Consider the following 72089-nt stretch of genomic DNA (forward strand, 5'->3'; position numbering starts at 1 on the left):
TTTTGCAAGAAGTCATCCTTACAATCTACTAAGGAATGACAGAGGTGTCCTGAAAACCATTTCCGTTATCTTGCTCAAAGCAATGTCAAGCTTTTGCCTTTTTTGTTTTCTTCTTTATTGGATATAGTTGTTTTACAATATTATGTTATAAGTAATATCAATTGTGCATAAACTAGATAACTAATGAAGCAGACTATATAGCACAAAGAAGTCTATGCAACAATAGCATGTAGTTTTCTCAATGGCTCAGTGGGTAAAGAATCTGCCTGCAATGCAGGAGACACAGATTCAATCCCTGGGTCAGGAAGATTGCCTGGAGGAGGAAATGACAACCCACTCCTGTATTTCTTGCCTGAAAAAATTTCATGGACAGAGGAGCCTGGCAGGCTACAGTCCAAAGGACCACAAAGAGTTAGATGCAACTGAGATGAGCAATAGTGAGCAATGATCAATAGTGTATATGGGCTAATCTCAATTATCCCCGCTTCCTCCAGCAAGCAATAGTTCATTGAATATGTTAATTTTCACTTTAAATGAACCACAAGCCTGATTCAACAATGAAATATCTAAGACATTAGAATTTAAAAAGAAAGGGACAGAAAAGAATATGAAGCTTATTATCCTAAATTCTAAGGGAATAGCAGGGGAAATGTGGAAAAGTCCTAAGGAAGGAAAGTCTGAAATGATGTCTTATAGACTTGGATATATTCTTCATTGCTTTACCAAAAACATCCCAGGAATGGCTGACCCTTCACATTCCAGAAATGGTTTACTGATCTGAATTATACACAGCTGTTAATTACAGACAATTGTTAATTGAGAACAAGGACTTTTACATTTGCCTTAGAAAGTATCTATAAAATACTTGAGTTACCATGAATTTGTCTACAGAAAACGTAAAGCCTGTTGTTTTTGTAAGTGCTCTTAACATTGTTTTCCTCTGGTCCTTGAGGATTAGCAAAAGGATATATTCATTTTCTCCTAAACATCACATGATTTCCCAGTAGAATTGGCCACCGTTCATCTCAGTTGGAATTTTCCCTGAATCGACAGTAGCTATATTTTTCCTATACAGGAAAGTGAGTGAAAAGAGGGCTCAGGCTTATAAAAGAGATAAACACTGAGAACTTTCACAATATTATCATGCAGCCTAGACAGTATATTAAAAAAAAAAAAAAAAAACAGAGACATTGCTTAGCCGACAAAGGTCAATCTAGTCAAAGTTACGATCTTTCCAGTAGTCATGTGTGGATATAAGAGTTGGACCATAAAGAAAGCTGAGCACTGAAGAATTAATGCTTTTGAACTGCGGTGTTGGAAAAGACTCCTGAGAGCCCCTTGGACTGCAAGGAGATCAAGCCAATCAATTGCAAAGGAAATCAGTCCTGAATATTAATTGGAAAGACTGATGCTGAAACTGAAGCTCCAATTATTTGGACATTTGATGCAAAGAACTGGCAAATTGGAAAAGACCCTGGTGCTGGGAAAGATTGAAGGCAGGAGGAGAAGGGGACAACAAAGGATGATATGGTTGGATGGCATCACTGACTTGATAGATGTAGGTTTGGATGGACTCTGGGAGTTGGTGATGGACAGGAAAGCCTGGAGTGCTGCAGTCCATGGGGTCACAAATAGTCAGACAAGACTGAGAGACGAAACTGAGTAATGATGCCATACATACTAAAAAGGGCTTCCCTGGTGGCTCAAATGCAATGCAGGAGACCCTAGTTTGATCCCTTAGTCAAAAAATCCCCTGGAGAAGGGAATGGCTACCAATTCCAGTATTCTTGCCTGGAGAATCCTATGAATATAAGAGCCTGACCTATGGGATATAGTCCATAGGTTTGCAAAGAGCTGGACAACTTAGTGACTAAGCATGCACATACAACAAATCAATAAACTTATATCTTTAAATTAAATATTCTATTGCATAAAGATCTCTCCTGATACTGGAATTAACTTTACCACTCAATTTGAATTCATAGCATGAGTGATATTGAAAAGAACTGGATCAATTTATTGAGGGAATTCTTTGTTGTTTTTTTTTTAAGTAAATGGATTGTTATTATTATTATTGCTAAACAGGAAGACAAAATAGAAGGCTTTCATTGCTATTTAATGAATTATACCAAAATACTGACAGAGTATAGCTTTAACTAAGTGAACATGAATGTATAAAAAAGGAAAATATAAAAATACAACATAGACTAGAAAGCAGAATACACACACATATAGAGAATAATAATAACATTTAGATGGGAGAAATTTTGAAGAAAAAATGTTCTCTGAAAGATATTGCTTTATGTTTGGTATTAGATAGTCATACAATTTGGTCTTCTTAGCCAATGACACAGATCCAGTCTATGAAAAATCCACTCTGCCTCCTCTGTACTCTGGTCTCTACAGAAGTTCCCTAACTTTTTGTGACCAGGGATCAATTTAGTAGATGACAATTTTTCCATGGACCTGGGTACGGGGTAGTTACAGGATGGCTCAAACTCATTATGTGTATTTTGCACTGTATATCTATTATTATTTCATCCTCGTCATATCAGATCATCAGGCATTAGATTGCAGAGTTCAGAAACCCCTGCTCCAATGCTTGAGGAGGTCACAACAATGAGTCCATTAGATATGATTCAGATAAGGACTTGAAAGTCAGGAAAGTGAATGTGAGTCAGAGTGAGAACTTAGAAGTCTTTCGTATTGTTGAAGATTTAACTCCAGTGATGTTCATTTGGGAGACAGTCCCATTCGAGCAATTTTTTCCTGACATTTTTGGATTTTCTATATTAACTAGCAAATACTAATACAAGAAATCAGATAAAAGATTAGGAAGTAATACAGTTTTATTGAGTTTGAAGAAAAGACGAGGAGCTTCCCAATGGGAAAGAAATCATTTAGGGAAAGATTTAATAGAGTCAACAAGTAGCATTTCTATTCCAGTATTTCATACACTTAGAAAAGCCTAGGTTAAAATTCCTACTCCTATTACTTAGAGTATGTGATTAGGATAAAATGAAAACTATATATTTTTAACCTCATACAGATAAATAAAATAGGGATTTCAAAAGAAATATTCTATGATAAATACACACACTAGCATGTAGTAAAAAAAAAAAAAAAGTCTTAAAAAATAAATTCTGCCAAGTTAAATTAATATGGCATAGCCCTTCCAGAAATAAATTCCAGTTCTATCCATGGATACTTCCCTTTTCTTTGAGCTTCTTTGTGTTTTACTCTGTAGGTTATTGAAAAGAAGATAATGAGAAATTACACAGAAATAAGAGAGTTTATCCTCCTGGGACTGTCAGATGACCCACAAGTTCAGGTTGTGATCTTTGTCTTTCTGCTCATCACCTACATGCTCAGCATCACTGGGAACCTGACCATTATCATCCTGACCCTGCTGGATGCCCACCTCCAGACCCCCATGTATTTCTTCCTCAGGAGTTTCTCTATATTAGAGGTGTCATTCACAACTGTCACTATACCAAAGTTCCTGACCACCATCATTACAGGAGATAAAACTATCCCTTTTAATGATTGTATGGCTCAGTTATTTTTTTTCATTCTCTTGGGAGTCACTGAGTTTTACCTTCTGGCTGCCATGTCCTATGACCGCTACATTGCCATCTGCAAACCGCTGCATTACATGACCATCATGAATCATAAAGTCTGTGCCCTGCTTGTCTTGGCTTCTTGGCTGGCTTCATTCTTAATTATATTCCCATCACTCATGCTGTTCATACAGCTTGATTACTGTAAGTCCAATGCTATCGATCATTTTACTTGTGATTATTTCCCCTTATTACACCTTTCATGTTCAAACACTAAATTACTAGAGATGATGGGCTTTTCCTCTGCTGTGTTTACCCTAATGTTCACTTTGACATTAATAATTCTTTCCTATACGTATATCATCAGAACAATTTTGAGGATCCCTTCTACCACTCAGAGGACAAAGGCCTTTTCCACCTGTTCTTCCCACATGATTGTCATCTCTATCTCTTATGGCAGCTGCATTTTCATGTATATGAATCCATCAGCAAAGGACAGGGTGTCTTTGAGCAAGGGAGTGGCTGTGCTAAACACCTCAGTAGCCCCCATGCTGAACCCCTTTATTTATACCCTAAGGAATCTACAAGTCAAGCAAGCCTTCATGGACATGGCCAGGAAGATTCTACTTTTCTCAAGGAAATGAAAAAATGAAAGTCCTGCTTTATAAATTAGAGGCATAACAAAGAGCAATCAAATAAAAATCAGGGCTTTTCAAAATCTATTAATTTTCACATAATTTCCCTAGAAGTGTTTTTCACTGCTCATACTTTTATTGCCAGCATCTTACCAAAGATAGTATATACATTATTCCCATTCTAATTCCCATCATTCTCTCCTGTATTTCCCTTCCTTTGGGCTTATCATTCCACTCTGTAGCCTTGGACTGACTTAATTTCCCTTTTTGAAATATTTTTTAAGTCCTTGTTTTCACAATATTTCTTAGAAAATTAAGGGCAGACAGAAAGAGGCAGAGAAGCAGCACATGAGAGAGAACTGTGTTTTGATTTCACCAAGAAACATTCTTTCTAGAAATTTAGGAAATATTAAATTATTTTAAGCACCATTTTTTTCAATATTTTTAATTGGAGGATAATTGTTTAACAATGTTGTCTTGGTTTCTGCCATGCATTAACATGATTCAGTCATAAGTATCCATGTGTCTCCTCCTTCTTGACTTCACTTCTGCCTCCTACCCCAGCCTACCCCTCTACATTGTCACAGAGCCCTGGGTTAAGTTCCCTGTGTTATACAGCAACCTCTCATTGCTACCTATTTTACATATGTAATGTATAAGTTTCAATGCTATTCTCTCAATTCATCCCGCCTTCTCCCAACCCACACTGCCACTATGCTCACAAGTCTGTTTTCTATGTCTGTGTCTCTATTGCTGCCCTGGAAATAGGTTCACCAGTACCATTTTCCTAGATTCCATGTTGAACATCAACATTTTAGCATCAGCAAACTAAAATGGACTGGAATGGGTGAGTTTAACTCAGATGACCATTGTATCTACTAGTATGGTCAAGAATCCCTTAAAATAAATGAAGCAGCCCTCATAGTCAGCAAAAGAGTCCAAAATTCAGTACTTGGATGCAATATCAAAAATGACAGAATGATCTCTGTTCATTTCCAAGGCAAGCCATTCAATATCAGAGTAATTCACGTCTATGCCCCAACCAGTAATGCTGAAAAAGCTGAAGTTGAACCATTCTATAACTTCTAGAACTAACATCCAAAAAAGATGTCCTTTTCATCATAGGGGACTGGAATGGAAAAGTAGGAAGTCATGAAATACCTGGAGTAATAGGCAAATTTGGCCTTAGAGTACAGAATAGTGCAGGGCAAAGGCTAATAGAGTTGCAAAGAAAACACACTGGTCATAAGAAACACCCTATTCCAACAACACAACAGAAGACTCTACACATAGATGTTAGCAGATGGTCAATACCGAAATCAGATTGATTATATTCTATGCAGCCAAAAATGAAGAAGTTCTATACAGTCAGCAAAAACAAGACCAGGAGCTGACTGTAGCTCAGATCATGAACTCCTTATTGACAAATTCAGACTTAAATTAAAGAAATTAGGGAAAATCACTAGACCATTCAGATATGACCTAAATCAAATCCCTTGCAATTATACAGTGAAAGTGACAAATAGATTCAAAGGATTAGATCTAATAGACAGAATGACTGAAGAACTATGGACAGAGACTCATGACATTCTACAGGAGGCAGTGATCAAGACAATCTCCAAGAAAAAGAAATGCAAAAAGGCAAAATGGTTGTCTGAGGAGGCCTTACAAACAGCTGAGAAAAGTAGAGATGCAAAATGCAAAGGAAAAAAGGAAAGATATACCCATTTGAATGCAGAATTACAAAGAATAGTAAAGAACAAAAAGAAAGCCTCCCTCAGTGATCAATGCAAAGAAGTAGAGGAAAACACTAGAATGGGAAAGACTAAAAATCTCTTCCAGAAATTAAAGATACCAAGGGAACATTTCTTGCAAAGATGGGGACAATAAAGTACAGAAATGGTATAGATCTAAAAGAAACAGAAGATAATAAGAAGAGGTGGCAAGAATACACAAAAGAACTGTACACAAAAGATCTTTATGACCCAGATAATCACGATGGTGTGATCATTCACCTGGAGCCAGACATCCTGGAATGCAAAGTCAAGTGGGCCTTAGGAAGCATCACTATGAACAAAGCTAGTGGAGGTGATGGAATTCCAGTTGAGCTCTTTCAAATCCTAAAAGATGATGCTATGAAAGCGCTCCACTCAATATGCCAGCAAATTTGGAAAACTCAGCAGTGGCCACAGGATTGGAAATGGTCAGTTTTCATTCCAATCCCAAAGAAAGGCAATGCCAAAGAATGCTCAAACTACCACACAATTGTACTCATCTCACATGCTCAAAACCCTCCTAGTCAAGCTTCAACAGTACATGAACCATGAACTTCCAGATGTTCAAGGTGGATTTAGAGAAGGCAGAGGAACCAGAGATCAAATTGCCAACATCCACTGGATCATGGAAAAAACAAGAGAGTCCCAGAAAAACATCTACTTCTGCTTTATTGACTATGCCAAAGCTTTTGACTGTGTACATCACAACAAACTGTGGAAAATTCTTAAAGAAATGGGAATACAGGACCACCTGATCTGCCTCTTGAGAAATTTGTATGCGGGTCAGGAAGCAACAGTTAGAACCAGACATGGAACAGCAGTCTGGTTCCAAATAGGGAAAGGAGTATGTCAAGGATGTATATTGTCACCCTGCTTATTTAACTTATATGTAGAGTACATCATGAGAAACTCTGGGCTGGATAAATCACAAGCTGGAATCAAGATTGCCAGGAGATATATCAATAACCTCAGATATGCAGATGACACCACCCGTATGGCAGAAAGCAAAGAGGAACTAAAGAGCCTCTTGATGAAAGTGAAAGAGGAGAGTGAAAATGTTGGCTTAAATCTCCACATTTAGAAAAATAAGATCATGGCATCCAGTCCCATCACTTCATGGCAAGTAGATGCGGAAACAATGGAAACAGTGATGGATATAATTTTTGGTGGGCTCCAAAATCACTGCAGATGGTGACCGCAACCATGAAATTAAAAGACACTTATTCCTTGGAAGAAAAGTTATGACCAAACTACACAGCATATTAAAAAGCAGAGACATTACTTTGTCAACAAATGTCTATTTAGTCAAAGCTATGGTTTTTCCAGTAGTCATGTATGGATGTGAGAGTTGGAGTATAAAGAAAACTGAGTGCCAAAAAATTGATGCCTTTGAACTGTGGTGTTGAAGAAGACTCTTGAGAGTCCCTTGGACTACAAGGAGATCCAACCAGTCCATCCTAAAGGAAATCAATCTTGAATATTCATTGGAAGAACTCATGCTGAAGCTGAAACTGCAATACTTTGGTCATCTGATACAAAGAACTGACTCATATGAAAAGACCCTCATGCTGGGAAAGATTGAAGGCAGGAGGAGAAGCAGATGACTGAGAATGCGATGGTTGGATGGCATCACCGACTTAATGTTCATTGAGATGGTGATGGGCAGGGAGGCCTGGTGTGGTGCAGTCCATGGGGTCCCAAAGTGTTAGATATGACTGAGTGTTTGAACTGAACGGATATGTATGCATTAATATACAACATTTGTTGTTCTCTTTCTGACTTACTTCATTCTGTATAATAGGCTCTAGATTCATGTACCTCACTACAACTGACTTGAATTTGTTCCTTTATGTGGATGCTTGGTTTATGAACCAGTTTATAACCTAGCGTATGGTTGTGCATGTGTGCTCTGTAGAGGCCAAGTCTTTGTGACCCTTTGACAACCTTCTCTGTGCATGTGCTTAACACAACTTCTTTATCCATTTGTCTGTCAAGGGACATCAAGGTTGCTTCCATGCCCTGGTTATTGTGAATTGTGCTGCAATGAACATTAGGATACATGAGTTTTTTAGAGCTGTGATTTCGAAACATTGATTCTTTCAATCCGAGAATTGGTATATCTCTCCATGTGTTTATGTCATCTTTGATTTCTTTCATCAGTGTCTTATTGCTTCCTCTATACAGCTCTTTTGTGCATTTATTCCTAGATATTTTGTTCTTTTTGTTCCCTTGGTGAATGTGGTTGATTCCTTAATTTCTCTTTTGGATTTTTATTGCTAGTGTATAGGAATTCAAGGGATTTCTGTGTATTGATTTTGTATTCTGCGACCTTACTAAACTCACTGATTAACTCTAGTCATTTTCTGATAGTATTTTAAGGATTTTCTTTGTACAATATCATGCTGTCTCCAATGAAAGTTTTACTTCTTCTTTTCCAATCTGGATCCCTTTTCTTTCTTATCCTTCTCTATTGCCAATTAAATTTAATTTCAGATTTTACCTTTTCATCATGGCTGTGAAATAAGAATAATCATATAAAACATTTCCAAATGAAAAACAAGGCAAACATTTCTTCAAGAGAAAAACATTTACAGTTACCTCAGAAAGTTGTTTAAGAAAAGCTATGATGAACCTAGATAGTATATTAAAAAGCAGAGATATAACTTTGCAAACAAAGATCCATATAGTGAAAGCTATTTTTTTCTAGTAGTTATGTATGAGTGTGAGAGTTTGACCATAAATAAGGTTGAGCACCCAAGAATTGATGCTTTTAGACTGCGCTGCTAGAGAAGACTCTAGAGTGTCCTTTGGACTGCAAGATCAAGCCAGTCAATCCTACAGGAAATCAACTCTGAATATTCATTGGAAGGACTGATGCTGAAGTTCAAGCTCCAAAACTTTGGCCACCTGATTCAGAGAGCCAACTCACTGGAAAAAACCATAGTGCTGGGAAAAATTGAGGGCAGGAGGAGAAGGGGGCAACAGAGGATGAGATGGTTGGATGGCATCGCCAGATCATTGACATCAGTTTGAGCAAACTCAGGAAGATAGTGAAGGACAGGGAAGCCTAGTGTGCTGCAGTCCATGGGAACACAGAGTCAGACATGAATGAGTGACCGAACAATGACCTAAAGTTGTTGGAAAGATTCAATATAAAGAGAATAATTAGAATAGGTCTGTAATATAGTAATTGCGGACAAAAATTAATCTCAACTTTCCTCTTCTCTTTCTTATTATCATAAAAGTATTATTAATAGTAAAAAGAGTTCAATATACTTGAATTTCTAATCTTTTAAAAATATTTGAATAGATATTTATACTGTATTTCCAGCACTCTATTGATTGCCATTGTTTGATTTCCTGAAAATTCCAAATAGAATAAAATTTCCTAAAAATGTCATTTCTATTACCTGGTAAAATGAAAATTTCAGAAGTCCACATCAACCCTCACACTCTTTTCATCAAACTAAATGCCTGTGCATCTTCAAAAATAAAGTTTCTACTCAAAATTTTAACATTTACCTGTGTTGTTTTTTTTTTTAACTTCATTCAAGTATATTTGAATAAAAAAATTACAGAATATTCTGAAACAATAGTCAGCTTTAGCCAGTTTATTGGTTTGGGTGTGGGGAGATTTGAATGTGGAAATAAATGAAAAGGAATCATACAACTGTAATGAAAGAGTTTTTGACAGATTATGAGTAATAGAAAATATTAATGAGAACTTTATTTTTCTAATGATACAATCACTTGCATTTACTGGAGAAAAAGATAACCTTTTGGATGGTCTCCTTGAAGGCTTGCTTCACTTGCTGGTTCCTCAATGAATATATATATGGATTCATCATAGGAGGAATAGAAGTATTTATAATAGCAACTCCTTTGTTAAAGGATGCCTTTTCTTTTGCTGATGGGTTGGCATACATGAATATACAGCTTCCATAAGAGATGGAAATGACAATGATGTGAGAGGAGCATGTAGAAAATGCCTTTTTTCTCTGACTGGCAGAAGGCAGTCTCAGAATTGTCTTGATGATGAACATGTAGGATAGAATTATTAATGCCAAAGTAAAAAGCAGAATCACTATTGCAGAGTAAAAACCAATCACTTCAAGGAGCCATGTGTCTGAGCAGGATAGTTGCAAGAGAGGGAAATAGTCACAAGTAAAGTGATCAATGATATTAGAACCACAGTAATCTAACTGGAGAAAAAGAATAACAGGTGGGAAGATGTTTAAGAACCCTGCCAGCCAAGCACAAAAGACAAGCAATACACAGACTCTGTTGTTCATGATGGTTGTGTAATGCAGGGGTTTGCAGATAGCTACATAGCGATCATAGGACATGGCAGTTAGAAGATAAAATTCAGTGATACCCAAGAAAATGAAGAAAAACAGCTGAGCTGTACAATCATTGTATGAAATCGTTTTGTTCCTGGTGATAATTGTGCCCAGAAATCTAGGAATACAGACAGTTGTAAAGGAGATTTCTAATATAGAGAAGTTCCTGAGGAAAAAATACATAGGTGTCTGTAGATGGGAGTCCACCAAGGTGAGAATGATGATGGTCAAATTTCCAGTGACACTTAATATATATGTGATGATTAAAAAGATAAAAATCACAATCTGAAGCTCTGGGTCATCTGATAGCCCCAGAAGAATGAATTCTGTGGGTCTTGTGTGGTTTTTCATTGTTGATCCTTTTCCCCCATTCAAAAAGAAAATGGATGTGTCTCCTATAAGAAATAAAAAATCAAAATACATTTGAGGATAGAATATAAAGCTTTTAAAGTACCCTTCATAATGATAATGAATGAAATTTAAAAACATGTTCACCTACAGAACTCTCTCCAATTTCCATTCAACTTTTAATTCTAGTAAGGAATATTAACTGAAGCTCAATATTATTTTTTCTTCAAAAATACATTAATATAGACTATGGATAAAATAAAACTCATATGATAACACTTATATAAGGCTTTTTTCTCTAATAATTTTTAGTTGTTTCAAGTTATTCTTTTAAATATTTAGCTTCCTTTGTAAAACATACAGAAATATTTTAATGATTTTTCTGCTTTCCTCAGTATTATAAAAACAAGTATAGTTTGCATTTTAATCTAAATAGAGAGTTTAAAAGCATACACAGTTTATGTATGCCTACTTCCACATTTTATTTTTTGCATAACTGAGGCCCACTTTGTTTAAGTGACTTTCACTAGTTTAAAGGACTAGTCAACATAGTAAAACAGTGAAAAATTCTTCAAGAGAAAGGAATACCAGACAATCTAACCTGCCTCCTGAGAAATGTATATGCAGGACAAGAAGCAACAGTAAGGACTGGACATGGAACAATGGATTGTTTCAAAACTGGGAAAGGAGTACTTCAAGGCTGTATATTATCACATGCTGGTTAGTGTGTATGTATTTTAGTTGCTCAGTTGTGTCTGACTCTTTGCAACCACGTGGATTGTAACCCACCAGGCTCATCTGTCCACAGGATTTTCTAAGCAAGAATACTGGAGTGGGTTGCCATTTTCTTCTCCAGAGAATCCAGAGGATCTTCCCAACCCAGGGATCAAACCTGCATCTCCAGCATTGCAGACAAACTTTATCATCTAAGCCAGCAGGGAAGATTATCACCCTGCTTATTTAACTTACATGCAGAATGCATCATGCGAAATGCCAGGCTGGATGAATCACAGGCTGGAATAAAGATTGCTGGGAGAAATATCAATTTCCTCCATTATGCGGATAATACCACATTAATGGCAGAAAGTGAAGAGGAATAAATAGTCTCTTGATGAAGGTGAAAGAGGGCAGTGAAAAACCTGGCTTAAAACTCAACATTCAAAAAACTAAGACCATGACATCTGGTCCCATCACTTCATGGCAAGTAGAAGGGGAAAAAATGGAAACTGGCAGATTTTCTTTTCTTGGGTTCTAAAAGCACTGCAGATGGTATCTGCAGCCATGAGATTAAAAGGTGCTTGCTCCTTGGAAGAAAAGCTATTATGAACCTAGACAGTGTATTAAAAAGCAGAAACATCACTTTGTGGGCAAAGGTCCAAGCAGTCAAAGCTGTGGTTTTCCAGTAGTCATGTACGGATGTGAGAGTTGGACCATAAAGAAGGCTTAGAGCCAAAGAATCGATTTCTTTGAACTGTGGTGCTAGAGAAGACTCTTCAGTCCCGGATAGCAAGGAGATGAAATCAGTCAATCCTAAAGGAAATTAACCCTGAATATTCACTGGAAATACTGATGCTGAAACTGAAGCTCTAATAATTTGGCCACCTGATGGGAAGAGCTGACTCACTTCAAAAGACCCTGATGCAGGGAAAGATTGAGGGCTGAGGAGAAGGCGAAAACAGAAGATGAGATACCTTCATAGCATCATCGACTCAGCGGACATGAGTTTGAGCAAACTCCGGGAGACAGTGAAGAATAGTGAACACTAGCATGCTGCAGTTCATGGGTCACAAAGAGTCAGACACGACTAACCACCTGAGCAACAACCACACAACATAGTAATATCTCACATTAGAATACAGGTGTTTACCCATGGGAATATTTTGTTGGCACTCTCTCCCAAATTACCTTTTTAAGGCTTTGGTTGATGCAATCCCTTCTTCCTTTCCTTATAAAAGACTAAAAGCACAAGAAAGGGTAACTTCTGCTACCAAAAGAAATAATTGCCTAGACACAGTTTAGTTCATACAATGCACACTTGTTTTCTTTTGTTTTACAATTTTACTTTATCAAAAGAATAAGTGGATGGTCAAAACCTTTAATGGGAAGCAGCTATTCCTTTAAATAGGGGATGTCATTTTTATAGTTTTATTCCTATAAGAGAAAACCATTCAACTTAAGAAAAATTAATGAACAACTCAAGACTTACTGCTATGCTGCTTATTTAGGACTCCATGAATAGTTTTCTTGTTAGTAGCCACCATTTAATCTTTAATAACAAAAATTTCCTAAATTCACAAACCCATATACAAATAATACTTTAAAACACATAATTGAGATGTAATAATATGCATTAACCTAAATAATAACAAATTTTACTTACTTCCTGGTTTTTCTTGATGATTTAGTCTCAAATTTTATGGTCTGTCACTTCAATGATTGTATAATTTCAGAGTTGATGAAGTGAGTTAGCAAGTTATTTGGTTTCTATAGTACTCTGCAAACAAATATGGTGACTTAACTCTGCAATGGCTCTCAAGGATTATATTCTCATTGTGGTTCAACTGGTAATATTTGACCACAACAGCCTTCATTCCTGATACTGCAAAATTTGGGGCACATTTCACCACATAACTGCTATTTGTCTCTTATACAATCTCTGTGTAAAACACTCGGTTGCACTGGGTGGGTTAATAAAACACTTCTTATATTTGCCCTTTTTCATATAATTAAAACACTACTTAATAAAACATTTCTTTGTATTAATGCACAGATTTTAAATGATTATTTTCTAATTCTGTGATTATATATCCATGTAATTTGAGTAATATTTTTCTTAGGCTTCAGAGACTATTATATTTTCCTACAAATGCTGCTTTGAGAAAAAGAGATTTAGAAATTTCTTCTCCATGTAAGTCATACATATGGAATTGGATTTATCTTGTCTTTCCTGTTTTCTCAGGGGATTGTGTTAAGTAAACAGAGGGCTGATAACGCATTATTAAAAGACACAGGTGAATTGGTTTTGTAAGTATGAATAAGAAAATGTTTGGGCTTCCCTGGTGGTTCAGTGGTAAAGAATCCACTTGCCAATGCTGGAGACATGGGTTCGATCCCTGATGTGGGAAGGTCCCACATGCCATGGAGCAACTAAGACAGTGTGCCACAAATATTGAGCCTGTGCTCTAGAGCCTAGAAACCACAATTACTGAGTACATATACTGCAACTACTGAAACCCCTGCCACCTACAGCCTTTGCTCCACATGGAGAGAAGCCACAGCAATGAGGATCTCACACAACATGAGTAGAAGTAGCCCCCACCTGTCTCAACTAGAGAAAGCTGGTGCAGCCAAAAATAAATGAATAAGTAAAATTATTTTAAAAAAGAAATTGTCAAAAACCAAAATGACTGAGGTAAATTAGGCAACTTCATAAACAACACATGATATTGAGTCTGCAAAATTCTGATTTAGTTTTGACTCTTTATTATTGTATTTAAAGAGTCCACACTTTTTCCCCAGAAATTCTGGACTTTTCCTCAGGACAGTTACTGTGATTATTTCCCTTGAATTTTGACTTTGCATCATAGAAATTGGCAAACATGACAAAACAGTCCCTCACCTGAGAGACAGTTGTTAAACATTTACTATTCTCTCATTTAGAACATCTGTCTGTCAGTCATGTGGTGGATACTCAATGAATATTTCTGAATGAATAAATACATTGAAATAATTTTGGTGTATAATCAATCTCCGGTACTCAATAAAATCTTAAAAAACTGATTGTTAAAGAATTTGAGAAACAAAATATGAAAAGAATCACTATTTGGGTAAAAAAATGTTAGTCACTCAGTTGTGTCCTACTCTTTGCAATCCCACGGACTGTGGCCCACCAGGCTCTTCTGTCCATTGAATTCTCCAGGCAAAAATCCTGGAGTGGGTTGCCAGGCCCTTTAAATATAAAGGCAAATCTCTCACTGTGGCAGATTTCAAGCTACCAGTGCACAGCTGGGTCCTGTGATGTGGTCCAGACAGGCTCCAGTACACCACTGTTGGGAGTGAACCAGTTCATCTACAAAGTGGACAAAGATCACTGCTTTCATGGGGTGAGGGATGTGAGAGAATGTAGACAGTAAGCATGAATGGAATTAATTAGTAAACTATATAGTATTTCATATGCTAATAATTATTTTGAAATAGAAAACTGAAATGCCTTGGAAGTGGGGGGGGCTAGTATAATTTTAAATAGTGTCAAAGGGGTAGATTTTATTGAGGTGATATTTGGACAGAGATCTGAAGAAGGGATGGGTGATAACCATGTGATTATCTGGGAGAGAAGACTTTCCATTTTAAGAAGCATGTAGTGTAAATACAATAAGGTCCTAGAAGGAAAACCATGTTACTTGAAAATAATGATTTGGGTTATTTATTTTGTTTTCTCATTTCTGATATTTTTCAATTTTGTTGAAATAGTTTCTTGGATAGAATCTCCAGGAGAGTAGTGAATAAAAACAGTTATAGTGGTCCTTCACATCTTATAACTGATTTTACCAAGACTACAGCTACTATCTAAAACATTAAAAATGATGTTTGCTGTAAACTTTAAATTTTGAATATTTTCAAGTACACACTAGGATAGAGAACTGGAGAAATAGTTTCAAGTACAGATCAAGCAGATTCAATAAATATGAAGGCTATTTTATATTGCTTTACTTGTGTTTTGAAAAACTTTTAAATATTTTGTTGTATTTTAAACCAGAACTTAGCAAAATGTCTTTGGTATCATTTATCACATTGCACACGCTTGTGCTTCTTCATGCTCACTTGCTCAGTTGTACTTGACTCTTTGAGACCCCATGGACTCTAGCCCACCAGGCTCCTCTGTTCATGGGATTTCCCAGGCAAGAACACTGGAGGAGGTTGCTGTTTCCTCTTTGAGGGGATCTTCCTAACCCAGAGACTGAACCCATGTCTCCTGAGTCTTATGGATTGGCAGGAGGATTCTTTACCACTGAGCCACTGGGAACATACTCCTAGATACCCAGTTGTTTCAAAACATCATTTTTTGTTGACTTGTTTAAACTGGAGCCAGACAAGGAGCATGTAGCATATCTAGTTGTGATGATCTAGTCAGGTTACTTATGCTACTGAAATAATGTTCTATTCTATTTTACTAAGAGACTTTAAAAAATCATAAATGGACATTGAATTTTATCAGAGGATATGTGATTTTCTTTTTCAATTTTTGTTTTCATTTTTACTTTTAATGAGGCAAATTTCACAAATAAATTTCCTAAAGATAAATTTTCTTTGAGATAAGACCACATATAAAACAAAATACTAATTTGATAATTTATTTGAGTGCATTATCTCCTTACTTATGAGTCAAATTGCTGGTGACTTTATTTCTCACTTAATCTTTTGATATCATGAACATTATAAATGTCCAAAAATGAATATGAAATGTTTGCCTCATCTTTTTTCTGAAAATACTTTGTAAGATTGTGCTCATTTACTTTCTTAACAATAAATTAAAAAATAAATAATTTTTCTGTTAAATTTAAAATACTTATATCTTTATTGAATTTTCAAATTTTAGTCAAATTACTTTATATTAAATAAGAAATAATATACTAGCCAATGTTTATGGAAAAGTCTAAAATAGCAGTGTGCAAACTCTGGTCCATGGGCAACAGTTGGTCCACGCCCTCTTTGTGCTAAAAGTTTAATTGGACACACCTGAGCACTTTCATTCACACATTGTTTATAGCTTCACTTGTATTACAGAGGGGGAAGAGTTGAGTAATTTCATCAGGGACGCTATGGTCTGCAAATTCCAAATTATTAATATAGTGCCCTTTAGACACAAATTCTGTTGACTTCTGATACTGATAATTAAAATGCTTGTACTAATTGAAATCTTTATAATAACCACTAAAGAGTTTGTGTAGAATTATATGAACAGTCACATTATTTGATATCAGCATAAATGCCTTCATATCTTTTGTAATAATTTTACAGTTCTTTTAATTCTTAGAAATACAGCTAGCTAATTTATGGTAGATATCAAGAACCCACATCATCAATCAATTCTAAGCTTCAATATTTTCAAATATTTCCAATTAACTGTAGAAATTATTGTTTCAACAAGAAGGTAGGAAATAGTAGCTGCATGACTGTTTCCAAACTGGAAAACTCTTTAGTATTGTTTATTTTATTTTATTTTATTTTATTTTTTTGCATCCATGTGTCTTTTTATTTTTATTTTTTTCATTTTCATGGTTAATATTTATTGTTTAAAGTTGTTTTCTTTTTCAGCAAAGTATGGCTCTAAATCTCTCAACTGAGTACAGTATCTGCATATCAGGAAGAATTTGGCTCAATGAATTACAATTACAGTCTTTCCAGAAAAATCATTAGAAAATATAAGATGAGTTTGTGTAACATTCATATTATTTGAAATTTTGGCTTCATGGAAAAGCAAAAAAAAAAAAAAAAAAATTACTTTAGTACCAGAGACCAAGATCTTGGATAATCATCTTCTAAATTCTAATCAATACATTTTCAAATGCAATGCTGCATTATAATGCTTAAAACAGAGTAAACATACAAATTTTTAACAAAATAAAAGCTAAAATTTATATACAGTAAAATTTTGCCTATGTTAGCATCTATATCCCTATTGATTGTCATTTAATTAGGTAATTGAATGAATTATATGTGTACAGTATTAACTCAAAATAACCATTAATATGAGAAAGTTGTAAAAAGTGTCAGCTATTGATTATTAAAAAAAACAGCTTGACATCAAGCATTAATTTAAATATACAACTGACTATAGCAAATCTAGTCGTATATAGTTTCCAATAGTATCTAATTCTTCAGAGTTTTATTAGAAATTGTTATGTCATATGTGTTAAAGAGTTCCTAAAAAGAGGGATAACTTCACAGTTTTCTTGAAAGTATATATTCATAATTGTTTTCAAATTAATAAATTATATGGCAGAGAAGATTTTAAGATGGCTTATGAGAAAAGTTTTTTGATTTCTTAAGAAACTATAATTACATTAATTTTTTAGTTGTACTATTTTTTATGCAATTACTAAGTAGGCCATAGTATGGAGAGAATAATATATGTAATACTCTAATAAGATGGTCAGATTATGCTCATGATCTTCTATAGTAAATTAAAAATAGTGTTTAGCATGATTTACTGTTTCCTGAATTTCTAGAAAGAAATCTCTCTTGTGTATTCTTGCTCTGCCTCTTTCTGTCTGAATTTAATTTCCCAAAAAATATTGTGGAAGAAATGGAATTTTAAAAGTTTCAAAGAAGGAAATGGCAGTTTCATAGTTATAGGGTGTAACACATGCGTGCAGTTGCACAATCATGCCATATCTTTGTGACATCATGGACCATAGCCCATCAGGAACCCCTGTTCATAGAATTTTCCAGGCAAGAATACTGGAGTGTTCTGCCATTTCTTACTCCATAGGATCTTTCCCACCCGAAGATCGAATATGTGTCTCTTGTGTCTCCTGCATTGGAAGGTGGATTCTTTACCCCTGATGACAACTGGGAAGCACAGAATGAAAAGCTGAGCCCAAAAGTAGGGAAGTGCATGAGAGAAGGATGGGAATATGAATAGAAAAAAAAATGTATACAGTATGCTTGCAAATCTGCTGTCAATGAAAGTATGAGTAATGGAAAATAACTCCATAGAGACAATATGAATATTAATAGATTTGAAAAGCTTTGAGTTTTATTTAATTGCATTTCATTATGCCTCTAATTTATGCCTCTAATAAATAGGACTTTTATTTTTTCATTTCCTTGAGAAAAGTACATTCTTCCTTGCCATATCCATGAAGGCTTGCTTAACTTGCTAATTCCTTAAAGTATAGATAAATGGGTTTAGCATGGGGGCTACAGAGGTATTTAGCACAGCTAGTCCCTTGCTCAAAGAGACCCTGTCCTTTGCTGATGGATTCATGTACATGAAAATGCAGCTGCCAAAAGAGATAGAGATGGCGATCATGTGGGGCAAACACGTGGAAAAGGCCTTTGTCCTCTGAGTGGTAGAAGGGATCCTCAAAATTGTTCTGATGATATATGTGTAGGACAGAATTATTAATGCCAAAGTGAATATCAGAGTAAACACAACACAAGAAAACACCATTATCTATAGGAATTTGGTGTCTGGACAAGAAAGTTATAAAAGGGGAAAAAAATTACACGCATAATGTTCAATAGCATTGGACTTGCAATAATTAAGCTGTAGGGAGAAAATGAGTAATGGAAATGTGATAAAGAATGAAGCCAGCCAAGAAGTCAAGACAAGCAGTGTGCAGACTCTATGATTCATGATGGTCATGTAATGCAGCAGTTTTCAGATGGCAATGTAATGGTAATAGGACATGGTAGCCAGAAGATAAAACTCAGTGACTCCCTAGAGAATGAAAAAAGAAAAATAACTGAGCCATACAGTCATTAAGAGAAATGGTTTTATCCCCTATAATAATGGTGGCCAGAAACCTGGATATAGTGACACTTGTGAATGACACTTCTAATATGGAGAAATTCTGAGGAAGAAACACATGGGGGTCTGGAGGTGGACATACAGCAGGGTCAGGATGATAATTTAGGTCAGGTTCCCAGTGATGCTGAGCATGTAGGTGATGAGCAGAAAGACAAAGATCACAACCTGAACTTGTGGGTCATCGGACAGTCCCAGGAGGATAAACTCTCTTATTTCCATGTAGTTTCTCACTTTTTTCTTCTTCTGAGTAACTTTCTGGAGAAAACAGAAACAAAAGAGCTGGAAGAAAAGAGAATTATTCATGGACTACACTGGAATTTATTTCTGAGAGTGTTATGCTATTCTGATCTAACTTGGGAGATCTTTGAAACAACAATAAAATAGATAACTCTCTTTAAAAGAATTTCTTACATCAACATGAATCCGCAATGGGTATACACGCGTTCCCATTCCTGAACCCCCCCACCTCCCTCCCCGTACCATCCCTCTGGGGGTACAACCATCCCAATATAATATTGTAAAGTAATTTACCTCCAATTAAAATAAATAAATTTATTAAAAAAATAAAAGAATTTCTAACTATATGCCACTGTGTGTGTTTTCCATAGAATTCTTTTAAAATCTCCATTTTACTTATAGGAACTAGGCTAAAAATACTTTATAATGTTTTGTTTGGACACTCCCATGGACAGGGGACTCTAGAGTAGAGCATGGCAACCCACTCCAGTATTCTTGCCTGGAGAATCCCCATGATGGGCTACAGTCCATGGAGTCAAAAACAGTAGGATATGACTGAAGTGACTAAGCACATGGACAGAGGAGCCCGTCAGGCTATAGTCCACAGGGTCACAAGGAGTCAGCCACATCTGAGCACACATGCACAGCCATATGCTGGATTATAAACTGGTTCATAACAAGCCAAGAATTCATAAAAAGGAACAAGTTCCAGTCAGTTGTGAGGTGGATGAATCTAGAGTCTATAATACAGAGTGAAGTAAGTCAGAAAGAGAAAACCAAATATCCTATATTAATGCATACATATGAAATCTAGAAAAACAGTACTGATTAATCTTTTTACAGAGAAGAAATGGAGATGAAGACATAGAGAATGGAATTGTGACAAAGCAAGGGAAGTAGAGGCTAGGAAAAATTGAGAAAGTGGTATATAATAGATAACTAGTGGGGAGTTGCTATATAACACAGGGAGCCCAGCCTGGCACTCTGTGACAACCTAACAGGGTGGGATGGAGCAGGGAAAAAGACGCTCAAGAGAAAGAAGATATGTATATAATTCTGACTGATTCACATTGCTGTATGACAGAAACCACTACAACATTGTAAAGTAATTATCCTTCAATTAAAAAAAAAGTCAAAGAATTGAAAACATTCTGACCACAGAAGTGTTTATTTAAAAACCAGTATCGGTCCCAAGTTACAAGGCTTTCAGAGAAAATATTCCAAATGAGTACAGGTAGCCTGATTAGAGTTTCTGGGTGTCTGATAAGAATCAATTTTCACTCTTTCTGTTGGTTACATGTGTGCACATTTTTTTTTCATAATTAGGTGTGTTACACATGTATTTTATGTGTACCTTTCTTCATGGCACACAAATTCAATAAAAACTGAAAGACAATACTGCTGAGGCAATCCTAAAAAGAAGGCGAGGAAATCAGGATAATTATTCTACCAGATAAAGCCACCATAACTAAGACTGTATCAGTTGTACAGGGATAGGCAAATAGTCAGTAGGACTGAAACATCTCAGTACATCCTGTTAAGAGATGTTTGATGTCAGCTTGATAAGGAAATGGCAACCCACTCCAGTATTCTTGCCTGGAGAATCCCAGGGACAGAGAAGCCTGGTGGGCTGCCGTCATGGGGTCACACAGAGTTGGACACGAATGAAACGACTTAGCTTATATTATCAATGATGTTAGTATTTCTTACTGGTTAGCTAGTTTCTCTACTATAAAGTTCTCCACTGTAAAGGTACTTTCCCCCCTGTAATTAACAATGGCTACGCAGTGATATTCTGTGCAATGCAGGAATATTTTGAGATTGTATAAATATCATATTCCTTAATAAACTCTTATCTATTACAATAATTCAGTATTAGTTGTTCTCTAATCTAGATAGTGGAAATATATAATAGAGTACCATTAATATTAACACAATGTTTATTTTTCTAAATCTATCAGTTCTTTTACATCTATTAGTTGGGATTTTACCATAAAGAACAACACTCTTTTCTCTAATCCTATTAACAATTTATTAATTTATTTTGAAGTGTTTTCTACTTAATGTGTTATTATCTATTTATATAATTATTTATTTCAGTGCTCAAATGTCCTGATATAGAGTGCTCCTTCTAAGTGAATCCTTTGTTGACATGCTGCTACACTTTCTGTAACAATAAGATACTCTAGCTCATCATATCCTTCAAATATTTAGTCCTGAAGTCAACCATTTCTCCAGTTCTCAGAAACTATTTTTAGCAAGAAATGATGCTTAGAACCATACATCTGGATGCTTTGTGGGGTTTTGCTATTGAGCTATCATTACTCCTTGGAACTTTCATGAAATGGAGAAAGGAAATACATAAAAAAATAATAGCATCACACTGACAATTTTATTCTAATCCATTTACAGAATTTTTCAACTTCTCTTATACAACATTGGATCTTTCTCCGCCATGAGAAACTAGGCTCCAATGTAAATCTGTTAGCCTATCAATTATTCAGTTTAAAACTGAATAGTTTCTGAATTGTTACACTATTATAAAAACAAATATACTAAATAAAGTTCAATTTTTCTCTGCAGTTCCCATCCTACTGATGGTGAATTGTCAAAATATTTGAAAAAATTATCTTTGAATTTGAAAGGTAAAATTGAAAAATTACTTTTATTAGTTTTTTGCTCTTCTCCCTACATGGTTAGCAATGTGTTTTAACATTATGCTCAGTGGTGTGTGTTTAATTTTAGTGTTTTCCCTGCTTAATTTTATCTTTGGATTATGTGAATAATAAGAATATTTAAAATATTCTTTATGCAATTAGGTATACTCAGAAATGTGTCTGTCATTTTTTTTCTCCATTTATCTCTATTTTCTTACCTGAGTACATGTTTTTGTTATAGAAGCCTGAGGTCATATCTTAATATTTGTGTGGTTAGTCCTCTCCTATCACTCTTGTTTCTCAAGATTTCCTAATTATCGTGTTTGCTTTTCCATATGAAATTTAATAGTATGCCCTTTTTGCATGGGCCAAATGATCAAGAAATTCCCATGTTACTTGAACAATCAATGACAAATGGAATCCTTTAAGTCTTCGTCACAAGTAAACATTCACAACACAAACTGTGATTATGAAACAACCTTTTACAGGTAAACATGCTCCTTTGGGACAATACTCCCTGACTTTCTACTGGGTCCTAGTAGAGACTAAAGGCCCAAACACAGGACCTCAATTCACCATTAGATTTGAGCTTTCCATAATGAACTGAGTATTATTGGACCTTCTGATTGATAAACCAGGTCATTTACAACAGTCTATCATCAAAGGGAGAGAGTACTTGGGAGATCACACTTGAACAGGTCCAGAAGGCAAAAGTAAAATTTATGAAGAGATGACTTAGACTTCTTTAAAATAAATTTCTGGTGGATTACATCCTCTTCCTCTACCCATATTTATACCCTTATTGGGAAAACCTAATAACTAGCTGACAAATACATAAAAATATGTACCTGGTTTCGGATGTTCTACAGAGTATGCTAATATCCTCTCAAAAGTAAATGATTGATAGGCACAAAATATGCCATAAAAGTAATGTATAATATATATATATATATATTTAATATATATATTTTAAATGCTGATAATGCTGACATTAAAGAAGAAAAGTGTGCTTCAGATAGAGAGGAATTGGTGGTTTCTCATGATAAACAATTATGTCCCAGAAGATATAACGATCCCAAATTTGGGTCTTCATAAATATACAGTGTTAATATTTTTAAAAATAAAAGCATGTTGATGTATGGCAAAACCAATACAATATTGTAAAGTAATTAGCCTCCAATTAAAATAAATACATTTATATTAAAAATAAAAAAATAAATAAAAACATGGCATGACTATGAACAGAAAGAAACTGCTCCACAGTTGTTTTGGAAATTTTAAGTAACTCAGTAATGGTGCAAAGAGTAAGAGTACAGATTTAAATCATGTGATTAATGAACTTGTATATACTAGCTGACTCAAATAGAACAATGCATTCAACTACCATTACATATAATTCTCAGGTGTATGAAAAATGTTTACAAAAAACTCTGATCATATACTATGCTATAAATTGAGATTCAAATAATTTAGAAGGATGTAACTTAATTAATACATGTTTTATGACAATATAAGAGGATTCTTTGGAAAATTTTATGTCCAGAAGACCCACCTGTAGCAGACTGAGGCCAGTGCAACTCAGTGACTCTCCCTCACTGAAGGGAAAAAGAATAGTGTGGAGCATGTATCCGGCATCTGGGCTTTTCAGGGACTGGGGAAGCACTAGTGTCTGTGTAGTTTTTATTGGGGCCTCTATGGGACCTGACATACTATAAATGCCTAAGGGCTACTGAAGTCAAAAAAGGGCTGGGTGATGTGCTGTCACTTCAAGGAGCTGAGTTACAGCAAACAGAAACAGAGGGAGCAAGAGACTATGGGCTCCATGCAAAAAAAAAAAAAAAAAAAAAAAAAATAGATAAAATCTTCTAGTTAAGAATCTTCACACACAAATCTGAAAAGACGCAGCCTCAGAAAATACTTAAAAGACCCCTCAGAATCTCTAGGTGGACTGAATGCTGATGGATTCCCCTGTAAAGGTGGTTGTTTTGTCAAATGTGTAGATAACAACACAGTTAAAAGGAGCATAAAACATACAGAAAAGTACCCCAATCAACCAGACAAAATAAATCTCAAAACATAGACCCTAAAAAAATGGAGGTAAGTAAATATCTGACAAAAAAATTAGAATAACTGTCATAAATGCGATCAATGAGCTCAAGAAAGTGGAAGTGTTTTAGTTTTACTTGATTTTTTGAATTTTTAAATATCAGCATTTTTTTAAAATGATACAGAACAAGGAAATTCTATAATTAATACATAATATCTTGATAAATATTTATCTTGAAAATATGCACTTAATTTCACAAAGTATAAAGAACTACATTTAAAGTGCAATACACTACTCTATATGATATTTTTGGAATGAATTTACAGTATTATATAACAGGTAGATTCTTTAATGTTAAGAAATTATCAGTGTTCATTGTGAAAAAAGATATTACACACTAATTTTGAAACTTTGCATTTAAACTACAATGTGATATCATATGCTCATTTTAGGGACTGATATTTACAGGATTAAAACTGTTTTTAACTTCATGCTCTAAAGTATGTCTTAAAGAAATACAATTCTATTCTAGAATATGCTATAGGACATTTAACTTTTACTATACTTTAAATGTCAATAAACAATGACTGGAGAAATGGAAGAAATAGACTGAAAAAGTATATATTAGCAGTCATGTGGCCTGGTAAAAGGATATAAACTGCAAGCAGAGTTATACAGATATTTAGGAATTTAAAAATTTAACCTAATTGTTCTTTAAAGTGTTTTTGACCCCCCAAAAAATCATTTATTAGCACAAAACACTGCTTTATAGACCATGTCTTTGAAGGCTTGTTTTACTTGCTGGTTTCTCAAGGTGTAGATGAAGGGGTTCAGCATGGGGGCCACAGAGGTATTGAGAATAGCTACCCCTTTTGTCAATGATGCCTTTTCTTTGGCCGAGGGATTAGCATACATGAATATACAGCTTCCATAGGAGATGGAAATGACAATCATGTGAGAGGAACAAGTGGAGAAGGCCTTTTTTCTCTGACTGGCAGATGGGATTCTCAAAATAGTCCTGACAATGTACATATAAGACAAAATCACCAATGCCAAAGTGAACAGCAAACTAACCAAAGCAAAGTAAAAACCCATTACTTCTAGGAGCCATGTATCTGAACAAGACAATTGTAAAAGGGGAAAATAGTCACACAAAAAGTGATCAATGACATTGGAAGCACAGTAATCCAGCTGGAGGAGAAGCATAAGGGGTGGGAAAATGGTCAGAAACCCACTGAGCCAAGCGCAGAGCACAAGCAGGCTGCAGAGTTTCCTGCTCATGATGGTTGTGTAATGCAGGGGCTTGCAGATGGCAACATAGCGGTCATAGGACATGGCGGTTAGAATGTAAAATTCAGTCACCCCCATGAAAATAGAGAAAAATAGTTGGGCTGCACAATTGTTGTAAGAAATAGTCTTGTCCCTGGTGATAATTGCCCCCAGAAATCTAGGGATGCACACAGTAGTAAAGGAGATTTCTAAGAAAGAGAAATTTCGGAGAAAGAAGTACATTGGTGTCTGGAGATGGGAGTCCACCCAGGTTAGGGTGATGATGGTCAGGTTTCCAGTGACACTTAATACATACGTGATTAATAAAAAGAGGAAAATCACAATGTGAAGCTCAGGATCATCAGAAAGGCCTAGAAGGACAAACTCTGTGATCACGGTGTGGTTCATTTCTCTCTCTCTTCTTTTAAATATATTTAAGTGAAAAGTTGGAGAAGGCAATGACAACCCACTTCAGTACTCTTGCCTGGAAAATCCCATGGACAGCAGAGCCTGGCAGGCTGCAGTCCATGGGGTCGCTAGGAGTCGGACACAACTGAGTGACTTCACTTTCATTTTTCACTTTCATGCATTGGAGAAGGAAATGGCAACCAACTCCAGTGTTCTTGCCTAGACAATCCCAGTGACCGGGGAGCCTGGTGGGCTGCGGTCTGTGGGGTTGCACAGAGTCGGACACGACTGAAGCAACTTAGCAGCAGCAGCAGGTGAAAAGTGTATTAAAAGGGAAGAGATGAAAGATATAATTTATTATGATCAATATCTTCATCATTAATACAATTCTAAAACATTATCTCTAATTCATGCTGATGTCATTTTTTTAACTTACTTTCATTATATATTAAAACATATACATGATTTGTGCTTTATATAATACTTCTCATTTTAATTAGAAAATCTTCATACAATAAATCACACTACTGAGAGATGATAAATGAAATTTATACTCTTTATTTTGTACATTTATTTTATTTTATTTTATTTTATTTTTTTGGCATTTCCACAAATGAAGTATTTTTATTCACTCAGGTTGTAACTAAATGCTTCAGGAAACTATGATATCAATTTCAATGTACTGAAAAATAAATAGTAAACAGTATGTATTTCAGTTTTTTAATGAAGAAATTAGTTAATTTTATTTACTAATAGAAAAAAAGAAGCTCCTAACCTAAAGTATAGCCTGATCGTTTACTTTTTATATGAAGAAACACAAATTGGATTTTTTTTTTAATATAAAAAGGACAAGATCCACAGAAAGATAAACTCCTCTACCTGTTGGCACTAGAGAAATTTCCCCAGTTACTGGTTGATTTTGGTAGATCTTCCTCACCAGTGCAAGCCTGACATCACAACTCAATGTATTTGGCTACTTCTCAGCAACTCAGAAGCAACCCCATCCCAGAGTAAAACTGCTCTCTGGATGTGGCACTTGTACATTTAATGTAACCCCTTGCAATTTTGTTGGAATAATCCTATAAAATATTCATTTTTCTTTTTTTCTATTATGTATTTATTAGAGGACCACCACTTAAAAAGCAGAAACGGATGATCTCATTTCCTTCAAAAGATCAAAAATGAAATTTAAAAGACTAAAGTAGTAACCCATTTTTCTTTGTGCAGAACTCATTACTTTATATGATATAAATCAATTAAAGATCTTCTTAGCAAATAAAATAAACTTTAAAATGTTTAATGATTAAATTATTAATTTTATTTTAATATTAATATTTATGAAGTAATTAACATAACATGAGAATGCTCTATACTTATATATATGTATAATAAAATAGAATAAATAGCTTAATTATGTTATTTAATAGGAAATATATTCACTTAAAGATTTGTCTATAATTCCATTGAAATCATTAATGTTTGGCATCTTCTGTGATTTGCTAAGAATATACATATAAAAACATTTCTATTTTTTTATCTTTTTTTTAATTTTTATTTTAATATAAATTTATTTATTTTAATTGGAGGCTAATTACTTTACAATATTGTATTGGTTTTGCCATACATCAACATGAATCCACAGGATATGCAGCATTTATCTACTTTTCTTTTTGTATTGAAGCACAAACTGAAAAGTAACCACTTGCCTCAGATCATAGCAGCTCTGTCATCCAGATAGTACCCCAGTGCATTTTCCGTTTGAACATCCTTATTTTTCAGCTATTAAGCTTTATAAAAAACATTTTATTCCCTTGAAGTTCTGCCCCACGTTTATCTTTTGCATGAGGCAACTGATCCAGAGGGATGTTCCAGAAATGTGTAGGGAAACCTCTCCTATGCATACAAACCTATTCACTTAATTTCCATCTCTGCTAGATATATCATTCTGTTTATTTGTTTTGCTAAAATCATGACAGATCCCTTCTCCTTATTTCTGATATTCACATTTCTGCTGTGAGTAATAAAATGCAAAATCATTGCTTCCCTGCCAGACACTAGCAAATGTCACATTAATCAAATTTCACTAAATTTTCTCTATTTTATGGTGACTCAAGGGAAATAGTTCAGGAAATAAAAACAATGTCAGAAACCTATAGAAGATGTGGAAATACACTATCCTCCTTTTCAATAAAGTTGGTCTAGAAGTTTAAGGGAGCAATATTTAAAGAGAGAACTGCAAGGAATATGACAATATTGGGTATTATGAGCATAGATACTTAAACTAGGATCTGGTATTTCTCTGGCTGCACAAATAGCTCAAATTTTTCACGTCCAGTTGTTTTGACCTATAAAGAAAGTCATACATTGATCTCCTGGGAATTAAGCAAAGTCAAGGCCAAATCTCTGCTAAGGTATAGACCATGAGGGATTTCTGGAAGCCATACTTGGCATTCTCAGTAGCCTCCTAATTCTCCTATATAGTGAATCTCTCTTGAGAATTGCTATGTTCATCTTTGTATCCCATAGAAGACCTCAATGTTGACTTTTATAAAATAACCACTTCCATTAACCACAATTATTTAATATTTCATGAGTAATAGAAATAAATGGGAAATCTTACAAAAATAGAACTTTTAATCTAACATGCCCTTGATAAATAGACAGTGTATGAATAACAGATACTCAAAACAATAAGGATCTAACCAATTAGTTAAAGTGTTTGTTCTGAAGTCAATAATGACTTCATTAGACAATGAAACCTTGGTACTCTACACGATACTAGCAAGGGAGAAGTCACTTAGAATTAAGTGCTTAATAAAACAAGATTGATGAAGCTTGCGTAATGAATAGGAGGCCTGTGCACTGTGCTGGCATCTTCAAAATGCATCTGAGAGCTAAAAGAAAAAGATACATATAACTTTAATATTTCAATCATCTCATAACCAAGGAGATGGCATTACCAATAATAAATCCTGGTCCTATAGTCTCCTTAATTATATAAATGATTTAATTCAAAACTTTTCCTCCTGTCTCATGTGAATATTAGTGTGTTGACTAGGAAATGTTGGGGACAGAGAATTAGTTTGAAGCTTCTATAGATTCAGATGACTAAAAAGCTGAATTTGGAAGCACCACATAGACTCCCTTGCCAAGAGAAGGATCCATCTCCCTCTGCTTCATGAAGCTAGCCATGCATTGTTCAGGGACCCTTTTATTATCTCATATGAAGGAGCTATTTTTCTCTTGTGTGCATTTGTCACTCCTAAACTATTTTTAAGCTTATAGCACATATACATGTCTGGAATTATCCAGGATATGATACACAAGAAAAAACTAAAAATAGCTTTATATATGAAAATTTTCACAATTTCTTGCTATTTTGGCAAACTTTTAATTTTTTTTTAATTGAAGGTTAATTGCTTTACAGAATTTTGTTATTTTCTGTCAAACCTCAACATGAATCAGCCATGTGTACACATATATCCCCTCCCTTTTGAACCACACTCCCATCTCCCTCTCCATCCCATTCCTTTAGGTTGATACAGAGCCCCTGTTTGAGTTTCCTGAGACATACAGCAAATTCCTGTTGGCTATCCATTTTATATATGGTAATATAAGTTTCCATGTTACTCTTTCCATACATCTCACCCTCTCCTCACCTCCACCCACGTTCATAAATCTATTCACTATGTCTGTTTCTCCATAGTGGCCCTTGAAATAAGTTCTTCAGTACCATTTTTCTAGATTCCATATATATATGTTCATTCAGTTCAGTCGCTCAGTTGTGTCCGACTCTTCCAGACCCCATGAATCGCAGCACGCCAGGCCTCCCTGTCCATCACCAACTCTCAGAGTTCACTCAGACTCACGTCCATTGAGTCAGTGATGCCATCCAGCCATCTCATCCTCTGTCGTCCCCTTCTCCTCCTGCCCCCTATCCCTCCCAGCATCAGAATCTTTTCCAATGAGTCAACTCTTCGCATGAGATGGCCAAAGTACCGGAGTTTTAGCTTCAGCATCATTGCCTCCAAAGAAATCCCAGGGCTGATCTCCTTCAGAATGGACTGGTTAGATCTCCTTGCAGTCCAAGAGACTCTCAAGAGTCTTTTCCAACACGGCAGTTCAAAAGTATCAATTCTTCAGTGCTCAGCCTTCTTCACAGTCCAAATCTCACATCCATACATGACCAGAGGAAAAACCATAGCCGTGACTAGACTGACATTTGTTGGCAAAGTAATGTCTCTGCTTTTGAATATGCTATCTAGGTTGATCATAACTTTCCTTCCAAGGAGTAAGCGTCTTTTAATTTCATGGCTGCAGTCACCATCTGCAGTGATTTTGGAGCCCAAAAAAATAGAGTCTGACACTGTTTCCACTGTTTCCCCATCTATTCCCCATAAAGTGATGGGACCGGATGCCATGATATTAGTTTTCTGAATGTTGAGCTTTAAGCCAACTTTTTCACTCTCCTCTTTCACTTTTTTTTTTCCTTTATTGTATTGGTTTTGCCATGTATCAAAATGAATCCGCCACAGGTATACATGTGTTCCCCATCCTGAACCCTCCTCCCTCCTCCCTCCCCATCCCATCCCTCTGGGTCATCCCAGTGCACCAGCCCCAAGCATCCAGTATTGTGCATCGAACCTGGACTGGCAACTCGTTTCATATATGATATTATACATGTTTCAATGTCGTTCTCCCAAATCATCCCACCCTCTCCCTCTCCCACAGAGTTCAAAAGATTGTTCTATACATCTGTGTCTCTTTTGCTGTCTCGTATACAGGGTTATTGTTACCATCTTCCTAAATTCCATATATATGCATTAGTATACTATATTGGTGTTTTCTTTCTGGCTTACTTCACTCTGTATAATAGGCTCCAGTTTCATCCACCTCATTAGAACTGATTCAAAAGTATTCTTTTTAATGGCTGAGTAATACTCCATTGTGTATGGCTTTCTTATCCATTCATCTGCTGGTAGACATCTAGGTTGCTTCCATGTCCTGACTATTATAAACAGTGCTGCGATGAACATTGGGGTACATGTGTCTCTTTCAATTCTGGTTTCCTCAGTGTGTATGCCCAGTAGTGGGATTGCTGGATCATGAGGCAGTTCTATTTCCAGTTTTTTTAAGGAATCTGCACACTGTTCTTCATAGTGGCTGTACTAGTTTGCATTCCCACCAACAGTATAAGAGGGTTCCCTTTTCTCCACATCCTGTCCAGCATTTATTGCTTGTAGACTTTTGGATTGCAGCCATTCTGACTGGAGTGAAATGGTACCTCATAGGGGTTTTGATTTGCATTTCTCAGATAATGAGTGATGTTGAGCATCTTTTCATGTGCTTGTTAGCCATCTGTATGTCCTCTTTGGCGAAATTTCTATTTAGTTCTTTGGCCCATTTTTTGATTGGGTCATTTATTTTTCTGGTATTGAGCTGTAGGAATTGCTTGTATATTTTTGAGATTAGTTGTTTGTCAGTTACTTCATTTGCTATTATTTTCTTCCATTCTGAAGGCTGTCTTTTAAACTTGTTTATAGTTTGCTTTGTTGTGCAGAAGCTTTTAAGTTTAATTAGGCCCCATTTGTTTATTTTTGCTTTTATTTCCAATATTCTGGGAGGTGGGTCATAGAGGATTCTGCTGTGATGTATGTCAGAGAGTGTTTTGCCTATATTCTCCTCTAAGGGTTTTATAATTTCTGGTCTTATGTTTAGATATTTAATCCATTTTGAGTTTATTTTTGTGTATGGTGTTAGAAAGTGTTCTAGTTCATTCTTTTACAAGTGGTTGACCAGTTTTCCCAGAACCACTTGTTAAAGAGATTGTCTTTAATCCATTGTATATTCTTGCCTCCTTTGTCAAAGATAAGGTGTCCATAGGTGCATGGATTTATCTCTAGGCTTTCTATTTTGTCCCATTGATGTATATTTCTGTCTTTGTGCCAGTACCATACTGTCTTGATGACTGTGGCTTTGTAGTAGAGCGTGAAGTCAGGCAGGTTGATTCCTCCAGTTCCATTCTTCTTTCTCAAGATTGCTTTGGCTATTCAAGGTTTTTTGTATTTCCATATAAACTGTGAAATTATTTGTTCTAGCTCTGTGAATACCATTGGTAGCTTGATAGGGATTGCATTGAATCTGTAGATTGCTTTGGGTAGTATACTCATTTTCACTATATTGATTCTTCCAATCCATGAACATGGTGTATTTCTCCATCTATTAGTGTCCTCTTTGATTTCTTTCACCAGTGTTTTATAGTTTTCTATATATAGGTCTTTAGTTTCTTTAGGTAGATATATTCCTAAGTATTTATTCTTTTCGTTGCAATGGTGAATGGAATTGTTTCCTTAATTTCTCTTTCTATTTTCTCATTATTTGTGTATAGCAATGCAAGGGATTTCTCTGTGTTGATTTTATATCCTGCAACTTTACTATATTCATTGAATAGCTCTAGTAATTTTATGGTGGATTCTTTAGGGTTTTCTATATAGAGGATCAGGTCATCTGCAAACAGTTAGAGTTTTACTTCTTCTTTTCCAATTTAGATTCCTTTTATTTCTTTTTCTGCTCTGATTGCTGTGGCCAAAACTTCCAAAACTATGTTGAATAGTAGTGGTGAGAGTGGGCACCTTTGTCTTGTTCCTGACTTTAGAGGAAATGCTTTCAATTTTTCACCATTGAGAATAATGTTTGCTGTGGCTTTGTCATATATAGATTTTATTATGTTGAGGTATGTTCCTTCTATTCCTGCTTTCTGGAGAGTTTTTTAACATAAATTGATGTTGAATTTTGTCAAAGGATTTCTCTGCATCTATTGAGATAATCATATGGCTTTTATTTTTCAATTTGTTAATATGGCGTATTACACTGATTGAGTTGCGGATATTGAAGAATCCTTGCATCCCTGGGATAAAGCCCACTTGGTCATGGTGTATGATCTTTTTAATGTGTTGTTGGATTCTGATTGCTAGAATTTTGTTAAGGATTCTTGCATCTATGTTCATCAGTGATATTGGCCTATAGTTTTCTTTTTTTGTGGCATCTTTGTCAGGTTTTGGTATTAGGGTGATGGTGGCCTCATAGAATGAGTTTGGAAGTTTACCATCTTCTGCAATTTTCTGGAAGAGTTTGAGTAGGATAGGTGTTAGCTCTTCTCTAAATTTTTGGTAGAATTCAGCTGTGAAGCCGTCTGGACCTGGGCTTTTGTTTGCTGGACAATTTCTGATTACGGTTTCAATTTCCGTGCTTGTGATGGGTCTGTTAAGATTTTCTATTTCTTCCTGGTCCACTTTTAGAAAGTTGTACTTTTCTAAGAATTTGTCAATTTCTTCCACGTTGTCCATTTTATTGGCATATAATTGCTGATTATGATCCTTTGTATTTCTGTGTTGTCTGTTATGGTCTCTCCCTTTTCCTTTCTAATTTTATTGATTTGATTTTTCTCCTTTTGTTTGTTGATGAGTCTGGCTAATGGTTTGTCAACTTTATTTATCCTTTCAAAGAACCAGCTTTTGGCTTTGTTGCTTTTTGCTATGGTCTCTTTTGTTTCTTTTGCATTTATTTCTGCCCTAATTTTTAAGATTTCTTTCCTTCTACTAGCCCTGGGGTTCTTCATTTCTTACTTTTCTAGTTGCTTTAGGTGTAGAGTTAGGTTATTTATTTGACTTTTTTCTTGTTTTTTGAGGTATGCCTGTATTGCTATGAACTTTCCCCTTAGCACTGCTTTTACAGTGTCCCACAGGTTTTGGGTTGTAGTGTTTTCATTTTCATTCTTTTTTATGCAAATTTTGATTTTTTTTTTTTTTTGATTTCTTCTGTGATTTCTTGGTTATTCAGCAGTGTGTTGTTCAGCCTCCATATGTTGGAAGTTTTAATAGTTTTTCTCCTGTAATTGAGATCTAATCTTACTGCATTGTGGTCAGAAAAGATGCTTGGAATGATTTCTATTTTTTTGAATTTACCAAGGCTAGATTTATGGCCCTGGATGTGATCTATCCTGGAGAAGGTTCCGTGTGCGCTTGAGAAAAAGGTGAAATTCATTGTTTGGGGGTGAAATGTCCTATAGATATCAATTAGGTCTTACTGGTCTATTGTATTGTTTAAAGTTTGTGTTTCCTTGTTAATTTTCTGTTTAGTTGATCTATCCATAGGTGTGAGTGGGATATTAAAGTCTCCCACTATTATTGCGTTATTGTTAATTTCTCCTTTCATACTTGTTGGCATTTGTCTTACATATTGCAGTGCTCCTATGTTGGGTGCATATATATTTATAATTGTTATATCTTCTTCTTGGATTGATCCTTTGATCATTATGTAGTGACCTTCTTTGTCTCTTTTCACACCCTTTGTTTTAAAGTCTATATTATCTGATATGAGTATTGCTACTCCTGCTTTCTTTTGGTCCCTATTTGCATGGAAAATCTTTTTCCAGCCCTTCACTTTCAGTCTGTATGTGTCCTTTGTTTTGAGGTGGGTCTCTTGTAGACAACATATGTAGGAGCCTTGTTTTTGTATCCATTCAGCCAGTCTTTGTCTTTTGGTTGGGGCATTCAACCCATTTAGATTTAAGGTAATTACTGATAAGTATGATCCCGTTGCCATTTACTTTATTGTTTGGGGTTCGAGTTTATACACCCTTTTTGTGTTTCCTGTCTAGAGAATATCCTTTAGTATTTGTTGGAGAGCTGGTTTGGTGGTGCAGAATTCTCTCAGCTTTTGCTTGTCTGTAAAGCTCTTGATTTCTCTGTCATATTTGAATTAGATCTTTGCTGGGTACAGTAATCTGGGCTGTAGGTTATTTTCTGTCATCACTTTAAGTGTGTCTTGCCATTCCCTCCTGGCCTGAAGACTTTCTATTGAAAGATCAGCTGTTATCCTTATGGGGATTCCCTTGTGTGTTATTTGTTGTTTTCCGCTTGCTGCTTTTAATATTTGTTCTTTGTGTTTGATCTTCGTTAATTTGATTAATATGTGTCTTGGGGTGTTTTGCCTTGGGTTTATCCTGTTTGGGACTCTCTGGGTTTCTTGCACTTGAGTGATTATTTCCTTCTCCATTTTAGGGAAGTTTTCAACTATTATCTCCTCATGTTTTTTCTCATGGTCTTTCTTTTTGTCTTCTTCTTCTGAGTCTCCTATGATTCGAATGTTGTAGCATTTAATATTGTCCTGGAGGTCTCTGAGATTGTCCTCATTTCTTTTAATTCATTTTTCTTTTTCCTCTCTGATTCATTTATTTCTACCATTCTATCTTCTAATTCACTAATCCTATATTCTGCCTCTGTTATTCTACTATTTGTTTCTTCCACAGTGTTTTTGATCTCATTTATTGCATTATTCATTATATATTGACTTTTTTTTTTTAATTTCTTCTAGGTCCTTGTTAAACCTTTCTTGCATCTTCTCAATCCTTGTCTCCAGGCTATTTATCTGTGATTCCATTTTGATTTCAAGATCTTGGATCAATTTCACTATCATTATTTGGAATTATTTATCAGGTAGATTCCCTATCTCTTCCTCTTTTATTTGGTTTGGTGGGCATTTATCCTGTTCGTTTACCTGCTGGGTATTCCTCTGTCTCTTCATCTTGTTTATATTGCTGAGTTTGGGGTGTCCTTTCTGTATTCTGGCAGTTTGTGGAGTTCTCTTTATTGTGGAGTTTCCTCGCTCTGTTTGGGTTTGTACAGGTGGCTTGTCAAGGTTTCTTGGTTAGGGAAGCTTGTGTCGGTGTTCTGGTAGGTGTAGCTGGATTTCTTCTCTCTGGAGTGCAATTAAGTGTCCAGTAATGAGTTATGAGATGTCAATGGTTTTGGAGTAACTTTGGGCAGCCTGTATATTGAAGCTCAGGGCTGTGTTCCTATTTTGCTGGAGAATTTGCATGGTATGTCTTGCCCTGGAACTTGTTGGCCTTTGGGTGGTGCTTGGTTTCAGTGTAGGTATGGAGGTGTTTGATGAGCTCCTGTCAATTAATGTTCCCTGGAGTCAGGAGTTCTCTGGTGTTCTCAGGGTTTGGACTTAAGCCTCCTGCTTCTGGTTTTCAGTCTTATTTTTACAGTAGTCTCAAAACTTCTCCTTCTATACAGCAGCATTGATAAACATCTGAGTTAAAGATGAAAAATTTCTCCATCGTGAGGGTCACCCAGAGAGTTTCACATAGTTACATGGAGAAGAGAAGAGGGAGGACGGGGTTAGAGGTGACCCGAATGAGATGAGGTGGAATCAATGGAGGAGAGAGCAAGCTAGCCAGTAATCACTTCCTTATGTGCACTCCACAACTGGACCGCTCAGAGATGTTCACGGGGTTATACACGGAAGAGAAGAGGGAGGAGGGAGACAGAGGTGGCCAGGAGGATAAAAGGGGGGAATGAAAAGGAGAGAGACAGATCCAGCCAGTAATCAGTTCCCTAAGTGTTCTCCACCATCTGGAACACACAGAAATTCACAGAGTTGGGTAGAGTAGAAAGGGGTTAGGATGGAGACACAGGTGACCTGGTGGAGAAAAAGGAGAGTCCAAATGGGGAGAGAACCGTCAAGCCAGTAATCTCGCTCCCAAGTAAAATATGGGTACTGAAGTTTGGGTTCTTAAAGGTACAAAATTAGTAACAAATACCTAAAAGCAAAAATTAAAAATCTAGAGTAGAGTTTGGAATTTCAAAAATACAATGTTAAAGCAAAGAAAAAGGAAAAGAAAGAGAGAGGAAAAAAAAAAAAACAAAGTCACAAAAATTATAAAGAAAATATAGGTACAAAATTGATAACAAATACCAAAAAGAAAAAATTAAAAATCTAGAGCAGAGTTTGGAATTTCAAAAATACAATGTTAAAGAAAAGACAATGAAAAATAAAGAGAAAAAAAAAAACAAACAAAAACAAAGTCACAAAAATTATAAAGAAAATATAGGTACAAAATTGATAACAAATACCAAAAAGCATAAATTAAAAATCTAGAGTGGAGTTTGGAATTTCAGAAATACAGTGTTAAAAAAAAAGAAGAAGAGAAAGGAAGAGAGAAAAAAAGAAGTCACAAAAATTATATATAAAAAATATATAGGTACAAAATTGATAACAAATACCAAAAAGCTAAAATTAAAAATCTAGAGTAGAGTTTGGAATTTCAAAAATACAGTGTTAAAGAAAAGAAGAAAAAAAGAGGAAAAAAAAAAAGAAAGAGAGAGAAAAAGAAAAAAAAAAAAAACAAGGTCACAAAAATTATAAATAATATATATATGAAGTTTGCTTTTAAAAAAAATTAGGGGCCTTTTTTTTGCAAAGTAATAGGCTATAAAAGTGAAAATTAAAGGAGTAATAGAGGACTTAAAAATGTTAAAAAAAATTAAAAAGAAAGAAAGAATGATTGTAAAAATAGTAAAAATATATCTAGGACTTTCTCTGGTGGTGGTGTGGGTATTGTGGGGTCAGTTCATTTTCGGCTAGTTCCTTGGTCCAGCTTATATTTCTCAAGACCTATAGGCCCCTTTCTATGTAGTCGGTACTAATGACAGGGTTTTAATCTATTGCCTGTCGCTTCCAAGGGGTTCCCTCTGTGCTTCTTCTGTTTGCTGGTCTCTTCAGTGTCTGATTTCCGCCCTGATACAAAGTGGGTGGTGGTGGACACTTTTTTTTTTTTTTTAGGCTCACTTGTTCAGTCGCACTGTGGGGAGGGAGGGATGCTGCAAACAAATAACACTGGTGTGTGCTCACAGTGCCTTAGCCACACTGGGCCTGCCCCCGCTCACAGCACATGTAGCCTCCCTGCCCACACTGCTCAGGCTCTAGGTTGCTCCACAGGGAACCGTCTGAGGCTGGCCCTGGGCTGCTTGCACCTCCCAGGTCTAAGCCACTCAGGTCAGGCACTCAGGTTGTCCTGAGACGCGCAGACTCTGTTGGGCCTGCGTTTTGTGCCCTTCCCAAGTCTGTGCAGCTCAGGTGATGAGGTGTTTGGCGAGTGCAGTTGCTGCGACTTATTGCCTCCCTGCCGCTCGGTTTTCTGGGTGTACAACCGGCACACTTCCTCAGGCGGATGTTGACCGTCCAGAACCCCAAGAAGTCTTAGTTAGCAAAGAAGCCTGCTTACAGTTTTGTAGATAATGTCTCTCTGGGGCTGCGATTGCCCCCTTCCAGCTCTGGCTGCCTGTCACTGGAGGGGGATGGTCTGCAGCCGGCTATCTCTGTTCAGTCCTTTGTTCTGTGCACGGGCCTGGCTGTGTCTTAGGTTTGGGCTGGCTTTCCGCGTGGTAGCTATCCCACAGTCTGGTTTGCTAGCTCTAATTAGTTCGCTCAGATAGCGCTCAGGGGAGTCAGGCCAGATCCTTACTCTAAGGGTGCAGCCCACTCCTCCTTGCCCAGCCCCCACTTGCTAGTGGCGGGTGCAGGCGTCTGCACTGCTTCTCTGCTGGAGGAGTTACCACTGGGCTCGTAATCTGTGGATTTTGTTTATTTATTTTTCCTCCCTGTTATGTTGCCTTCTGTGCTTCCAAGGCTTGGCACAGACTCGGCAGTGAGAGTGTTTCCTGGTGTTTGGAAACTTCTCTCTTTTTAAGACTCCCTTCCCGGGATGGAGCTCTGTCCCTCCCTCTTTTGTCTCTTTTTTTTTTTTTTTTTTTTGTCTTTTATATTTTTTCCTACCTCCTTTCAAAGACAATGGGTTGCTTTTCTGGGTGCCTGATGTCCTCTGCTGACATTCAGAAGTTGTTTTGTGGAATTTACTTGGCATTTAAATGTTCTTTTGATGAATTTGTGGGAAAGAAAGTGGTCTCCCTGTCCTATTCCTCCGCCATCTTAGCTCCTCCTTTGCCTGCTTTATTCCGTATTCCAAGGCCAAATTTGCCTGTTACTCCAGGTGTTTCTTGACTTCCTACTTTGGCATTCCAGTCCCCTATAATGAAAAGGGCATCTTTTTTGGGTGTTAATTCTAAAAGGTCTTGTAGGTCTTCATAGAACCATTCAACTTCATCTTCTTCAGCGTTACTGGTTGGGCCATAGACTTGGATTACTGTGATATTGAATGATTTGCCTTGGAAATGAACAGAAATCATTCTGTCGTTTTTGAGACTGCATCCAAGTACTGCATTTTGGACTCTTTTGTTGACCATGATGGCTACTCCATTTCTTCTGAGGGATTCCTGCCCGCAGTAGTAGACATAATGGTCATCTGAGTTAAATTCACCCATTCCAGTCCATTTGAGTTCGCTGATTCCTCGAATGTCAACATTCACTCTTGCCATCTCTTGTTTGACCACTTCCAATTTGCCTTGATTCGTGGACCTGACATTCCAGGTTCCTATGCAATATTGCTCTTTACAGCATTGGACCTTGCTTCTATCACCAGTCACATCCACAGGTGGGTATTCTTTTTGCTTTGGCTCCATCCCTTCATTCTTTCTGGAGTTATTTCTCCACTGATCTCCAGTAGCATATTGGGCCCCTACTGACCTGGGGGATTCCTCTTTCAGTATCCTATCATTTTGCCTTTTCATACTGTTCATGGGGTTCACAAGGCAAGAATACTGAAGTGGTTTGCCATTCCCTTCTCCAGTGGACCACATTCTGTCAGATCTCTCCACCATGACTAGCCCATCTTGGGTCTAAGCGCGGCGGCAGCTGCGTCCGGCGCACTAAGTGCGGCGGTGGCTGCGACCAGTGCACTAAGCCCGGCCGAGAAGAGCTACCCCACATCCGAGGTCAGGGGCAGCAGCAGGGAGGACCCCATGCCCGAAGGGCGGCAGCCAAGAGGAGTTACCCCACATCCAAAGTCAGGGGCAGCAGCCGAGAGTGCCAGGCTGAGACGGCACAGGAACGGCCGATAAGAGCTACCCAAATCTGAGGTCAGGGGCGGCAGCTGGGAGGAGCTACCCCACGTCCGAGGTCAGGGACAGCAGCAGGGAGGACCCCAGGCCCGAAGGGCGGCAGCCAAGAGGAGGTACCCCACATCCGAAGTCAGGGGCAGTGGCCGAGAGTGTCAGGCTGTGACAGCGCAGGAACGGCGGAGAAGAGCTACCCAAGTCCGAGGTCAGGGGCAGCGGCTGGGAGGAGCTACTCCACGCCCCCATGCCCAAGGCCAGGGGCAGTGGCCGGGAGGAGCTACCCAATGCCCAAGGCCAGGGGCGACAGCCGGGAGGACCAACCCCACGTCCAAGGAGCCTTGGCTGCACGGGCGCAGGAGGGCCTAGAGGAGCTATCCCACGTTGAAGGTCAGGAAGGGCGGCGGTGAGGAAATACCCCTCGTCCAAGGTAAGGAACAGCAGCTGCGCTTTGCTGGAGCAGCTGTGAAGAGGTACCCCACACCCAAGATAAGAGAAACCCAAGTAAGATGGTAGGTGTTGCAAGAGGGCATCAGAGGGCAGACACACGGAAACCATACATATGTTAGAATATGATATTTATCTTTCTCTTTCTGACTCATATCACTGTGTATAATAGGTTCTAGGTTCATCCACCTCATTGGAACTGACTCATATGCGTTCCTTTTTGTGCCCGAGTAATATTCCATTGTGTATATGTACCACAACTTTATCCATTCATCTGTTAATAGACATCTAGGTTGCTTCCATGTTCTAGCTATTGTAAATAGTGCTGCAATGAACAATGGGACATATATGTCTTTTTCAGTTTTGATTTCCTCAGGTTATATGCCTAGGAGTGGGATTGATGGATCATGTGGTTTTATTCCCAGTTTTTTAAAGTAATCTCCATACCATCTTGCATAGTGGCTGAATCGATTTACATTACCACCAACAGTGCAAGAGTGTTCCCTTTTCTCCACACCCTCTCCAGCATTTATTGTTTGTAGACTTTTTGATGATGATCATTCTAGCCAGTGTCAAGTGATATCTCATTGCAGTTTTGATTTGCATTTTTCTAATAATGAGCAATGTTGAGCATCTTTTCATGTGTTTGTTATCTATGTGTCTTCTTTGGAGAAACGTCTCTTTAGGTATTTTTCCCACTTTTTGATTGGGTTGTTTGCATTGAGTTGTATAAGGTGCTTGTATATTTTGGAAATTAATCCTTTGTCAGTTGTTTCATTTGCTATTATTTTCTCTCATTCTGAGGGTTGTCTTTTCACCTTGCTTATGCTTTCCTATAAGAAAATGATGCAAAGAGCTGACTCATTTGAAAAGACCCTGATGTTGGGAAAGATTGAAGGCAGGAGGAGAAGGAGACAACAGAGGATGAGCTGGTTAGATGGCATCACTGGCTCAATGGACATGGGTTTGGGTAAACTCAGGAAGTTGGTGATGGACAGGGAGGCCTGGCATGCTGCGGTTCATGGGGTCACAAAGAGTCAGACACAACTGAGTGAATGAACTAAACTGAACTGATAGTTTCCTTTGATATGCAAAAGCTTTTAAGTTTAATCAGGTCCCACTTGTTTACATTTGTTTTTATTTCTGTTACTCTAGGAGGTGGGTCATAGAGGATCTTGCTCTAATTTATTTCACTGAGTGTTCTGCCTATGTTTCCCTCTAAGAGCTTAATAGCTTCTGGTCTTACATTTAGATCTTTAATCCTTTTTGGGTTTATCTTTGTATGTTGTGTTAGGAAGTGTTCTAATTTCATGCTTTTACATGTAGCTGTCCAGTCTTCCCAGCACCATTTATTGAAGAGGCTGTCCTTGCCCCATTGTATATTCTTGCCTCCTTTGTCAAAAATAAGGTACCCATAGGTGCATGGGTTTATTTCTGGGCTTTCTATCTTGTTCCCTTGGTCTATATTTCTGTTTTTGTGCCAGTACCATACTATCTTGATGGGCTGCAGCTTTGTAGTGTAATCTGAAGTCAGGAACGTTGATTCCTTCAGCTCCATTCTTCCTTCTCAAGACTGCTTTGGCTATTCTGGGTCTTTTGTGCTTCCCTATGAATTGTGAAATTTTTGTTCTAGTTCTGTGAAAAATGCCATTGGTAATTTGTTAGGGATCATATTGAATCCATAGATTACATTTGGTAGTATAGTCAATTTCACAATATTGATTCTTCCTACCCAGGAACATGGAATATCTCTCCATCTCTTTATGTCATCTTTGATTTATTTCATTAGTGTCTTGTAATTTTCTGTGTACAGTTCTTTGTCTCCTTAGGTAAGTTTATTCCTAGATATTTAATTCTTTTGTTGCAATGGTGAATGGGATTGATTCCTTAATTTCTCTTTCTGAATTTTCATTCTTAGTATATAGAAATGCAAGTGATTTCTGTGTACTGATTTTGTATCCTGCAACTTTGCTGAATTCACTGATTAGCTCTAGTAATTTTCTGATACTATCTTCAGGGTTTTCTATGTACAGTATCATGTCAACTGCAAACAGTGAGAATTTTACTTCTTTTCTGATCTGGATTCCTTTTATTTCTTTTCCTTCACTGATTGCTGTATCTAGGACTTTCCAAACTATGTTGAATAATAATGGTGAAAGTAGACGCCCTTCTCTTGTTCCTGATCCTTTATTAATGATGACAATGAAACCAAGCCAGACAAAATGCAGCAACAGCAGAGGAATGTAGATTATCTTTGGCCTCTGAAATGCTGGGATGCAAAACTCTTCTTATAAACAAGTCCAGCTCCAGAAGATCAATGGCTGGGCTCACCAGACAAATGGAGAACAAGTGGACTGGGTTTGAGGAGTTTTCAAAGAGCAGGTGTAAAGCGTTACAAGGCCTGTTTCTCCCTGGCAGGGCAAAGATGAAGTCACAGGAAGGAACACATTGGAAACAGAAATATGACAGAGCTCTTGTTCTTCAAACTCCTCCCAGAGGCACCAGAAAGGAGAGACAGCACCAAGGCCTGCTCCTGTGACTTCAGGAGGCCAATGGTTCAGACACACAGGACTCAGGATAATTCCAGCAAAGCTGGGAACCAGCAGAGGAAGTCTGTGAGCTTCAGGGAGACTCACTATGGGTTTAAGCTATTATCCAACCATCAGATAATAGAGTGTCTGTCTTTTCCAAGGCCATAAAAATGTTGATGGACAGAATCCCATCTGTTTTATGTTTTCTTTCCTTTTTAAAATTATTTTTATTGAAATAGAATTAACATATAACATTGAATTAGTCTCAGGTGTACAACATAGTGATTAGATATTTGTATAAATCACAAAATAATCACCAAAATAGGTCTAGTTAACACCCCACCACCACAAATAGTTACAATCATTTTTTTGTGATGAGAACTTTTAAGATCTACTCTCTTAGCAACTTTCAAATACATAACACAGAATTATTATCTATAGTCACCATGCTTTACATGATGTTAGATTATTTTAACTAATTGCTGATTTATTTTACCATAAATATGGAAACTTATGTTTGGATGAATTCCCTGGGCATAGGGAAAAAGAAACACAATTTTATATCATGCTGAATTTACTGAAATGAGTGCACTTATCAAAAATTCTGGATTTTCCATGTCACCTGGGGTAGATGGGAGAAGTACCACTGGATTCTCAGGTGGTTAATACATTTCAACTTCAAATTAACTTATTACAAAAGAAGTTGAAATAGCATAAGTTCATTTATAAAAAAGTAGAGTTTTAAATATATAGATTAAAGAGACAGATTGATTGGAATTTATTCAGCATATTCAAAGCTATTGATTGGGGAAGGAGAGGGTGACATGATATGAGAGCATGACATGAGGAACTCAAAGACAGTACTCTGTGACAACCTAGCAAGGTGGGATAGGGATGGATGTGGGTGGGAGGTTCAAGAAGGAGGTGATATATATATACCTAATGCTGATTCATGTTGATGTATGGCAAAAGACATCACAATATTATAAAATAACTATTCTCTAATTGAAAAAAAAAAAGAAAGTAAAACTATTCATTAACAGAACAAACTTTTTCTCTAAGATGTCCAGAGTTGAAACAAGTATGTCTTTCCAGTGTCTTTTTTAACAGAGGAAAAAGGGACATGGGGTTGACAATTAAAGTGGGAGATCTACTATTGAAACATGTTAAACATTTCTCCTAAAGTTGCCCTTTAAGTCTTGGATTCAAGAAACCTTTACACACATTTCCAGCTGAGGTTAAACAAAGTAATACTCTCCTTTGTTTTTTCGGCTCTTATGTCTTAAACACATTCTTTTTTCATGGCATATCTCATGCCATAATTTTTCAATTTTTGTATTTTTATTGGTGATTTTACTGCTTAAAATGGTCCTCAAAGCCCAGTCTTAAGGTGTTGTTTCTTAAGAGCATGTACATTCATATAATCCATTATTGAAAACACTGGTAAAAACCAGATTCTATGAAAAACTTTGAAAGCACGTGAATTGCTATGCTCAGTGCAGATATGTTATTGTTTAACATTGTCCTAAGAAGTATTTGTTTTCGGTACTTGACTGGTTTGCATAGTGTTCTTCAAGAAATTCATGTCCATCTGGAGTCTGAAGCTTTGACCTTATTTGGAAATAGACTCTTTGCATATGTAAGCAAGCTAAGATGAGGACTTATACATTAATTTTCCATGTAGCTTTATTTAGTGACAGGTTGTCCATGATGTGTAATTTTAAATGACACTGTGGTTTACAGATAAACATCAGACAAAAGCTATTGTGACATTATAATTAAACATGAGTATGTTTTTGTCATGTTAATGAAGTTCTTTTTAATAGTCTTTTTCTTCAGTATATTCTGTGTATTACTTAATCATATACCATGAATAACTTCATTTGTCTCCCAAAGAAACAGTAAAAATAATTTAAAATTCTTTGTTCAGGAATTTCTATTAAGATCATTAAATAATCCCAGGTTTCATTTAATTTAAGCTATACATTATATGGAACTCCTGGATTAAAAAGCAACATAATATAAATCTCAAAAACTTAATGTGAATGGAATATTATAGACAACTTTTCAGATCAAAGCAGTGAGCAAGAAAATGCTGGGAAAGAATACTGCTTATATTGGACAAGAGAAAGGGAATCTGAGATTTCAAAAACAATGTAGAATTCTCACAATTTTTTGAAAGAAGTGAAAATTATGTAGAAAGCTATCTTTGTCACCTCTATATTCTCAGAAAAATGTCAAAAATAATTATTTAATGAATCAATGGTAATGGGTCTAATCATGATCAAATATTTTATGTCAACATTCAATGAAAATATATAAAAACTTAAAAATAAGCCTGACATCTCTTATAGTGTAGAATAATTGATACCTTATAGTGTAGAATAATGGATGCCTTAAACATCATCATGTTTTCTTTATGATTTGAGAAAAAACAACTTTTTCATGGGGCTTCCCTGGTGGCTCAGTCTGTAAAGAAACCTGGATTTTATCCCTGGGTCAGGAAGATCCACTAGAGAAGAGAATGGCAACCCACTTCAGTATTCTTGCCTGGAGAATTTCAGGGACAAGGAGCCTTCTGAGCTACAGTCCATGGGGTTGCAGAGAGTCAGACACAATTGAGCAGCTAACACTTTCACTTGTTCACAGCCTAGTCTGTTGGCACTTAAGACCTGCTTATCTCTTATCTACTTATCTACTGCTTGGTTATTGTTTCTACTCCTTATGAAGTTTTGGATTATTATGAAAATGTATATCTTTCTATATATATTCCTGCTCCAATTTCAGGCCACTCTCACCTAAATATTTTATTTGAAATTATTTACTAGTTTGGACCACTGTTTAGTGGTTGGTGTCTTGAGACCAATCTCCATTGTGCAGTTTGTTTTTTTCATCAATTAATCCCCCTGAGTCCATTGTAATAGCGCAGATAAAAGCATGGCTAACTTGAATAATATTACTTCTTCATAAAAAATTGTATCATCTTGCTCACCAAGCTTGAAACGACATTACATCAGCTTTCATTTCAATTATATCAAGTACTAAGATAATACTTCTTTAAGTGACAATAGGTAGGAAATAATCCTGGGCACTGAGATCTTTAGAGACTGGAGACATTTGCTTTACTATTTAGAAGTGTGTTGATACATACCCTTTGTGTAAATATTGTAGAGGGGGGTCTTACAGTTATTCTTCATTATTGATATTTTGGTTATTTGGTTACAAATATATGATGACAAAGGGGAAACAGATTGCAAAAGCTTTTGAAAAATCCCAAAGTACTTAGTTGAAGCAAATTAAAGAAGCTATTAGAAGTGATACTGTATGCTATGCTATGCTATGCTATGCTAAGTCTCTTCAGTCGTGTCTGACTCTGTGTGACCCCATAGACAGCAGCCCACCAGGCTCCCCCATCCCTGGGATTCTCCAGGCAAGAACACTGGAGTGGGTTGCCATTTCCTTCTCCAATGCATGAAAGTGAAAAGTGAAAGTGAAGTCGCTCAGTCGTGTCCAACCCTTAGCGACCCCATAGACACTGATGTATAGAACAGTATTTTGGACTCTGTGGGAGAGGGAGAAGGTGGGACGATTTGGGAGAATGGCATTGAAACATGTATAATATCATATATGAAACGAGTCGCCAGTCCAGGTTCGATGCACGATACTGGATGCTTGGGGCTGGTGCACTGGAATGACCCAGAGGGATGGTATGGGCAGGGAGGAGGGAGGAGCGTTCAGGATGGGGAACACGTGTATACCTGTGGTGGATTCATGTTGATATATGGCAAAACCAATGCAATATTGTAAAGTTAAAACATAAAATAAAAAAAAGTGATACTAACCAGTCATATTTACCATAAATGTAAGTACTTCTTTGATAGCTTTTTACAAAAATATAAATTGGCCTTAATAGTATATAATTATGCTTATACAAATAATCTCAATTATGTACTATGTATAAATAAAATTAAACCACACATTTATATGCAATATATAAAGAAAAATTTGAAGCTACTATTTAATAATTTTATGCAACATTTTTATTCATTATAGCATAAATATTTTGTGATTAACAGGACTTTCATCATTTTTGTGTTCTTGTCTACATATCTTTCCATAATCATTTTAATATAAATATCAAGACATCATGTAATCATTTTTGTACATTATTCAAAATAATACACTTGATGTGTTTTAACAATTATAGATATTCTTTTAATACTAGCTTTGCACATTTTTTATATAGAGAAAGTTAGCATTCATCATATAAAGGCAAAAGACAAAAAAATAGCTTATTTTATGACCAGAAAGAGAAGACTGAAAGTGGGAATATATCCCTCCCAGAAATTTTATAAGTAAAGAATCTAAGTAAGTTTATTAACATATTGAATTAATTGGCTGATACTGAGAAAATAGTATTTTTTGAAAGCTCTAAAACCTCTGAAGACTATAGAAAACACATGAGGCGTTGCAGACTTAGGCAGTCTTTCTAGATATAAACTATTAAAAAGAATTATATTAGATGACAGCATATCTAAAGTTTTAGTGGAAAATAATACTAAATAAGGATTAAATAATTAAACAAACTCTGTATAATATCGAGTTATTATACAAGCAAAAAAATAGAAAAAAGAGGAAAGAAGTAGAAAAAGAAAGAGAATCTTTGCCTCTCCAAAACTTACCTTGAATGTTTACTGTTCCTTTTCATTACCCCTTAGGAAAAAAATAGGCGAGATTGTGGAGAAGTGCCAAATGATTTTGGAAATAAGTAAGGATGCTAGTAGTTTACAAAAAATTAAAATTAAGACAAGTAAAAGTACTACTTTTATGTATTTTATATATATATATATATATATATATATATATATATATATATATATATTGGAGAAGACAATGGCACCCCACTCCAGTACTCTTGCCTGGAAAATCCCAAGGACGGAGGAGCCTGGTAGGCTGCAGTCCATGGGGTCGCTAAGAGTTGGACACAACTCAGAGACTTCACTTTCACTTTTCACTTTTGTGCATTGATATATATGTGGCTCTAGTGCTATACTATTATCAGGGACATGTTACTCTACCAGTTGGACAACTAAGTTACTAAGATATCTCCACAGATTGTAAAAGTTTCAAATGGATAAGGAAAAAGAAATGTTTATACAAAATAGAAAATTTAAAATTTGTATGAAGCAGAAAGCAATAAAAGTATATCTTCAATAATATTGGGATACACTGGAGGTAAGCTCTCAGTTTTATTTGAAGTTTTAAAATCAGAGATTTGATCCTCCTTTTCTCTTTTTTTTCAGGAATATATTGAAGCATTCAGAAGAAAGCTTTTTTTACTGATATGTGTGAGAAAAATGAAGGAAATACAGGATAGTGAATTAATGCATGACATAATAAATTGCAAAATTTAAAAGTCTTTTTTTACTATATACTACTAAAAAATTTTCCCCTAAAAGTACAAGGAAGCAATATTGTGTGTGTGTGTGCGTGTGTGTGTGTGTGTGTGTGTGTATTCCTTTGCTGGTGCCATAATTTTTTTAAAAAATTTCTTCATCTGTTTTACAGCTAAAACAAAGAATATTATTATAATGAAGGAAAATAATGAGAAATTACACAGAAGTTACCAAGTTTATCCTTCTTGGATTGACAAGTGATCCAAAGTGGCAGGTTGTACTCTTCCTATTTCTTCTTGTTACCTACATGCTAAGCGTGACTGGGAACCTGGTCATCATCACCCTCACACTTTCAGATCCCCATCTGCAGACTCCAATGTATTTCTTCCTTCGAAACTTCTCATTCCTAGAAATATCATTCACGTCTGCCTGCATTCCCAGATTCCTTGTCGCAATCATGACCGGGGACAGAACCATTTCTTATAACGGCTGTGTGGCTCAGCTGTTTTTCTTCATTTTCTTGGGGGTGACGGAATTTTATCTCCTGGCTGCCATGTCCTATGACCGCTATGTGGCCATCTGCAAACCTCTGCATTACACCACCATCATGAGCAGTAAAGTCTGTATACTTCTTGTCTTTAGCTCCTGGCTTGCAGGATTCCTGATCATCTTTCCACCAATAATCCTGCTGCTGCGATTGGATTTCTGTGGCTCCAATATAGTTGATCATTTCATCTGTGATGCTTCTCCCATCCTGCAGCTTTCCTGCACAAGCACTCACTTTCTAGAACTCATGGCATTATTTTTAGCTGTGGTAACACTCATGGTCACTTTAACATTAGTTATTCTATCTTACACATATATTATCCAGACAATTCTGAGAATTCCTTCCACAAATCAAAGAAAAAAAGCCTTTTCCACGTGTTCCTCCCACATGATAGTTGTCTCTCTGTCTTATGGCAGCTGCATCTTCATGTACATTAAGCCTTCAGCAAGGGAAAGAGTGACTCTAAGCAAAGGAGTGGCTGTGCTCAATACCTCAGTGGCTCCTCTTTTGAATCCATTTATATACACCCTAAGAAATCAGCAAGTGCAGCAAGCCTTCAAAAACATGGTCCAGAGAATAGCGTTTTCTTCAAATAAGTGAATGCGATTCTATAAAAACAGTACCTCTAAAAAGAAAGCCGAATGAAAAACTCACTGCTCTCTCTACATAAATTCTTTCAGCACCTCATTTCATTCTTTCAGTTAAGACAGATGTATACATCATCAATGCCTGTTTTTCTTATTAGCCTAAAAACAAGGTCCTAACTCTTTTAAGTTACATGAAAAAGATCAGTTTTCCCCTCTGTAACAAAATTTTAGATGTCAGTAATCTCCATTGTTTCTCATATCAAAAAAAGGCAGATTTGGCAGCCTTACAAAAATAGAGATTGTTTTAAGAAGATTACTAGAAACCACATATAGAAATAAAATCTATTTTATATGAAATAAAATATGTATTTTAATTAAAATGTCATCACCAAGAAAACATGTTATAATATTTAGAAACATTATTAAAATATCTCCTTGAATTTATTAATAAAAAAAGCATGTTGGAAAATAAAATAGAAATTTAATATAAAGTATGCTGTCAGTCAGAGAAAGCAATGGCTCCTCACTCCAGTACTCTTGCCTGGAAAATACCATGGGTGGAGGAGCCTGGTAGGCTTGCAGTCCATGGGGTTGCTAGGAGTTGGACACGACTGAGTGACTTCACTTTCAATTTTCACTTTCATGCATTGGAGGAGGAAATGGCAACCCACTCCAGTATCCTTGCCTGGAGAATCCCAGGGACGGGAGAGCCTGATGGGCTGCCGTCTATGGGGTCGCACAGAGTTGGACATGACTGCAGCGACTTAGCAGCAGCATGCTGTCAGTATCATTAAATTTGCTATTTGAAATGAGGCTGTATTTATTTTTTATGACTTTCCCCAGAAAATAATGGCAATTTCTGTGCAGTAGAAGGAATAAACTTTATCTCATTTTTTCCTTTGATAATATCTCCTGAAAATTAGATCCTTTAACTGAAGATTAGCTTATTTTTGCCAACCATATTTGAAATGGAAAACTATGGTCTCTGAAGGCAAATTAAGCTATCCTGATAAAATTCATATTTCTATTCAGACTCTTTCAATTCATACAAGAATGTTCTCTCTTACAGCTATGAAGAACATGATAAACTCAGAATCAAGAACGGTGTGACACTGACACTTTGGAGGGTATTTTGGAAATGGCAATATATTAATTTTTTTTGCCTTTGTTTTTTTTTATTAGCAAATCTACAATATTGGCTTTCTCTTCCCATTGTCTTTTTCACAGAAGTTTCTATCTCCCTCATTCATAGCCAAGAAAATGATCCTGGGAGTTAATATTTGATAACTGTAAAAATGTGTCAAAGCCTGTTTCCTGTTGTTAATGAGCCCCTCAACACCAATGTGTCACTAATAAAATTAGTTGTCTTGGGATAGTAGTTATGTCTAAGTAGATACAGAAAAAGAGAATTTGACTTTGGTTTCCTGATTTCCAGCTTGGCCCGATAAAAGTACTACTCTTGGTTAAGGTAAAGATGCTCCAATACTTTGGTCATTTGATTTGAACAGGTGACTCATTGGAAAAGACCCCAATGCTGGGAAAGATTGAAGGCAGAAGGAGAAAAGGGTAACAGGATGAGATGGTTGGATGGCATCACCAATTCAATAGACATGAACTTAGGCAAACTCTGGGAGATGGTGAGGGACAGAGAAGCCTGGCATGCTGCAGTGCATGGGGTCGCAGAGTCGGACATGACTTGGCAACTGAACAACAACAAAGAGCTCTACATATTTCCTAAGTCCATGATAAAAATATCTTTTCTACTTGGTCATAGAGAAACTGATTATCCTTAAGCTCTCTCCTATTCTTAAATTATACTCTTATGGAATGGATTACTTTTTTTCAAACAGAATTAATATAGTATTACCACAAAATGAAAACTAAATGATAATTTTCTTTGATTATGAATTATTGGGGCAATGTGTAAAGAAATAATACAAGTTTGCCTTTAGAAAACTATCACAAGTAAACAGAAATGCAAAAGTGAAAATTAAGAGTGTGCAAAACAACATGGAAATATTAACTAGATGAATCTAAATTGTGTTATGATATATATGATCGATAGCTAAAAATGTATACAGGTGAGAGAGAAAGCGAGGTCAGAAAATAAGACGGTAAGGGGTGGTGATCATGTCAATTGACAAAAACTTACCTAAAGAATAAAATTTTGCCATTTGCAACAAGATGGACCTGGAAAGTATTGTATTAAGCAAAATAAGACAGAGACAGTTACTGTATGTTAACGGTGAAAATCTAAAAAAGTATGTGAAATCAAAAAAATTTTAAAAACGAATGAAACAAACCAGAGAAAACAGATTCACAGGCGTAAAAAGTAAATTAGTGGTTAATAAGTTAGTGAGGAAATGAATGTTTAGAGGGGCAAAATACGGAAAGCAGTTAAAGAGATGCAAATTACTTGTATAATCTGTATAAGTATAAAATAAATATGCTACAGGAATACATAACACAAGGAATGTAGCCAATTGTTTATAATTACTACAAATGGAATATAACACTAAATAATTGTGAATCAGCATGTTGCACACATGAAATTTACATAATATTTCAAATCAACTATGTCTCCATTTTTAAAAATGAATTTTTAAATGTTAAAAAGATAATTATCTCTAAATGAATAAACATTTTAAATAAAAAGAAGTTAAAAAAATCTAAGTTAAATCTCTGCTAAAAATGAAATCATTAATATAGTTCAATTTATGAAAGAGGGATAAAAATGGATGAAAAGACAAAGGAGGAAATGCCTAACAGCACAGGAAGATTATTAATTTTTACTGTCAATAATGATGTAGGCAAATAACCGCATGTCAATTACCATTTGAAATAACATTCAGAGATATTTGACAAGCAGTCTGTTTTACCCCTTTAAGTGGCCTAAAATACTAATAGACAAATCTCCTAATGGGAAAAAAAAAAAGGAAAAGTTATGTGTATTACTGAACTCCTAGTAAAATTAAAAAAGATGTTAGGGGAGAAGACAGATTAATACAATCAAAGGTGAAAAAGAAGTGATTGCTACTGATCTCATGCATATTAAATGTTAAAAAGCTTTATAATGATGCAAAGGAACTGACCAAAACCTTCATCAAGGAATAGAAATGCAAAAAAGCAAAGCAGTTGTCTGAGGAGGCCTTATAAATAGCTGAGAAAAGAAGAGAAGTGAAAGGCAGAGGAGAAAGGGAAAGATATACTCAACTGAATGCAGAGTTCCAGAGAATGGTAAGGAGAAATAAGAAAACATTCATAAGTGAACAATGCAAAGAAATAGAGGGAAATAATAGAATGGGAATACTAGAGATTGCTTCAAGAAAATTAGAGATACCAAGAAATGCTTCGTGCAAAACTGGGCACAGTACAGGACAGAAATGGCAAGGATATTTTAAAAAAGCAAAAGAGATCAAGCAAGAATACACAGAAGAAACATACACAATAGTTCTTAATTACCTGGACAGCCATGATGGTGTGGCTAGACACCTAGAGGTAGACATCCTGGAGTGCAAAGTCAAGTGGGCTTTAGGAAGCATTATCATAAACAAAGCTAATGGAGGTGATGGAATTCCAGGTGAACTATTTTAAATCCTAAAAGACACTGCTGCTAAAGAGCTGCACTAAATATGGCAGCAAATTTGGAACTCAGCAGTGACCACAGGACAGGAAATGACCAATTTTCATGCCAATCCTAAAGAAAGGCAATGTCAAAGAATATTCAAACTACCATACAACTGCACTCATTTCACATGCTAGCAAGATTATGCTCAAAATTCTTCAAGCTGGACTTCAGCAGTATGAGAAATAAGAACTTCCAGATCTACAACTGGATTTTGAAAAGACAAAGGAACCAGAAATCAAATTACCAGCATCCACTGGATCGTAGAAAAGACAAGAGAATTCCAGAAAATTATCTACTTCTGCTTCACTGATGACAATAAAGCCTTTGACTGCGTGGATCACAAGAAACTGTGTAAAATTCCTAAAGAAAAAGGAATACCAGGCAACCTTACCTGTCTCCTGAGAAGACTGTATGCAGGACAAGAAGCAATAGTTAGAACCATACATGGAACAACAGACTGGTTCCAAATTGGGAAAGGAGTACATCAAGATTGTGGATTATCAGCCTGCTTATTTAACTTCTATGCAGAGTACATCATGTGAAATACTGGGCTACATGACTCACAAGCTGGAATCAAGATTACTAGGAGAAATATCACCATGCTCAGATAGGCAGATGATACCACTTTAACGGGACAGAGAGAAGAGGAACTAAAGAGCCTCCTGATGAAAGTGAAAGAGGAGAGTGAAAAAGCTGGCTTAAAACTCAACATTCAAAAATTAAGTTCACTGAGGTACCATTTCACACCAGTCAGAAAGGCTGTCATCCAAAAGTCACAAGCAATAAATGCTGGAGAGGATGTGGAGAAAAGGGAACCCTCTTACACTGTTGGTGGGAATGCAAACTAGTACAGCCACTATGGAGAACAGTGTGGAGATTCCTTGAAAAACTGAAAATAGAACTGCCATACGACTCAGCAATCCCACTGCTGGGCATACACACCGAGGAAGCCAGAATTGAAAGAGACACGTATACCCCAATGTTCATCGCAGCACTGTTTATAATAGCCAGGACATGGAAGCAACCTAGATGTCCATCAGCAGGTGAATGGATAAGAAAGCTGTGGTACATATGTACAATGGAGTATTACGCAGCCATTAAAAAGAATACATTTGAATCAGTTCTAATGAGGTGGATGAAACTGGAGCGTATTATACAGAGTGAAGTAAGACAGAAAGAAAAACACCAATACAGTATACTAACACATATATATGGAATTTAGAAAGATGGTAACAATAACCCTGTGTACGAGACAGCAAAAGAGACACTGATGTATAGAACAGTCTTTTGGACTCTGTGGAAGAGGGAGGGGGGGATGATTTGGGAGAATGGCATTAAAACATGTATACTATAAGAAACGAATCTCCAGTCCAGGTTCAATGCAGGATACAGGAAGCTTGGGGCTGGTGCACAGGGATGACACAGAGGGATGGTATGGGGAGGGAGGTGGGGGGGTGGTTCAGGATGGGGACACGTGTACACCGTGGTGGATGCATGTTGATGTATGGTAAAACCAATACTATATTGTAAAGTAAACATAATAATAATAATAAAATTTTAAATAAATTAAGTTCATGGCATCTCGTCCCATCCCTTCATGGCAAATAGATAGGGAAACAGTGACAGACTTTATTTTCTTGGGCTCCAAAATCACTTCAGATGCTGACTGCAGCCATGAAATTAAAAGGCACTTGCTCTTTGGAAGTAAAACTATGACAACCTAGATAGCATATTAAAAAGCAGACGTTACTTTGACAACAAAGGTCCGTATAGTCAAAGCTATGGTTTTTCCAGTAGTCATGTATGGATGTGAGAAGCGGATAATAAAAAAATGGCTGAGCACCAAAGAATTGATGCCTTTGAACTGTGGCATAGGAGAAGACTCTTGAGAGTCCCTTGGACAGCAAGAAGATTGAATCAGTCAATCCTAAATACATCAACCCTGAATATTCATTGGAAGGGCTGATGCTGAAGTTGAAGCTTCAATATTTTGAAAACCCATTGTGAAGAGTTAACTCACTGGAAAAGAGTCTGATGCTGGCAAAGACTGAGGGCAGGAAGAGAAAGGGTCAAGAGAATGAGATTGTTGGATGGCATCACTGACCTGATGAACATCAATTTGAGCAAACTCTGGGTGATGATGAAGGACAGGGAAGCCAGGCATGCTGCAGTCCATGGGGGCCCCAAAGAGTCACAAGCAAATGAGTGACTGAACAACAACAGCCTTATTTCTGGTCCAACCCTCAAATCCATACATGACTATAGGAAAAATCATAGCTTTGACAATAGAGACATTTGCCTGCAAAGTATGTCTTTGATTTTTAATACGCTGTTTAGGTGTGTCATAGCTTTTCTTCCAAGGAGTAAGTGTCTTTCAAATTCATGGCAGCAGTAACCATCTGCAGTGACTTTGCAGCCCAAGAAAATAATACCTGACAATGCTTCCTTTTTTTATCCCTTCTGTATTTACCATGAAGATTTTGGGACCAAATGCCATGGTCTTATTTTATTCAATGTTGAGTGTGGTTTTTTTTTTAATTAATTTATTTTTTATTGAAGGATAATTACTTTACAGAATTTTGCTATTCTCTGTCAAACCTCAACATGAATCACCCATAGGTATACATATGTCCCCTCCCTTTTGAACCTCCCGCCCATCTCCCTTCCCATCCCACCCCTCTAGGTTAATACAGAGCCCCTGTTTGAGTTTCCTGAGCCACACAGCAAATTCAGTTGGCTATCTATTTTACATATGGTAATGTATGTTTCCATGTTACTCTTTCCATATATCTCACCCTCTCCTCCTCCTTCCCCATGTCCATAAGTCTATTCTGTCTGTTTCTCCTTTGTTGCCCTGTAAGTAAATTCTGCAGTACTATTTTTCCAGATTCCATATATATGTGTTAGAATACAATATTTCTCTTTCTCTTTCTGACTTACTTACCTCTGTATAATAGGTTCTAGGTTCATCCACCTCATTAGAACTGACTCAAATGTGTTTATGGCTGAGTAATATTCCACTGTGTATATATACCACCACTTCTTTATCCATTCATATGTTGATGGACATCTAGGTTGCTTCCATGTTCTAGCAATGACCAATGGGATACAAATGTCTCTTTCAATTTTGGTTTTCTCAGGTTATATGCCTAGGAGTGGGATTGCTGGATCATATGGTGGTTTTATTCCTAGTTTTTTAAGGAATCTCCATATCCTCTTCCATAGTGGCTGTATCAAGTTTTAAGCTAGCTTTTTCACTCTCCTATTTCACCCTCAACAGGAGGCTCTTTAGTTCACTTCCTGCCACTAGAGTGATATCGTCTGCATATCTGAGGTTGTTGATATTTGTCCAAGAAATCTTGATTCCAGGTTGTGATTCATCCAGCCCAACATTTCACATGATGTACTCTTCATGCAAGTTGAAAAAACAGGACGACAATACAGCCTTGTTATACTATTTCTCAATTTTGAACCAGTCACTTATTCTATGACCAATACTAATGGTTGCTTCTTGACCACATATAGATTTCTCGTGAGATAAGTAAGGTAGTCTGGTGTTCCCATCTCTTTAAGAATTTTACCCAGTATGTTGCAATCCACAGAGTCAAAGGCTTTAGTATAGTCAATAAAGCAGAAGTATGTATATTTCTGGAATTCCCTTGCTGTTTCTAACATCCAACAGATATTGACAATTTGATCTGCTTTCTCTTTTTTAAATTCAGCTTGCACATATGAAAGTTCTCATTTCTCATACTGCTGAAGTCTAGCTTGAAGGATTTTGAGAATAACTTTGCTAGCATGTGTAATGAGTGAAATTATATGGCAGCTTGATGTTCTTTGGCATTGCTCTTCTTTGGAACTGGAATGAAAACTGACCTTTTCCAGTCCTATGGCCACTATTGAGTTTTCCAAATTTTCTGACATATTGAGTGTAGCCCTTTAACAGTGCCGTCATTTTAAGATTTGTAATAGTTCAACTGGAATTCCATCACTTCCACTAGTTTACTTCATAGTAAGAATTCCTAAGGCCACTTGACTTCACACTCCAGGATGTCTGGCTCTAGGTAAGTGACTACACCTTCATGGTTATTTTAAGACATCGTTAAGGCATTTTTTTGTATATTTCTTCTGTGTATTCTTTCCACCTCTTCTTAATCTCTCCTGCTTTGGTTAGGTCCTTACCATTTCTATCCTTTATCATGTCCATCTTTGCTAGAAATATTCCCTTGATCTCTCCAATTTTCTTGAAGAGATCTTTAGTCGTCCCCATTCTTTTATTTTCCTCTACTTCTCTGCATTGTTCATTTAAGGAGGTCTTCTTTTCTTTCTTTGCTTTTCTCTGGAACTCTGCATTCAGTTAGGTATATCTTTTCTTTTCTCCCTTGCTTTTTATTTTTCTTCTTTTCTCAGCTATTTGTAAAGCTTCCTCATACAACTCTCCTTCTGCATTTTTTTCCTTTGAGATGGTTTTGGTCACTGACTGCTATACTACGTTAGGAACCTCTGTCCAAGTTCTTCAGGCACTCTGTCTATCAGATCTAAGTCCTTGAATCTAAGGGATTAGAATGAAAAGATGTTAGGCATCACTGTCCTTAGATAATTGCAAATTATATCAATAATGAGCTATATTTATGCACATATTTTGACTCATCTGTAAAACATTAACACCCCCAGTTGCTAGAGATAACGCAGGTAACAGGAAATCTGATATTTTCATTCCCTGTGAATGGTAACACAAAATGATATTGTCACTTTAGGAGACATTTCTCAGCTTCTTAAAAAACTATACCTATATCTGACTCACGTATGGCAAAAACCAACACAATATTGTAAAGCAATTATTTCCAATTAAAAATTAAAAAAATTTAAAAAGATATGGGGAGTTTCTAAGTTACCTGGTGGCCCAGTGGTTAAGATTCTGGGCTTTCACTGCCATGGACCAGGTTCAGTCCCCAGGAGGAAACTAATATCCCAAAAGCCAAGTGTCAAAAAAAAATAGAAGAATCTAAGTATGGTCTTCCACATAATCCTGCAATTGCAGTTGCAGATACTTACCCAGATGATTTGAAAACTCAAATCTACACAAAAACTGAATTCAAATAGTTCCTAGAAGCTTTATTTATAATCACCAAAAACTAGTATTCAAGATGCTCCTACATAGGGAAATGGATGAAAAAAAGTGGTTCTTCTATATATTCAGTGAAAGAAAGTAATGGCTATCAAACTGTGAAAAGACATGGATGAACCATAAATCAGCATTTCTAATTGAATGAAACCAGTTTGAAAAGGCAACATATTGTATGATTTCAGTTATATGATATTCTAGAAAAACCGAAACAATACATGATGTAAAAAGGTCAATGGCTGTCAGGGATTGTTGAGAAACAGAGAGGATTACATAGGTGACATGAATGGGGGCTTTAAGGCAAAGAAACTATTTTGCTTAATTTGTAATGATGAATTCATGGTCCTATGCATTCTTCAAAATTCATAGAAAATTACATTCCAAAGAGTAAACCTTGGGCTTCCCTGGTGGTCCGGTGTTTAACAATCCATGTGCCAATGTAGAGAACAGCTATTTCCTGCTGGTCTAAAAGGATCCATATGCCACGAAGCAACTAAGCCCATGCATCACAACTACTGAGCCCACATCTTAGAGCCTGTCCTTCACAAAAGAGGCCACTGCAATGAGGAGCCTGTGCACACAACTAAGAGAGTAATTCTCTCCCATCACAACTAGAGAAAGTCCTCCTACAGAAATGAAGACACAGTGTAACCAAAAAAGTTGTTTTTAGAAAGGGAGTGGGGGTTGGTAAACCTTAATTTACACAAATGTTTTTAAAAATCACTTTAGAGGTTGGGGGATCACAGACTGGAATGCAGGATATGACTCCCAAAACAACTGTATCTTATATGTCTGCATTAATCTCACTGAAGAGAGTAGGGTTGAAAATTGCTGACCTAAGTAGCTTTAAAATGATTGAAATTTGTAAGACTAAAAACAAAGAAAAGGTACATAAGTTCTACAATCTAGTTAATAAAGGGTTTCCCTTTGACCATCACAGTATAGGTCAATAATTTTGATAATGTTATATAAGTACACAGGTATTGAAGATTTAAGTAAATGGATAGTGGGTGCCAGGAATCTTACTTTTGCAGTGGGAGCTTACAGAGAAGAAGACCTGAAGTTATTATAATGTATCTGATAATGAAGATAACAGTATAGATTCGTTTTTAGTTTAGTATAAATCCAGAAGGTAGCATAAAGATTATACATACATATTGATACACAGGTTCACAGTCTCATACGTTTTTCCTGGTTCTATCCTGTTAGAGGACCTGGAATCAATGGCCCATGACAGCAATGAACACACCCAGGGCCAACATCCTGGTTTCTATGGCAACTCACTCCAGTATTCTTCCCTGGAGAATTCCATGGACAGAGGAACCTGGTGGGCTACATTCAGGGGGTCACAGAGAGTCAGACAGGACTGAGTGACTAAAACTTTAATCCTAAAGAATCCAGGCATCATTGAAGAAATAACCAAGGTCTGTGGCAAGGAATATACAAGATGATTCTGAAGCATCTTATAATTCAAAACAATAAAGAAGGGCATTTTCTTCTTTTATTTTAAGCACTATGATAGCAGTTGGTCAAAAGAAGCAGCAACCCATTAAAAGGGCTCCCAATGGATGAAGCTGGGGAAAAATCTAGCAACAAGATAAATTAGCAATGGTTATAATTCAAAGTATAAAATAAATATCCATGAACTCACACTGATCTAAAAAAAATGAAAAAATTAATACATGAGACCAATGCATTAATTACCTATATAAAGGGTATGTAAAGGAATGTTGAATAACTTTATAACAAAACATTTGAATAGCACATTGAGACTCCTGGTAGCCCTTTCCTCTTGCTATTTTCTGCTTATTCACAAGTTATATTAATTGAAATATACTACCTCAACAGACATTTATATCAAGCAAAAATAACACTGACAATACGAAGTCCAAAAGTTCAAAGATTACTAATTCCTAGCTGTTGCTTTTTGCAGGGGTCCTCTGACATTTAATGTTTTTTAAAAATTATTTCCCAAGGACACCTAATTAAAATTATTCAACTAAATTTAGGTTGAACTAATAAGCACCATTGGAGAAGGCAGTGGCAACTCACTCCAGTACTCTTGCCTGGAAAATCCCATGGATGGAGGAGCCTGGTAAGCTGCAGTCCATGGGGTTGCTAAGAGTCAGACACGACTGAGCGACTTTACTTTGAATTTTCACTTTCATGCATTGGAGAAGGAAATGTCAACCCACTCCAGTGTTCTTGCCTCGAAAATCCCAGGGATGGGGGAGCCTGGTGGGCTGCCATCTATGGGGTCGCACAGAGTTGGACGCTACTGAAGCGACTTAGCAGCAGCAGCAGCAGTACGCACCATCTCTCTCCAGAGGCATTTGAATTCTGTTTCACTGCAACAATGCCCTGTGGCTATTTTGAGGGGAAAAAAATAGCAGGTAAAAACCAGTCTGTTTGTTTTGGAAACAGTAGTTAGACAATCTAGTCTTAGCCCCTGGAAGGTAAATAAGTGAAAACAAAAATTATAAACCATCCTTCTTTCACAAAGGTTACTGAGAGCTAAGTAAGATATTATATTGCTAGATTTTCCTTGCATCTAAGGTTAGGCTACTGCTAGTTTTATGAAAATTGGGGAAATGAGGTACTAAACGCCTGGCCTTGGATGGGGAAACGTGGAATAGTTCCAAGTGCATTTTTCTCACAAGTTTCTACTGATATGCCATGCATTGCATTTCTTTCCCAGAGCTTCTGTTTCTTGATTCTCACTCAGAAATTTGAGCTCTCTCCTTAGGAAATAGGAGCTTCACTTTATTAACCAGCAAAGTAAATAACTTTATCACCTTTATTTGCCTGTTTCATGAAAATAACTACTGTTCTAATCACACTTTCTTCTTTTCCTTTCCCTTTTTCTGTTATCTCTTTAGTTCTTCGAGTCTGACCCACATTTCAGGAAAGCTTGGTCTCTGGTTGGTTCTACTGTGCAACTATTTAAGCACTTAGGACAAAGTTTCATTTAGCTGCTACTCTCTCCCATTTCCAGCACTTCTAGCTGTCTTCCTAAACAACAAGCTAGTATCAGAGACACTGTTACTCAATTAAAATCTCGCAATACTACTCGAGGCTCAGCCTCTCACAGCAACATTAACTGATGACTTGGGACTGCCACGGAGTCTCTGCTACCATGTCACCAACCCTTTCCTGAGGGACCTCTTGAACTCTGCTTGTCTTCTGGATGTAACACCTTCTATTAGCACCTGGGACTATGTCACTTTTCTGTTAGGGTCTTGTCAATTTCAGGAATAAACTCTGTACTGGATTTATCCTTCAATATGTTCATCTCACTCTACGCAGCCAGGAGCATACTGCCAAATTCCACCTACACACTATGTAAGTATGTTATTGTATAGGAAAATCAGAAAAGTTAGAAACAAGCTTTGAAGTCTATGGAACACTCCAAAAATAAAGATTCCACACCAACACTTAAATGAAAGCAACAGATTACTTGGGTTTGAACAGTCAGATTGTTACCACATGGTATTATATAATTGTAAGTGTATTTTTCTTATCTCACCTCATTTAGTTTTCTCATTTTCTAATAAATTTATACTTAGATCAATTAACTTTGCTTATAAGAATCTCTTCTAAAAAGTAACAGATTAGTATTTAACTCATAAAAGAAAAACTTTAACTTCTGAGTTTATCTAGGAGTATATGCATATTAATCTTTATGGCTCTGATTCTTTTGGTAAGTTATTATTTATGTAGGCAGGAATGACATTACAAATTTAAACATATGGAAAATAACTCTCTAAAAAGACAAATTTCAAAATGTTTTATTTTCAGAAAAATCATTAGACTATGTGGTGATTGAGGATTCAATAAAATAAGAAAACTTGGAGCACTAAAGACATTACTTGCAAATTCAGTTCAGTTCAGTTCAGTTGCTCAGCCGTGTCTGACTCTTTATGACCCCATGAATCACAGCACACCAGGCCTCCCTGTCCACCAACAACACCCGGAGATCACTCAAACTCATGTCCATTGAGTCGGTGATGCCATCCAGCCATCTCATCCTCTGTTGTCTCCTTTTCCTCTTGCCCCCAATCCCTCCCAGCATCAGAGTCTTTTCTAATGAGTTAGCTCTTCACATCAGGTGGCCAAAATATTGGAGTTTCAGCTTCAGCATCAGTCCTTCCAAAGAACACCCAGGACCGATCTCCTTTAGAATGGACTGCATGGATCTCCTTGCAGTCCAAGGGACTCTCAAGAGTCTTCTCCAACATCACAGTTCAAAAGCATCAATTCTTTGGCGCTCAGCTTTCTTCACAGTCCAACTCTCACATCCACATATGACTACTGGAGATACCATAGCTTTGACAATACAGACCTTTGTCGACAAAGTTATCTCTTTACTTTTTAGTATGCTGTCTAGGTTTTGTCATGACTTTTCTTCCAAGGAGTAGCATCTATTAATTTCATGGCAGCAGTTACTGTTTGCAGTGATTTTTGAGCCCAAGATAATAAAATCTGATGGTACTTCCACTTTTCCTCTTCTATATTTGCCATGAACTTATGGGGAAGGAAATGGCAACCCACTCCAGTGTTCTTGCCTGGAGAATCCCAGGGACTGGGAAGCCTGGTGGGCTGCAATCTATGGGGTCTCACAGAGTCGGACACAACTGAAGTGACTTAGCAATAGCAATGGGACCAGATGCCATGATCTTAGTTTCTTGAATGTTGAGTTTTAAGCTAGCTTTTTCACTCTCCTCTTTCACTCTCAACAAGAGGCTCTTTAGTTCACTTCCTGCCATTATAGTGGTATCATCTGCATATCTGAGGTTGTTAGTATTTCTCTCAGCAATCTTGAGTCCAGGTTGTGATTCATTCAGTCCAACATTTCCCATGATGTTCTCTGCATAGAGGTTAAAAAAACACAGTGACGATATACAGCCATGTTGTACTCTTTTCTCAATTATGAACCAGTCACTTGTTCCAGATCTGATTCTAACTGTTGCTTCTTAACCTACATACAGGTTTCTCAGGAGACAAGTAAGATAGTCTGTTATTCCCATCTCTTTAAGAATTTTCCACAGTTTGTTGTAATCCATACATTCAAAGGTTCTATTATAGTCAATGAAGCAGTAGTACATGAATTTCTGGCATTCTCTTACTTTTCCAATGATCCAACGAATGTTGGCAATTTGATTACTTGTTCCTCTGCCTTTTCTAAACTCAGCTTGCATGTGTGAAAGTTCTCAGCTCGCATACTGCTGAAGGCTAGCTTGAAGGATTTTGAGCATAATTTTGCTAGCATGTGAAATGATTGAAATAGTATGGCAGCTTTAACATCTTTGGCATTGCTCTTCTTTGGGACTGGAATGAAAAATGATCTTTTCCAGTCCTGTGGTCACTGCTGAGTTTTCCAATTTTCTGCCATATTGAGTTCAGCCCATTAACAACATCATGTTTTAGGATTTGTAATAGCTCAACTGGAATTCCATTACCTCCATTACTTTTGTTCATAGTAATACTTCCAAAGACTCATTTGACTTCACACTCCAGGATGTCTGGCTCTAGGTGAGTGACCACATCATCACGGTTATCCCAGTCATTAAAACATTTTTTTGTGTATTTTTAATATGTATTCTTGCCACCTCTTCTTAATTTCTTCTGCTTTTCTTAGGCCATGCTATTTCTGTCCTTTATCGTGTCTATCCTTGCATGAAATATTTCCTTGACCTCTTCAATTTTCTTGAAGAGACCTCTAGTCTTTCCCATTCTTTTGTTTTTCTCTACCTTTCTGCATTGTTCATTTAAAAAGGCCTTTTCTCTCCCTCTCTCTCTCTCTCTGCTATTCTCTGCAACACTGCATTCAGTTGGGTATATCTTTCCCTTTTTCCCATGATTTTCATTTCTTTTCTTTTCTCAGCAGTTTGTAAAACCTCCTCAGACAACCGCTTCTCTTTCTTGCACTTCTTTTTCTCTGAGATGGTTTTGGTCACCACCTTCTATTCGGTGTTAGGAACTTCTGTCCATAATTCTTCAGGCACTGTGTCTAGCAGATCTAATTCTTTAAATCAGAGGGATTAGAATGAAAAGAGGTTAGAGATCACTGTCCTTAGACAACTGCAAATTATATCAACAATGAGCTACAACTATGCACATATTATGACTAAACTATAAAACTTTAACAACACTGATTGCTAAAGATAATGCAGAGTAACAGGAAGTCTGATATTCTCATTCATTGCTAATGGTAATGCAAAATGATGCAGTCACTTTGGAAGGAATTTCTCAGTTTCTTAAAAAACTATGCTTATGGCTTATTCATGTAGGCAGTAACTGACACAATATTGTAAAGCAATTATCTTCCAATTAAAATTAAATAAATTTTAAAATCCTATGGGGATTTCCTGAGTTCTCTGGTGACCCAGTGATTAAGATTCTAGGCTTCACTACCATGGCCCGCATTCAGTCCCTGGTAGGGAACTAAGATCCCACAAGCCAAGTGGAAAAAGAAAAAAAAAAAATTCTGAATATAAATTTCCACATGACCCAGCAATTTCCCTTGCAGATACTTACCCTGTTGATTTGAAAACTCATGTCCACACAAAAACTGCATGCAAATGTTTGCTAGAAATTTTATTTATAATTACAAAACACTAGAAGTATTCAAGATGCTCCTAAAAAGGTAAATGAATACATACAGTGACAGAAAGAAATGAGCTATCAAATTGTGAAGACATGGATAATCTAGAAATCAATATTTTTAATTGAATGAAATCTGTTTGAAAAGGCAGCATACTATATGGTCTCAATTATATCATATCCTAGTAAAAGGAAAACAATACATAATGTAAAAAGATGAATGTCTGCCAGAGATCATTGAGAAAAAGAGATTACATAGGTGACATGAATGGGGACTTTAAGGCAAAGAAATTATTTTTTATAATATTGTAATGATGAATTCATGGTCCTATGCATTTGTCAAAATTCATAGAAAATTACATTCCAAAGAGTAAACTTTGGGCTTCCTTGGTGGCCCAGTGGTTAACAATCCAACTGCCAATGTAGAGAACACCTATTTGATCCCTGGTAAAAAACACCTCACATGCCATGAAGCAACTAAGCCCATGCATCACAACTACTGAGCCCATGCCCTAGAGCCTGTGCTCCACAAAAGAAGCCACTGCAATTAGATGTCTGTGCACCACAACTAAGTAAGTAGTTCTCATTCTTCACAACTAGAGAAAGCCCTCCTGCAGAAATGAAGACATAGCACAGCCAAAAATTATTTTTTAAAAAGAGGAGGTAAACTTTAATTTACACAAATGTTTAAAAAAATCATTTAAGAGGTTAGGGGATCACAGAATGGAATGCAGAATATGACTCCCAAAATAACTGTATTTTAAATATCTGCAATAATCTCACTGAAAGGAATAGGGTTCAAAGTTGCCAACTTAAGTAACTTCAAAAATGATTGAAATTTGTAAGACTAAAAACAAAGAAAAGATACATAAGTTCTGCATTCTAGCTTAGAAAGTATTTTCCTATCATTATATAGGTCAATAACTTTGATATGTTATATAAGTATGTAGGAATTGAAGGATTAAGGAAATGGATGGTGGGTGCCAGGAATCTTACTTTTGCAGTGGGAGCTTATAGAGGAGCTAGAGGAAGAAGTTATTATAAAGTACCTGGTAACAAAGATACAGTATAGATTCATTTTTAGCTTAATATAAATCCAGAAGGTAAGATAGAGTAATATTATGCATGTGTATTTATACACAGGTTCATAGGCTTATACATTTTCCCTGGTTCTGTCCTCTTGTGTGTGACTGTGTTAGTTGCTCAGTTGTGTCTGACTCTTTGCGACCCTACAGACTGTAGCCCACCAGGCTTCTCTGTCCATGGAACTCTCCAGGCAAAAATATTGGAGTGGATTGCCGTTTCCTTCTCCAGAGGAACTTCCCAACCCAGGGATAGAACCCTGGGCTCCTGCCTCTCAGGCAGGTTTTTATCATTTGAGCTACAGGGGACCTAGAATCAATGGCATTGTGACAGCAATGAACACACCCATATTTGAGATCCTGATTTCTATGGCAACTCACTCCAGTATTCTTGCCTAGAGAATTCCATGGACAGAGGAGCTTGGTGGGCTACAGTCATACGGTCGCAGAGAGTTGGACACAACTGAGTGACTAATACTTTCTAATACCATTTTCCAATAAAAGTATTCAGGCATCAGTGAAGAAATATCTGACTAAAGGGCTATGGTAAGGAATATACAAGATGATCCTGAAGCATTGTATAATGCCAGAAAATAAAGAAGTGACCTTTTAAAGCACTATGATAGCAGTAGGTCAAAGGACAGTAGCCAATTGAGAGGGCTCCCAGTGGCTGAAGCTGGAAAAAATCTAGCAACAAAATAAATTAGTATTGGATATAATTCAAACTATTAAATAAATATTCACAAATCCATACTGATCTAAATAAATAATTGAACACATTAATATGTGAGAAGGAATACACAAATTACCCGTGGGAAAGGAGTCTGAATAATTTTATAAAAAGTAAAACATTTGAATAGCACATAGAATCTACTGGCAGCACTTTCCTCTTGCTATTTTCTGCTTCTGTACAAGTTTACATTCATTGAAATATATCACTTCAGCTAACATTTATTTCAGGAAAAATAAAATAACATGGACAATATGAAATCCAAAATTTCAAAGATTGCTAATTCCTTACTGTTGTTCTTTGCAGTTGTTCCCTGACATCTTTTCTTTTTTAAAAAAATTATTCCCCATGAACACCTAATTTAAATTATTCAGCTAAATTTAAGGTGAACTAATGACACCATCACTCTCCAGAGACATTTGAATTCTATTTCACTGCAACGATCTCCTGTGACTATTTTGAGGGGAAAAAAAAAAAAAGCAATCTGTTTGTTTTGGAAGCACTATTTAGTCAATATAGCCTTTGCCCTGGAAGGTAAGCAAAGTAAAACAAAAATGTAAACTATCTTTCTTTCACAAAGGTTACTGAGAGCCAAGTAAGATATTATATTATTAGATTAGTTTGAGCTTGCTCCTTAGGAACTAGCAGCTTCACTTTATTAACCAGTAAAACACATAACTTTATCCCCTTTTTTTGCCTGTTTCACCAAAGTAAGTACTGCTCTGATCCCACTTCTTTTCCATTCCCTTTTTCTAGTATCCATTTAGTTTTTTGAGAGTCTGACCCACATTCCAGGAAAGCCTGGTCTCTAGTTCTGCTGTGCAACCAGTTAAACACTTAGGACAAAGGTTCATTTCGCTGTTACCCTCTCCCATTTCCAGCACTTGTAGCTTTCCTCCTAAACAAGCTAGTATCAGAGACACTGTTACTCAATAAAAAATCTTGCAATATTACCCGAGTCTCATCCTTTCAGACTCACATGAATTGACCACGTGGGGCTGCCACGGAGCCTCTGCCACCATGTCAGCAACCCTTTCCTGAGGGACCTCTTGAACTCTTTGCTTGTCTTCTGGATGTAACACCTTCTATCAGTACCCGGGACTATGTCACTTATCTTTTAGGGCCTCATCAACTTCAGGAATAAATTTTCTGCTGGATTTATCCTTCAATATGTTCATCTCACTCTACACAGCCAGGATAATACTGCCAAATTCCACCAACACACTATGTAAGTATGTTATTGCATAGAAAAATCAGAGGCAGAAACAAACAAGTTGGGAAGTCTATGAAATATTCCATAAGTAAAGATTCCACACCGACACTCAAAGCAGCAGATTACTTGGATTTGAAGAGTCAAATTGCTACCACATGGGTTTATATAATTATAAGTATATTTTTCTTTTCTCACCTCATTTATTTTTCCCATTTTCTAATAAATTTATATTTAGATTACTTAACTTTGCTTGGAAGAATCTATTCTTAAAAGTAATAGATTATTGTTTAACTCAGAAAAGAAAATTCTTAAGTTCTGAGTTTGTTTATTTAGGAGTATATACATATTAATTTTGATAGCTCTGATCTTTGGTAAGTTATTAATTACATAGCCAAAATGATATTAAGATTTAAAAATATGGAAAATAACTCTTAAAGACAAATTTCAAAATGCTTAATTTTCAGAAAAATTATTATACATGTGGTGATTGAACAAATATTAAAACATTTTATAGTATTTTACTGAACTTTTTTACCCATATGATCAAACTCTGAAAAGATAGATAACTATATGTGATAAACATATTTTTCTTATACAAACATGATTATTAGTCCTTTCAAGGGACTCAGTTCAGTTCAGTCGCTCAGTCATGTCCAACTCTTTGTGATCCCATGGACTGCATCACGCCAGGCCTCCCTGTCTAACACCAACTCCCGGAGCCCACCCAAACTCATGTCCATTGAGTCAGTGATGCCATCCAACCATCTCATCCTCTGTCATCCCCTTCTCTTCCTGCCCTCAATCTTTTCCAGCATCAGGGTCTTTGCAAATGACTCACCTCTTCACAGCAGGTGGCTAAAGTATTGGAGTTTCAGCTTCAACATCAGACCCTCCAATGAACACCCAGGTCTGATCTCCTTTAGGATGGACTGGAATTCCATGACCTCCACTAGCTTTGTTTGTAGTGATGCCTCCTAAGGCCCACTTGACTTCACATTCCAGGATGACTGACTCTAGATAAGTGATCACACCTTCGTTATTAACTGGGTCGTGAAGATCTTTTTGTACAGTGCTTCTGTGTATTCTTGCCATCTCTTCTTAATACTTTCTGCTTCTGTCAGGTCCATACCATTTCTGCCCTTTATAGAGCCCATCTTTGCATGAAATGTTCCCTTGGTATCTCTAATTTTCTTGAAGAGATCAAGGGACTCACTCAATATTAAAAGGAGAATGATCTAAATATGTAAGTTTTCTTGTCCTGGCTTAAACTTGGTTTCAAAAGTGGTGGTAACACTAAGTGGTTAATTTATTGATCCATTATATCATACATTTCTTAAACAAGCAAAGGTTAGAAAAAAGAAACCCTGTACTCACTAAATCATGTTTCTTTTTTTTTTAATAAACTTTTTAATGAAAAGTATTACAAGTGAAAGCGTTATAAGATTTACAGACATGAAAAGGAATAAGTGACTATTTTTAGTAAATAAAGCTTAAATCAGAAGCCACCATAAACTAAAATGGAATCACAAACTAGAAAACTATTTCTAGCAAACAAAGGGTTAATATAAAATATAAAGAGTTTTTACATACCTGGAAAAAGATAGCATATATTCTAAAAGAAAAATATAAAAAGGACATGTATATAGTCCAAAAGAAGTGCATATAGTCCATAAACATGAAAAATGTTCAAGCTCATTTATAATCAGTTAATAATTATTACATATTAAAGCTAAAATCATGTTTCTTGTTTGTATTTACAGACCAGGAAGAAGTAAGCAATAAGAAATGAGAAATCCCACCTCTGTGAAAGAGTTCATACTTCTGGGATTAACAGATGATCCAGAGCTAAATGTTTTCATTTTTCTATTTCTATTTTGCACATATATACTGAGAGTGACTGAAAACATGACAGTTATCACCCTTACTCTGCTAAACTCACACCCCAAAACACCCATGTATTTCTTCCGTAGGAATTTCACTTTCTTAGAAATCTCATTCACTACAGTTTGTATTCCTAGATTTATGGTCAGCATTGTAACAGCGGATATGACCATTTCATATAATTCTTGCATGGACCAGGACATTTTCTCATATTCCTTGGTTCAATAGAATTGTTTCTTTTGACCGTCATGCCCTATGATCATTATCTGGCTATCTATAAGCCATTGCATTACACAACAATAATGAATAGCAGGCTTTCTCATCTCTCCTTGCTAACAGAATCAGAAGATATTATGAAGAGGTGGCAACAATACACAGAAGAACTGTACAAAAAAGATTTTCACTACTTGAATAATCACGATGGTGTTATCTAGAGCCAGAAATCCTGGAATGTGAAGTCAAGTGGGCCTTAGGAAGCATCACCATGAACAAAGCTAGTGGAGGTGATGGAACTCCAGTTGAGCTATTTAAAATCCTAAAAGATGATTCTGTGAAAGTGCTGCACTCAATATGCCAGTAAATTTGGAAAACTCAGCAGTGGCCATGGGACTGGAAAAGGTCAGTTTTCATTCCAATCCCAAAGAAAGGCAATGCAAAGAATTCTCAAACTGCCACACAATTGCACTCATCTCACATACTAGTCAAGTATTGCTCAAAATTCTACAAGCCAAGCTTCAGCAATATGTGAACTGTGAACTTCCAGATGTTCAAGGTGGATTTAGAGGAGGCAGAGGAACCAGAGATCAAATTGCCAACATCTGCTGGATCTTCAAAAAAGGAAAAGAGTTCCAGAAAAACATCTATTTCTGCTTTATTGACTATGTCAAAGCCTTTGACTGTGTGGATCACAATAAACTGTGGAAAGTTCTTCAAGAGATGGGAATACCAGACCACCTGACCTGCCTCTTGAGAAATCTGTATGCAGGTCAGGAAGCAACAGTTGTAACTGTACATGGAACAACAGACTGGTTCCAAGTAGGAAAAGGAGTACATCAAAGCTGTATATTGTCACCATGATTATTTAACTTATATGCAGAGAACATCAAGAGAAATGCTGGGCTGGATGAAGCACAAGCTGGAATCAAGATTGCTGGGAGAAATATCAATAACCTCAGGTAGGCCGATGACATCGCCCTTATGGCAGAAAGTGAAGAGGAGCTAAAAAGCCTCTTGATGAAAGTGAAAGTGGAGAGTGAAAAAGTTGGCTTAAAGCTCAACATTCAGAAAACTAAGATCATGGCATCCAGTCCCATCATTTCATGGCAAATAGATGGGGAAACAGTGGAAACAGTGGCAGACTTTACCTTTTGGGCTCCGAAATCACTGCAGATGGTGACTGCAGCCATGAAATTAAAAGACACTTGCTCCTTGGAAGAAAGAGTCCCTTGGACTGCAAGGAGATCCAACCAGTCCATCCTAAAGGAGATCAGTCCTGAGTGTTCATTGGAATGACTGATGTTGAAGCTGAAACTCCAGTACTTTGGCCACCTCATGTGAAGAGTTGACTCATTGGAAAAGACTGATGCTGGGAGGGGTTGGGGTCAGGAGGTGAAGGGGACAACAGAGGATGAGATGGCTGGATGGCATCACTGACTCAATGGACATGAGTCTGAGTGAACTCCAGGAGTTGGTGATGGACAGGGAGGCCTGGCATGCTGCAATTCATGGGGTCACAAAGAGTCGGACATGACTGAGCAACTGAACTGAACTGAACTGAAGCTGAAACTCCAATACTTTGGCCATCTGATGTGAAGAGCTGACTCATTTGAAAAGACCCTGATGCTGGGGAAGACTGAAGGCAGGAGAAGAAGGGGCGACAGAGGATGAAATTATTGGATGGCATCCCCGACTCAATGGACATGAGTTTGAATAAACTCAAGAGTTGGTGATGTACAGGGAAACCTGGCATGCTGCAGTCCATGGGGTCGCAGAGTCAGACAGGACTGAGCGACTGAACTGAACTGAACTCCTCCACATCGAATCATGCTATTAGGTGTTATCTTTCTTTGCTTCCGCCTGATAATAGATCCCTATTTACTATAATCATTACATTCAGTCCTACAAATACTCCCTATAGTGCAAAGTAAACAGCTATTATATTAGCTTGGTAAAGCATAGACCATGTGGACTGGCATCCCTATGACACCATTAATTGAAGTCTAGAAACCATTATGTTAATTTTAACTAAAATTAAAGTTTAAAACACCCAATCTTTGGTGACACATTTTATCTGTTCCTTTCTAAATCCAAGTATACAAAATATTTACTTGAAGAAATCTGTAATACTTTATTAAATCTCTCATTAAAAATGTATGACCCTTTCCAAAGAGAACATCAGCTGTATTTAAAAAAGAAAGGACAAACAAAAACAAAAAACACCTTTTTACCATCGTTTATACTATATAACCACATAAGTAAGGTATTTCTTCTAGGCTCCAAATAAATTTTTACCCTATATTCATTTTTCTCACAAAAATTTGCAAGAGAGTCAATGAGAGTCTCTCTTCTTTTAAAACAATGGTCAGAAAAATATTTGAAAAATAACTAAGAAATAATTTTTTCATCAGTCTTTCCTTTTTTTCCATGCAAACTCCAGTATTACAGATAGAATTCTATAGTCATTCAATACCTAATGGCTCCTGAAGGAA

General features: G+C 36.6%; 4 protein-coding genes and 1 pseudogene across 4 annotated transcripts; 2 read left to right on the plus strand and 3 right to left on the minus strand.

Moving 5' to 3' along the window:
• Positions 1–3251: 3251 nt before the first annotated feature.
• On the plus strand, positions 3252–4204 carry LOC102409897 (olfactory receptor 6C1-like). Its single transcript, XM_006069438.3, has one exon. It carries the CDS (start codon positions 3266–3268, stop codon positions 4202–4204), a length of 939 nt encoding a protein of 312 aa, XP_006069500.1. The 5' UTR covers positions 3252–3265.
• A 5512-nt stretch (positions 4205–9716) lies between these two features.
• On the minus strand, positions 9717–10661 carry LOC102410228 (olfactory receptor 6C3-like). The gene has a single exon (XM_025282511.3). The coding sequence runs from the start codon at positions 10659–10661 to the stop codon at positions 9717–9719; it is 945 nt and encodes a 314-aa protein (XP_025138296.1).
• A 7879-nt stretch (positions 10662–18540) lies between these two features.
• Positions 18541–19644, minus strand: LOC102410548 (annotated as a pseudogene).
• A 5232-nt stretch (positions 19645–24876) lies between these two features.
• Positions 24877–25812, minus strand: LOC102404564 (olfactory receptor 6C3). The gene has a single exon (XM_006069425.3). It carries the CDS (start codon positions 25810–25812, stop codon positions 24877–24879), a length of 936 nt encoding a protein of 311 aa, XP_006069487.3.
• Positions 25813–48193: 22381 nt separating this feature from the next.
• LOC102404886 (olfactory receptor 6C75) lies at positions 48194–49324 on the plus strand. The gene has a single exon (XM_006069426.3). The coding sequence runs from the start codon at positions 48194–48196 to the stop codon at positions 49130–49132; it is 939 nt and encodes a 312-aa protein (XP_006069488.3). The 3' UTR covers positions 49133–49324.
• The last annotated feature ends 22765 nt before the right edge of the window (positions 49325–72089 follow it).

Source organism: Bubalus bubalis, chromosome 4 (assembly GCF_019923935.1).
Source record: "Bubalus bubalis isolate 160015118507 breed Murrah chromosome 4, NDDB_SH_1, whole genome shotgun sequence".
Taxonomy (NCBI): Eukaryota; Metazoa; Chordata; class Mammalia; order Artiodactyla; family Bovidae; genus Bubalus; species Bubalus bubalis.

Bases quoted from the DNA above. Each gene is read 5' to 3' on its own strand.
- LOC102409897 (XM_006069438.3), top strand. From the start codon at position 3,266: ATGAGAAATTACACAGAAATAAGAGAGTTTATCCTCCTGGGACTGTCA.
- LOC102410228 (XM_025282511.3), bottom strand. From the start codon at position 10,661: ATGAAAAACCACACAAGACCCACAGAATTCATTCTTCTGGGGCTATCA.
- LOC102404564 (XM_006069425.3), bottom strand. From the start codon at position 25,812: ATGAACCACACCGTGATCACAGAGTTTGTCCTTCTAGGCCTTTCTGAT.
- LOC102404886 (XM_006069426.3), top strand. From the start codon at position 48,194: ATGAGAAATTACACAGAAGTTACCAAGTTTATCCTTCTTGGATTGACA.